General features: G+C 43.2%; 1 protein-coding gene across 2 annotated transcripts; it reads right to left on the bottom strand.

The window, feature by feature from the left end:
- Window positions 1–5,505: 5,505 nt before the first annotated feature.
- cbfa2t2 (CBFA2/RUNX1 partner transcriptional co-repressor 2) lies at window positions 5,506–27,803 on the bottom strand. Of its 2 annotated transcripts, none has more exons than XM_054616667.1 (11): window positions 27,257–27,803; window positions 15,618–15,776; window positions 15,134–15,375; window positions 14,930–15,019; window positions 12,605–12,789; window positions 12,253–12,506; window positions 10,403–10,488; window positions 9,908–10,100; window positions 8,363–8,431; window positions 7,994–8,184; window positions 5,506–7,386 (listed from the first exon to the last, which is right to left on the bottom strand). In XM_054616667.1, exons 2-11 carry the CDS (start codon window positions 15,748–15,750, stop codon window positions 7,030–7,032), a joined length of 1,800 nt encoding a protein of 599 aa, XP_054472642.1. In that variant the 5' UTR covers window positions 15,751–15,776; window positions 27,257–27,803; the 3' UTR covers window positions 5,506–7,029. The 2 variants fall into 2 exon arrangements, with proteins under 2 accessions (XP_054472642.1, XP_054472641.1); XM_054616666.1 differs by lacking the exon at window positions 27,257–27,803 and adding an exon at window positions 18,275–18,401.
- Window positions 27,804–50,709: the final 22,906 nt, after the last annotated feature.

Raw genomic sequence — 50,709 nt, 5'->3', positions numbered from 1 at the left:
TCCGTGTGCATTGCTACATTTTATTGAGTGCAATGGATTTGGACTGTAAAGTTGTGAATTTGACATTCTTACCTTGCTGTGCTCTCATCACGGTCTGGTATTTATTTTACCATTTTTTAGTTTTTATCCTTGTGTGGTCATGGTGTTTGTCTTTTGTTCAAATAATCCCACCAATGTATAAGGTTACCCTTTTTTTAGACACGCTAGAGTCGGTTGGTCGTTCGGTCAGTCCACCACTGTATTTAAGACTACATATCTCAGAAATTCATGCTCCCCAGATTATAAATCCTAAAGTGGCTATAGTGAGATGTCAACAACATAGATTGCCATGACATTTGGAACAGATATATCAATGTTTCCCCTAATTGTGAAAATGTTGGTGATTCCTTGACTTTTTATCTACTGTCACCCTCAGGTCTATGTTTGAAATTATCCGGTACTTTTGTTTACGACCAAATACCAGCAAAACTAATGACATCTACATCAGCCTCAGCTGTACTTGAGTGATAATAAGTAAATGTTAGCATGCTAACACAATTAACTAAGATGGTAAATATGGTAAACATTATACCTGCTTAACGTCAGCATTGTCTTTGGTAGCACGTTAGCATGGTGATGTTGGCATTTAGCTCAAGTACGGTTATGCTTTATTACAGCCTCAAAGAGCTGCTAGCTTAGCTGTAGTCTTTTAACCTTGTTTCTAATGTTATCTCCTCATGACGCACAGAACTTCTCTTGGTTTTCTGTGAAACCCTTTGAGCACTCAGCTATAGGAATACTGCTATACAGTTAAGGCAGGCATTGAATGTATTATTCACAAGTAATCCACTGGGTACAAATACTGGTTTTTCTGTGCAGCTACTATCAGGCTCTGTACTTGTTCCAGTTCCCATTGTTCTACTGCTGCCTAGTTATCTGTATCTCATTAAGTATCTACAACAAATACTGTTTTCTGATACGTTTATTTAAATTACATAAGAAAAAGGGTTTGCCAAGCTTTTGTGAATAACCCAAACTGAAGATGTTTACTTAATGCTGTAGGAACCAGGAACATATACACACATTAAATAAATATATGTGTGTGTGTGTGTGTGTGTGTGTGTGTGTGTGTGTGTGTGTGTGTGTGTGTGTGTGTTGTTCATCAAAGGCCTTGTAAAACAATCATATGTTTCTATTCATCATTAACGTATGGACCAGACAGTGCCAAGTACAATAAGGAGTTGAACATTTATTTAGAAAAAAATGACATACAGGAGTAATTAACTTGCCAAAGGTTCTGTGTACTTTTGTTGTTATGACATAAATGCCATATTTCATAGGTCATTGCAGAACTTGTTAAATGTAGGCCATTTTATATGTGGGAGAATAATGATTCATTTAGAAAATAAAACTAACACTGGTGAGCAAAAGCTTGTGGAGAGAAACCATATCATTTCCAGTGCTTGACACTGGTATTAACCATTCTCTAGGAGCTGTTATCAGAGTAGATGATATAAGAAACTACAGAAATTAGAAAATAGTGAGGAAACAGGAAGGGGAGGGTATGAAAGAAATATTTTTGTAGTTTCACTACCTTGAATACTGTAGCTTGTTTTGGAGGCGTCAAGAGAGGAGCTTTGAAAAGCAAGGACAGAATCTAAAGTGACTTCCATTACTCTGGCTCCTGCATAAAGTTGGGACGGAAACTATTGGCTTAAAACATATATAAAAATAAAATATATATGTGTATATATATATATATATATATATATATATATATATATATATATATATATACATATATATATACATGTTCAACTGTTCAACTGTTTTGTTGCTGTAACTGAAAAAACAGTCTAACAAATTTTGTTACACTACTTATTATACCAGGATCCGCTCGTTGACAACCTTGTTTTTCTTAATTCACCATGAACCTGTTAGGATATATTATTAAAGGGGTTGGGGGGAGCTACACCATGCAGCATCTTAATAAGTAAACAAACATTGGCCACAAACTAAAATATGTAAAATTGCAATAGTGTATAGTGAATGTATTGTGGCCGTGGCTTTTCCGCTCACTCTCCTGGCTCCCTGATTTCTGCATCTGAAATACATCAACTTGTCAGCACTGGGGTATATCAACCTTTGCTTTCCTCCCAGTCCTCTCCAGATCATTTACTCAGCTACAGAACATTACTGCTCACTCACTGCTTCGCCACACTCTCTTCTTTCCATCTCTCTTGCTCTGCCTTTTTCACCAGTCAACAGTTCCCCTAAACCTCTGCCTCCTCAAGCTGGATTCCCTCCCCGTTTAATCATTCTGCAACCAGTCAATACACCTTCATATTACTTTGCCTACCTCTTGTTAGTATCCTTTGTTTGGGTAAAAAGCTTTCGTTTCTTTCATCATCTTTGAAATGTTTCTACACCTTGATTGGAGTCTACATCAATTCAATTGATTGAACATGGAAAGGCACACACCTGCTGTGTATATAAGGTCTCGCAGCTGTGAATGCTTATTGGAGCAACAAACAAGCCATGAGGTTGAAGCAGAGTGTTCCTACCAATATTTGGGGACAACCGAATTGTCCCTACCGACATGTTAGCAAACTCATTATTTTTGGAGTAAAGTCATGTTAGATAATTTACAGGATGATAAATATTTGAAAGCAATACAGAGAGCCATACTCCTTTTTATATTCCATTCTATTTTGAATTGTCACCTGGAGACTGAATTTGTGTTTTTCTTTACATAAATAAAGACATTTCCACCATTAAGTGATGCAGAAATGTTCTGGGGAGGACCTGCAGACCGCCTGCTAAATGAGGGTCCCTCAACAATGTTGAAACCTATGCCCTTGTTCAGAGCAGAAGGGCCTTGGTATGCTGAAGGTCATTCTAGTGGTGCTCCAGAGATCCTTTTGTGGAGATGGGAGAAACCTGCTGAAGGACAACCATCACTGCAACATAGAGTGGCCTGATAAAAGTGGATTACACATGAAAGCCTGCTTGGAGTTTGCATAAAAGCACCTAAAGGACTCTCAGACTGTGAGAAACAAGGTTCTCTGGTCTGATGATTGAACCGTCCTATTGGTGAAGCATGGTGGTGTTGGAGGTCAGCGATAGGGACTCTGTGCCACGTCAAGGGATGACTGAATAGAGTGAAGTACAGATATATATTTAAGGAAGTCCTCAGGGCCTCAGACTGGGCCCAAAGGTATGCTTTCCAACTGAACAATGAGAGTGGCTCAGGGACAACTCTGTGAATGTCCTCAAAGCCCAGACTTCCGCCCAATCACATATCACTGGAGTGACCTGAAAATGTCAGTCCACCGAAGGTCCCCATCCAACCCGAGAGAGCTCTAGAGCGTCTGCAGAGAAGAAAATCCCCAAATGGCGTGATAAGCTTATCGTGTGAAGACTCATGGCTTAATCACGGCCGAAGGCGCTTCAAATAAGTAGAGTTAAGAGTTTCAATAATTATTTAAATGGGATATTTCATTTTTTTCTTTTTAATGAATTATTTTGTTTATCCTATTTTTGCTTTGTCATTATGGGGAATTGAGTCTGAACACTTTCTGAAAGCACTGTGTTTGTTGTTGTATGCAGAATTCTCTGCATACAACAGATGAGTCATATTTCATTTTTAGATCAACTAATTATATAGGGAATACACTTTATAATGTTTTTGTAGATCTTTGCTGAAAAAAAGCTGAAACAATGATGATTGCAAAGACAAACAACAGCAGCTGCTTTTGTGAAGATATATTATCTGCAATTAAAAAATATGCCTATAGGCTGTAACTATAGTGGAATGTAACCAGGTATATTTACTCATATGGTGTACCTACATACATATTTAAGACGCTTTTAGTTTTGCATTTAACTGTATATACTCCTACAAATTTTAGAGGGAAACATTTTACTTTTAATTGTCTACATTTATTTGACATTGGATGCATTGTTGTACAAAAAAACACCCAATAGCTACAGTATATAAAGTTGAGAAACTTCAATTTAACATGAATTTAACTTAACGCTACATACACATTTTAATGTATCCATACTAATAATTCAATAATATACTATATAGTTGTATAACACTCTCAAATGGGCATTTTTCAGCATTATGTACTTTTATTTTTGATTGAGATGAATACATTTAGCCAATAATACTTAATTCTAATATTTTCACTTTGTAAAACAAAAACCTCCTCAGACTAAAATTCATGCTTTTAGATTATTCTGTATGATTTTTTTATTTCATAGATGAGTAATTGTGGACTGTGATCACATTCTGCTTTTCAGCAGACATTTCCATCAGGTCACCCACTGGATCTTCTGACTTTTAGAAGCAAAGACACTTCTTAAAATATATCTTATACTGACACCTTGTGGTTACATACAATATCACATTTTTCTACTGCATTTTGAATTATTATAAAGCTTCTTTTGATGTAAAACACGATGATGACTAAAGTATCTGTTGAAGCGACCGCTGTCCTTTTTTGATACAGACCTTCAGCGTGGACTGACTTGAATATTAATTACCTTTCAGAGGTGGAAAACATTATACATTATACATGACACAATTTCCACCCACTTCAGAATAATTCCATCTCTAGAGGAGCCTCCCCATTACTTGATACCTGCGTTCAAAGATGCCACTTGTATATTTTAACAGGAGTCACTGAATAATTCATAACATTAAGGAGACAAAGAGGATGCAAAAATTAAAGACTTGTGTGGCTTTTGAGAAGAACCTTTGTGCAGTAAAATACATTTTTTGAAGAAGCTATTGTTGTCTATACTTTTTAAGATATTAAGAAGATAGTTTTAAACATGTTCAATGAAGCTTTACATAAATAATAAATTATTGATAATAAATATGAATATGACTTTTTCTAAAAGGTTTTCTGAAGCTCTGTTATATCAACTACTTTTGGAAGAAACATTTTGTGGTTCAATATAATGTTGGTTTGTACTGAAAATGACTTCATCATCAGAGTTTGTTCTGCTCTGCACAAATCACAAACCTAATATATGAAATATTAACTATAGCATTGAATGTAGCCCAAAATATTCTTAATATTAAAGGATTGTAAGTAGAATATCTCAACTTAGAAATATTAACCCCAATAAATGCTGTGCTGACTAAACAACCTTATAGACTAGACTCTACATTTAAAATTCTGTATAATAAATATTAGTTTCTCAAGGTTATATAAATTATATGTAGCCTTTTCAGTTTCTGATACACTGACTATATATAGCTGATGATTATATTTTTTTATTATAATGAGTACCATGGGTTCTACTAACTGTTGCCATTAATAAGACATTTTAATTCTATGTCAGAGATGAGGATATTCTAAATTCATGGACAGATATTTATTTTCACACCTCCTAAAACTGTGATTTATGATCGTAGAGTTGACCTTTATTTCATCATGTATTCCCTTATATTAAAGGGCAATCAGACAAAAGACAAAGAGCTACTTTGAGGTAATTCTATTTCTTTATTTCATACTTCATGTCAAGATATCTTTTTTTTCATATGAAGTTATGCATCATAACAAAAGAACGTGTTATAAGAACGAAGAAAATCGTGGCTCACAAAATAAAGGCATTCTCTCATAATATTCTTTACAAAGTCATCTTACAATAAACGGAAAAAAAACAAGAACAATGTCTCAGTTGTAACAGCAGAGTATGATAAATCAAAGACTCTCACTAAACTTTTGACTTGAACCTAACTGCGACAAAAGGGGGGAAAAAGAACATAATGATCTGTACATACAAATACATTTTAGCTGCCTCCTGAGATTCTCCGTGGGACCGAGTCGCTGCTCTAAACCTTCACCACGGCAACGTGAGCACCAGTGAGATTTCTCTCCCTTTTTGATTAGTTCTATTTCAATGAGTCATCCCTTTTGTGAAAAGCTGTACTGGAAATGCTGAATTACAATCCCCTGATGCAAACATTGCAATGGTGGAAGATTTAGAGCGGCGTCCGACCCCGCCATACACACCTGGTGATGCCAACAAGTGCCAAAATAAAACTGCAACCAGAGTGAAAAATCTTTTTTTAACTTCACCTTCCTGCCCTTACTTGAACCAATCACCATCACCTTTCTCTCTGTACTTTGAAGACGCCCGATGATCAGAAATGAAAGAAAATCACCGGAGTTCCTAGTTAAGCTCTTTATAAAAGTAGATATGATGTGGGGTTAGTGTATAATTTTCTCTTGTTCACAAGACATTTACAGGAGATGACAAAGACTTTCTCTTTCTCTCTTGCGACTGAAAACTTTGGTGATGCAGAAACGGCTTGAGATACCTGAACACTTCACTTTTTAATATTGCTTTGACAAAAAGTGATTTATATGCTGTACAATATTCACTGACTGGACGACCGTTTGACGCACGCATTCACACACATGAATACCTGACAAGAAGTTGGCGAGCAAATATTTATGTATACAGGAGGAGCTGCAGAGACGACCCTTATGTGGTCTCCTGTCAGATGTTCCTACAGGAAGAAGACAGATGCTTTATGGCTGGTACTATTACACTGTTTCCATTTTCCACCACCACCTCACTATCTTAAATCTATACACAACAAAGTGAGGGGAGGCGCCTTTTAAACCTTACTGCTTTTTATAAAATCTCTTCTGTCTTTTCTCATACGCTTTCTTTCATAACTTCCAGAGATAAAAGCAGTTTGGGTTTTTTTTCCCGCCCCTTGCAGATCCAAGATTTTGGTGGTTTTGGACGAGGACGAACACGTTTCCATCTGTTACGGAGATCTGTTCATCCAATAGAGGCATTCGAGACGTTCCCTTCTGTTCTTTGCCAAAGCCAAAGTCCCAGTTGACATATCACTCAAACAGTCATCTATAATCTGTTATTTCTCTCTGCCAAAAGAGTGTGAAGAAAAATCTGTTATCCTAACTTAACCCACAAATAGTTCCCTCTTGCTGCTGATTCACTTCTTCCCCGGTATGGAAGAGGATAGGCGACACGTTCACCACCGATGTCCTTCACGTCCTAGTGTCCATTGGTTTCAGGGGCGGAGGCGGGGGTGGAAGGGGTGGAGGAGCGAGAAGCCACCGACGCCTTGTCTCCACCGGGACTGGAAACCGAAGGGACGCTGTCGGGGGCCTTGAGACCGACCAGGCCTACAGGAGACACCCCGGCTGCTGCTGCTGCTGCGGCTGCTGCTGCTGCTGCGGCTGCTCTGCTTGCACTGATGGCGGACACTGGTTTGGGTTGAGCCTGAAGTCCTGGGCTGCAGATGAGGTGATGCCTCTCCCAGTCTTTGTGCTGGCAGAAGGAGCCGCAGTAGCGTGCGGCGTTGCAGCCGCTGCACGTCTCGCTGGCTTTGCGGCCACAGTTCCAGCAACACTGAGGGGGAAAAAAACATAAAAAAAGAGACGAGACAACTGTTAGTCTTCACAGGAATGTCTCACATGCAGATTTGAGGAAGCAGAAACCTAACATTGACATATGTCAAGTTTCTGCTGATTGCATTCTGGCAAAGTCCCCACTCTTCTTTAACCTCGATTTTTCTCTGCACCAGGAAATATCTAGCCTTTCAGCTGCTCAATGCCCCGCTATGTCTTTTTCCCTTTGTCTCTTTGGTGCTGTACAAATAGCAATAGGATTTTTCTATCTTTTTTCACTTGAAACAACTAGCTGCATCACAATACTGATGATAGTGATAACGGTGAACCCAGACAGTGAGCTGAAAGATGCCGTAAAGCTCCGTAGAGCTGAGTGGAACAGCAGAGTCAGGTGATAGTTGTGTCTGGATTTAAGCCCTGTCACTTAGATGTAGTCTTTTAATCCGATTAAAGTAACACAAATGTTGACTATAGCAGCTGTATATATATATATATATATATATGACTGTGTACATCTTACTGTTGGTTCAATGTTATAAAAGTTAATCTAATGTGCTTATTTTCAACGCAGGACTTCTGGAATCTCCTCAATCTGTATTTCTCCTCACCTCACTGGAGTCCTCCTGCTCATTGATGACCATGATGGCGTCCTCTTTAGCCTTCTTCTTCGCATCAACCAGAGTCTTTTCCATCTTGGCCCTCTCAGAAGCGATCATCTCAAAAGCCTTCTGCTCAGCCTCTGCTACTGCCTTCTGAACCTCGTCCATGGCCTGACGCTTGACCTCATTCACCGCCTCTTCTATATATCAGGGGGAGACATCAATCAATTAGGAATTCATTTAATCCGTGCTCCAAAACATTCTTACGCTGTAGTCTTATCGCTTGAATAAAATGCAGGATTACCTTTTTGTATCTAACTAAATATACTAAATCCTTTTTAATAACCCATCAGTAATTAAATTTGATTGTGTTCTCACCAGCTTTCCTCCAGATCTCATCTGTAACGTATGCTGAGCCTGGCCGTGGAGCACAGTCGCGCTGGGAGTCTGCGGGAAAGAAGAGACAGAAGGGATTAGCACCTGCCATGGCTTATAAAGATATTATGATGATTCATTGTTGAAATGATGGCTGACTTTGTGACTGACAGCGCAATCAAGGTAGCGGGGTGCTCACAAAGAGAGGCCGGAGTGATACTATCTTTGTCATCTGGCCTTTTTATTTTGTCCGCATATCTTTCTAGGCCACACAACCAACGTAATTGTTGTTTAGCAGAGTCTTGGACTGATCTGAGATCTGACAGCTTTGGAAAGGAATGTGTTTGGCTTGGAGGGAATTGCAGACCAACAAGCTGTGTCAACATTCTGTCTGTTCCCTTAAAATCTCTCTCACTCCCTGCATCTCGATTCATTTCTGTGTCTCTGCCTCTCCAACGCTGCCACCTGGCTCATCTCCTCTTTCCCCGTATTTCACATCCTCCGTCTCACCATTGCTTTCACTCTTTTCCTTCATTTACATCCACTCGCTTCAACCAAGCCTACGTTCAACCCTCCCTGCTGCCATGTCCACCCCCACTACAGTCCTCCTCAGCTCGAGCCCAGGCAGGCAGGCAGGCAGGCAGGCAGGCAGGCAGGCAGGCAGGCAGGCTTCCCGGCTGGGGGCCCAGATGGCGCTCAGGCGAGTCAGCCAGCTCTGGGTCTCTGAGCCTGCAGGACGGCAGCACGGCCCTTCTGTGGCCGATATGGCCGAGGCCAGTCCTGGCACCTGTCTGTGACTATGGACCAGCAGGGGGGGAGGCAAGGCTGGCACTCGTAAAGAACTGTGCCAGTACACACCAGACTGGGGGGACTAACTGTGGAGGGACTCAATAACACTGTGACAGGGCTGCAACTCTAGTATTGACCACTAGAGGGCAAAAAATGGAAGAGAGGCTGGCCTGGTTGCTGTTCAGGCCTTTCAGGATCTGATATTGGGCTGAATAAGAAAAACTGAATTGACTATCATGTGAAGTAAGTACAGCTCAGCTTATTAGGAATATAACTGGCATTTAAATTGAGGTTTTGTAAGTAACTTGACACCTAATGTATGTCTAACCTCCCTATATAGTTACACTTTCCTGCCAAGACATATATTCTAAGAGTGATGCTCGTCTATGTTGCTTATTCATACCTAAAATAAAAGGATCAGTTCACCCAAATGACAATTCAAAACTCATATCATGGCACACTCATAGAAAAAAAAAAAAAAAAAAAAAAAACTCTGCTGATCTGTGGCAGAAATTTGGCAAATAAAGCATGGTTGGTAATTCCATCTGGCAATGTTTTTGTTTGTAATTTGGGTGAACCGGCCCTTTAAGTGTAACAACAAACTTTCCAAACCAGTTCCATGGGGTTTGGCTTCATCCGCTTGTTCGTGACGCAACCTTTTCTTGTGGAAGACAATAGGCGCCAATCACAGAAATGACCACGGGATTAGTGGGTTCTGTGGCATACCGTGGTAATTTGACAGAAAATAGCGGTACCCACCCGACTCTGCAGAGTGGGGGCTGTGTGTCTTCGAGAAGGGAGCCGAGCCCGAGCCTCCTTTGCGTGGGTCCTCCTGCTCGCTCGAACGCCGTCTCCAGTAGTTGAGCTCCTCGCGATCCGACTCCTGGCATCGTCTGAGCACACTCACTGACCTCCGTGTCTTCTCCACCATGTCCACTATGCAGTTCAGCACCTAGAGGATGAAGAAGGATTGAATGTTTGTTTTAGCTGTTTATAGGAAACGTTATCTTATCACTGCTACTTAAACTCAATATATTACGGTCAGTATGTTTGAAATGGGGAATTTTGTGTTTTGCTACTAATTAGAACAATCACCCCAAATGTCTAACATCCAGATGTGCTATAGATGTGTTGCTTTCATGCTGTGAGAATGAAACAAACTCCTTAGCATAGGACCCTATAAGACAAATGACATTTTACATTCTTTCTATATCTCAGGCCATTAGCAGCAGTGGTGCCTGTCTGCAGACTTACATGGTCCAGATGCCTCCATTCATCAGCCCACTCTCTGTCTGTCAGTCTGTGGTCCACCGGCTCCTCTCGGTAGCCCCCGTTAGTGCCTGATTAAAACACACACAAGACAGACCACAATGTGATTAACGTTCTTTTTAAATGTAAGGGAAGCCACAAGTGTCAGTAAGTAAGTGAGAGGTGTGTTTGTGTGTCTCTGGACAATCTGCGCTGTTTTTTAAGAAGAAAAAAAAAAAACTTTTGAAATTTGAGCTACAGTAGTTTAAATATTTCACCACAAGATATCTTGTATTGATCATACATTGTGATTAAATATTTTCCACACATAGCAGAAGATCCGAGATGTTGCATGGGAGCAAGAAAGGAGGGGTGAAAGAGAAAAAGGAGAAGCCTGTGATGAGAAACAGACTTCCAGCACCCAGAGCCTGCACACATCTGGAAGTCAGCTGTCAACCACACACACACACACACACACACACACACACACACACACACACTGGAGCTCGCAGCATTCCAGTAGGGAGACACTCAGGCTGAGTGGAGTGGCTCCACCTATAAACACAACCAGCCGGTCTGACACTCACTGTGGACCATTACAACCATGAACACACACACACACAATCATTAAGTGAACTATCTGATTCCAATTCAGTTGTTACACAACACTACAAATTAAACCACATTTAAATTGTACATTAACAGCAATAATAGTTTGCACACACAAGCTTGTGCCCATGCAGAGCCCAAAAACTTCTTGATACACATCCATATAAAGAGACACAAACTGACTACAAAGACATAGCTAACCACAATTAAAATTGAGAAACAAACCAACAAGAGGCCACATGCACACTAGGCCTGCTGAAAAAGGACAACGATTCCCTCACACACACACACACACACACACACACACACACACACACACACACACACACACACACACACACACACACACACACACACACACACACACACACACACACACACACACACACACACACACACACACTAGCCTTCCCCTCGACCTCTTCTCTACTCCTGGTTCTCATCAGTGTTCATCAGTTCAAAGCCACGAGTGTGTGGACTGATGTGTTTATGTGTGTGTGTGCGCGTTTGTGTGTCTATGAGTTAAGTGGCGGCAGGCGGGCGGGAGGCTGTCAGACAAGGGACTAAGGCCTCGTAAACACAGCACCTCTACCATGAACATAAGCAGGTATGTTTCTGTGCGTGTGTGTTTGTGTGTGTGTGTGTGTGTGTGTGTGTCTGTGTGTGTGTGAGTCTGTGAGCTACTGCCGTTTCCACTGCGTGCTGACAAGCCCCAAATGGAGGGTAGATATACACCAGAGTAGATCCAACCCTCCCTGCCTGGACAGTATGGCTCTGTTTATACACACATGTGGACTCCAGGGATATATATTCGGGGACGGCTACACAAACACACAGACCACCCGTTATCTGAGGCAGATTTTATACGTGTGTGTTTGTTTTCATGTGTTCATTTCTAAATTAATCAGCTACTTGCACTCACTCCGCTGCGAAGGACAAGATTGAAGTAAATGTTTTTTTGCATTTAAGTATTTAGCAGGAATTCCGAGTTTACATGATATGACTCCTGGTTTGATGTCCACAAGGATGTATGGTAGCCTATGATAATATACTAGAATCAGAGGGAATAATGTCTGAGGCCGTTTGTTTAACGAACTGAACTTTTCCAGGACGAGCAGCCATGACTGAGATTGAGATCTCTTTAGGAATAAATAAAATGTCAGTAGTCGTTAACTTTAAACCTTGAGATGCGAAATGACTCTCGGAAACCTGTCCAAAAATAAAATAACTCAATAAGCATCACGTACCAGGGAGTCTGGGCCTGTCTTTGAGCTCGCGGATCTCCAACATGCGTTGGCTGTGCTCGCGGTGCAGGATGTGCGGTGCTGCGATGTCGTCCAGGGCGTAGTGCTGCAAGGGCGGAGGGGTCGGGTGAAGCTGGGCGCTGAGGGGCAGCGGGTGGGCGGGGCTGTGTCGGGGAGCGGGGCTGATGGTGCAAATCCGTTTGGCGGCGGGCTCCATGGCTGGGGGTGGACGTTCGTGGAAACCGTTCTCTTTGGCTCTGAAGGGGGAGAGAGGGGAAGTGGGCAATTAAAATAAATTAGGAACAGGATGAAGGTTTGTGAATGTAAACTTCCACGATTGATACTTTTAGCTAACCTGTTGGGGCTGTGTCTCTTGGTGACGGCCTCGGGAGGCTCCATCAGCAGCTCCGAGGAGTCCGGAGACGAGGCCATGGTGGTGCTCAGCAGGAGATGCTCGTGCTGGGACAAGTACTGGGCCGGGGTCTGCTTGGCTGCCCGTGCACAGTGGAGTAGCTCTCTCTGCAGAAGGGGCAGGTTTGCCTGGAAAGAAAGAAAGAGATTGGTGAGCTTTTATTCTCATGTGAAGAAAGCTCTAAAAACTGGGAAAATTAGGAAATCTTCCTTCTTTTTTTTTTTTTTTACATGATTGAGCATTGTTGTACCAGGTTAAACATCAGCCGTCTGCCACCCACGTCACATGTCAAGTCATACATCACATAATCAGTGGCAGATATAGAGACCAACAGAGAAAAAAAAAAAAGCATGATCTTAAAGTAGTTTAGGGGAGATCTAAAGCGGGCAGAGCAGGAAGCGTCCTATCGGGACCACCAGCACAGAGACTTGTTGTGCATGTGTCTCCAGGGGTAGATGTCATACTGGGAGTAAGGGGTATTTAAACAGGGGGGACTGACTCCTTGAGGTCTGGCTGTAAGGCTCAATTTGTGCCTGGGTGTTGTTCTGCGGCTGCCTCCATGGTGGCTGTGGCTTCCCCTCGCTGAAATGAAAATGTTTTCTAAGCTGCTGCTGCTGCTCAAGTTGGTTGCTAAGCACGATGCTTTGGTCACAGCATACATATGCACGATGTTACAGAGGCTTATGAACTTACAAACATTTCGTAACAAATGATACACAGACTCCGCGGTCTGCCTCATTCCTTACCTTCTCTCCTGTTTTTTTTTGAATATTTATCTGCGACTGTCTCTGTCTTTATCTTTCAATCTCGCTTTTGTTCCCGGCATTTCCCTAATTGGGAACAGACTCCGGTGTGTTTGCAATTACACTGCTTCCTCACTCCCTCATTCCCCCTCGTCCGTCTTGAGCAACCAACTGAAGAACCATGCCGTTCTCATTTTGTGGCTCTGACCCTCCTCCTCCTCCTATCCTGTGGCTCTTTCGGCCATTAAAGAGAAGATTCTAGTAAACCTCTCTCCTCCAATCTGACCTTTTCTGCTCTGTCTCCACTAGCTTACACTTCCTAGCATTCTCTCCTTATCGGTGTACCTTCTACCCAAAGACGATACCTCTGCTTTACGGTCCACTCTCTGTAACACCCCTGTGCTCTCTTTCTTTTTCTTTTGCCCGTCTCCCATGCCTCCCTTCTTTCCCTGGGGGCCCCGAGCTAGCGGACACATGTGCTGTGTGTCAGTACAGAAGGAAGGCTCTCCGGGGTTCAGCGGGGCGGATGCTAGATTGGCGGCGCCTTGGCAGCTGAATGCTCTTTTAACGGGACAGCGGCTCCATATGGCACATGGAAGCCCATAAAAAGGGAAGGGAACACTTTATAGGCATGTTTCACACTTCCGAGTTCCCACTTTTCCCTTCTCTCCTCCTCACCCACCTCTCTCTCTCTCTCTCTCTCTTTTCCACTTCCTCACCCCCTGACTTTGTACCATCTGTCTGTTTCTGCCCAACTCTTTCTCTCTTTCTTAAGACGAGCTAGTCTCAAGGAGTTGGAATTAAGTCGTGGGGACCCCACCCCCCTCGTAATAAATTAGTAGAAGGAGGGGGAACAGAGGTTTCTTGTCTCGGCGCTCTCAGGCAGACAGATGGAGGGGCTCCAAAGGTGAGTAAGAGGTAAGTGTGGAAAAAGAGCAGATTTCGAACCACTTCAAGTCACAGCGGTACAACTGACTGAAGATTTATGGGCTGCTTAACCGAGGGGAGCTCTTAAAAAGTATACTCTTGCAGACTCCGCTGGTTACAAAGGGGCTCGAGAGGCTGTTTAACACACACGCTCATCTGTTGCTTGTCAAGTCAACACGCAATTCTTGATACAGATTACTTTGAACCGCCGAGAAGCCGTTTATTCAATTAGAAAACATAGAAAGAGGCCTATTTATGGACTAATGCATTGTATCCTGGATACACAGTAATCAATTGTAATGAAAGTATTAACCACCATGACTCACAGGCTGCAGTGTGATTGGCTATAGATTATTCAGATCATTCTGGATGAGGGTTATGTTGAGAACTTTCTCTTTATAACTTGTTATTCTGCGATTAATAATGCTCTCAGCGGGGCTGGGTGATTCTGACACAGGCTAACCATATATAGTAAGGTTTTAAACTAATGCTGAGAGGGGGAAGAAAAACACTGTTGCAAAGAAAAAAGGAAGTAGTCCAACAGAAAAATGGAAAGCAAATATTTGGATGATGGAGCAGAGGTAGGGGATGTGTTTACCTTGAGAAAAGGAATAACAAAGGGCCGTAGGGGGAAGTTTGTGGCCTCCTGAAGCCGCGAATGGAACTCCTCAATGGTAACTGTTGAATTCTAGGAGAAAGAAAAGGGACGTTCAAGAAGCCAGTCAATCTAGGTCATGATTAGAAGATGAAATGCCAGATATATTTTTTTCTACAAGACGTTCTCTTTTAAACTAGAACTTACCACGAGGGCCAGAACGAGGCTTCGGACGCTGTCTCCAATCTCAGGAGAGATGTCGTTGCCAAACTGCTGCAGCGTGGTCAGGAAACGTTTCAGCTTGCTCAGCTGGCGGGCCCCGCACGTGGCCGGCAGCTGCTGGTTGGCCAGCGATGAGGAAGAGGAAGAGGATGGTCCGTTGCTGTAACGCTGCGGTGGAGATGGCACTGCATTCAGGGTTGGCGGGGAATGATGATTCCCATTGGTTACTAGGGAGTAAAGGTGAAAAGAAGAGGGGGGGGGATTCAGATAATAAGAGTTAAACACACGATTTGAAGCAGCTGATAAGATACCATTTTTGAAAAACACAAGCTATAAATCTACTAAATGAATACAAATAGGAAGTTTGAGAAGGAAACTTCAGGGGGAGTAACGTAAACAGGCTGGCTGGAAAAAAGAATTAGGGAGAAACTGCACAAGAAAAAGAAAATAATTCTAGAATGACCCTTACATGCTGTGGTGGAAAAGGAGGCCGGGCGAGGGCCGCTGTGGTTGACAGAAGGCAGGGGTGGCATGGTGGAGCTGGCGCTGCTGCTCGGGGCTGATCTAGAATGAGTCTTAGCATCCACAGGAGAACCGGGCATGGCAGGGCTCTTCTTCTCTCTACTGTCTGCAGAGACGGAGAACGAGGAGAGAGAGGTCAGCTGTCAGTCAGAAACCACAACACTTCACTTTATTAAAGAAACGACACATACATATGCAAAAAAAAAGATAATCATTTTTTTTTTTTGAAAACCATGAAAAGGAAAGAAGGAATTTAACTCACTAAAGCGTCCGCATGACAAATAAACAAGCCAACGAAAAGAGCGCTTCTGCTTTCGCCATGAGCTCAATAGTTGAAATCAATTGAAAAGCTTCAGGTCTATAGCCACAAATGAAAACAAAAATGCCCCCACCCCCCCCCCCAACCCACTTCACATCATACAACACTTACTGCCAAGGCATCAACCGCCCTGCCCCCCCCCCCCCCCATCAAAGAGCCAGATGTCTAAAGTTTAGCCCCTCACTCCCAACCATTCAGATCAATAACAGAAGAAATGCTGAAGAAGCCTATTGTGTGGGAGAAGAATGCCCCCTCATTGAGCTCCCCAGAAAATGGGAGGTGGTGGTGGTGGTGGTGGTGGGGGGGAGACAGAGAGAGAAAGGGACGGGGTTATTTCACGCTTTACTAACAAGATCGGCAGAGCTTTTGAATGTTAAACGCAACTTCTCAATATGCTATTGCCGCTGAATGAGACCACCAGATAAGGAGTATGGAGAAAGTGAAAGGGGGGGGTGGGGAGACGTGGGATCAGAAGGCGTCTTTGTCTCCTGGAGATCCGTGAAGGCCCGGGTCCCGTCTCCATTTAGAGTGGATCAGACTTTTCTAACTGCTTCAAGAATGGACGATTAATAGACAAGCACGGTCTCACGGGTCACGGGTCAGCGGAGAGCAGCTTTTTAAATGTGGTTTCATGGTTTTAGGGCTTTGGCTTCAATGGCACCCATTATATCTTTTTCACAGCTATGAACTCTGCATGGCCTTGAGCCACAGGGACCCAGTTTATAAAGGCTTACGATGGAAGGTCTAAGCCGTCAGTAGGTAACTCATGAGAACCCGAGAGGAGGAATAACACCCCGTCGAATGAATAAAACACATTGTAGCTTATTTGAGTGCCAAACCGATATTTCATCAATGCGTTAAGAATTCGGAAAAAAGTTAAATTACACAAGCATGCAAACATAAAAGGAATCTCTCAGCACTACTTGCCTTTCCTAAAGTCCAATCTATCTGCACACGTTCTCAATCTGCCCTGTGCAACTCATCTGTCATGTCTGCAACTCATTACACAGCTTTGACTGCACTTCCTTCTGTTTTGCAGTCCACTTCAACCCTCTCTCTCTCTCTCTCTCTCTCTCTCTCTCTCTCTCTCTCTCTCAGCCCTGTGGCCTGCCTGCCATCGCTCCACCTGTTCACCAACATGGGGGCAGGAAGGAGGGATCCACGCAGACATTTGGACTGTCGTACCCAACACACACGCGGCCTGCCAGTGCACCGCAGGAAGCAGCCTGCAGCGCACACGCACACACACACGCACACGCACACACCAGTTCCCAATCTCCGCACACTCCGTCCGTATGGCCAGGAAATTAGAGTGACATCTCAATAACACAACCAACGGGGCATATGGCCTAAGTGTCAAGACGGTTACAACGTAAACAACTTCATAAATATATATACCCAATAGCTTGGATTTGGGCTTTCAGTGTGTGCTATACAGTAGTGTTGCATTGGGATGTAATCACAAGTTGACACATCATCAACAGCTCTCTACTGGCAGCAAACAGTTGTGTCCAAATTGACTGTCATCCTTGTAAAGCTTATTGTAGGCCTGTTGTGTTTGACTGACAGGTCCACATGATGCCGTAGAACATAAACATGTTCAACAGATACAAACACACCATACGTATGTCTTGATGAAGCACACCATGTCGGCTCAGACTTGACAAATTAGGTTACAGCCATGATCTTGAGACGTGGCACGGTCTGTCGACTCTGCCGTGCCAGAGGTAATGGCCAATATAGGAGACATCAGGTGTGTGTGTGTGTGTGTGTGTGTGCATGTAGTGCTGACAGCCCACAGAGAATTACCTCTGCTTGTCAATTAGACAGCAAACATAGCTGGATGACTTCATCTGGCTCAAAAACACCTGAGTCCATCCAATGTAGTCGCAGGACTGTCAGGGGAGGCAGCTGTTACAGCAGCCACAAAACACACACTTAAAAACACACACTTAAAAACACACACACACACACACACACACACAGTGTACAAAGTGTACAAAGTGGTCTAATGTTAACTCAGGTGACTGTTGGCTCTAGAGGAGGATGTGGGGTGTTTGTCTGCTCTAAATGCCACCTGTCATCTTTGGCCTAATGGAACAAAGGCTTGCCACTACATAAACAGGATTACCATGGGAATACCATGATGCATAGACAACACTTTGAAGAAAAAGCTGGAAAGACCAATGCATACTGAATATAAAGCCGAAAACTGATAGTTTTCATCTAATCTCTTTAAAAAGACACAACGTAAAAAATAAGTCTAAGTTCTAAGTTCTGCTCACCCTTCAATGCTGCCATTCTTCCTGTTGTCTTCTCAAACATAAGAAAATACATTTGAGGTATAATCTTAAGCTTTCTTAGTTGCTTTCCACAACAGTTGTTATTGCACGGATGGAAAAGTAATGTGCATCTGTGGGGATGGCTGCCGTTGCTAGCCAGGTGTTCCTTGTTTGTTCAGCTTCAGGTGACGCTCGTTTGCATTAAAACATTTAATCGGCTTTAATTGCCTCTGCCTCTGCAGGTGATGATTTAGAATGAGGCTCATGACGAGGCAGAGAGGGATCAGAGAGAGGGAGAGAGGGTGAGGGAAACAGAGGAGGGATGTTCCCACTGTGCTGCAACTGTGACTGAAGGCAATCCATTAAATAATGAAATCTGAAACAAGACAAAGTGCCACAACAATCATTTACCTCCTTCTGTGACATGAGGATGGATAACCTACTTTCAATCCATGCAAATAAGCTGATGTGATGTATAAATAAATGTGTTTAGCGTGAGGGTTTATTAAGCTCATGGTTTAACTCTGTTGAAACTCTCTTGGCGGCTGTGAGTCACGAGGCGAGAGTGTGCGAGGTTTGTGTGGTGATGTGGGATTGTGCGTGCTGCTATCCCGCTCCTGTCAGTGTAGAGGAGGTGAGAGAAGATGTAACACAGGCCTGACTAATTTATCAGGGGGCAAAAAGACAATTCAGAGCATGTGCAATGCTACAACTATGTGGGCCCTGTTAACACCCACGGACACACTGATAAGTCAAAACTTAAAACAGCTTGTAAAAGGAATAACACTGAATGTTTTCCTACCAGGAATTAGACTCCAAGACAGGGCATGTTTAGCCGTAGCTTAGCACAAACACTGGAACAGGAAAGAAACCAAACTAAGTTACTAACTTAGCTTTGTGAAAAATAAAAATAAAAAAAAAGCATACAGCAACTCTCCAAATCTCTCAAAAAAAAACATGTAACTTGCATGTAATTGTAATTTTTTTTAATAGTATTAAAGAAAACTAAACTTGTGGGTTTAGTGAGTTAGCTTACGCACTGTAGCTTTCTGACCAACATCAGTACAAACGCAGCAATTTAGAAGTAATGTCCCCACTTTCCCAACTCTGAAGAAAACAAACATGGGTGTGTTGGTGAGTAGCTTGACAGCTACCAAGTCAACACATGTGAATGATTTTGCTTTGTTGCAGGCTCCCCCCCCTCTTTTTGGGGGTTGGTTAGCTTTCTTCATCTGATTCTACTCTTTGTGTCAAGCTAGGCTAAATATACTGGACCATGAGTGCATAGAAATAAAAATGATTCACCTTTTTTTTTTAACTCTATTAAATAGCAAGCATCAAAAAATGTGTGTATTCATTGGACGTATGAAAGAATTATCCATTCACTCAAAACTAAAACCATTTGAAACCAAAAAATAAAATCTCTCAGTTTAAACAGAGGCCTCACATTATCAGCAAAGAAAACACTATCTCAAGTAAAACAGCGTAGAGCAGACCAACAGCAATAGATGGACAACATTAAGACAAACTCTAGAGTAAACTGAAAATAATGGTGAGACATGGACTGGAAAAAAGAAATGAAGTGTAAAAGATTTAAAAGAAAAAAATTAGGATTGTTTTGAAGCTAAGGGCAAAAAAGGGACACGCTAGCAGCTCCCTTAGCACCCATGCAACTGATGGGCACTTCTCTCTCCTCCTCCTCCTCCTCCTCTTCCTCCTCCTCCTGTACCATATGGATCTAATCGGCCAAGAGCTGGCCAGCTGGGACCTCCAACAGTCACCTGTGAGGGAGGAGGAGGGGGGTGCAGAAGGGACGGCTGGAGCCTCCTCCGCTAAGCCAAGGCAGCCCCTCCTCCACACACACGCACACACACACACACACACACACACACACACAGACACATTTTTGCCTTCCCTCCAAGGAGTGGAGGAGGACATGGAGGGGAGGGAGGGGTGGAGGGAGGCACGAGGCGGCTGAATGCAAGCGAGTGGACTTAAATGCCAGGGAGACAAAGGCTGCACCTGGTCCCCGTCCGTCCACGCACACCACCACAATACAGCACACATCTGTTCCTCTATCCTGCACTCCCTCCTGACCTCCACCCACCCACCCACACACACACACACACGCACTTCCAAGACTAGGTTGCATGCAGCAACACTCACACAACACATCCACTTATAAAACAGATTATTCAACAGCGCATGGTGTCTCTCGAGTGTCAGCTCGTTGTTATAACCTTATAACGTAACGACGGGTTCAAGGACTATTTATTAGTATTTTAGAGGCTTTTTCGGTGTGGGCATCGTGTCAAATGTCTGTAAAATCAGGACACGCGTGTCCCCATTACTTATTTCAATCAACTTAATTTATACTATTGCTCTCTTGGGACTGACGCCTCCTCAACTGTTGCCACAACACAGTTGACTCACTTCCACGCAAGCAGATACTTTTTACACCAGATACTTTTTACAATACAATTACAAGCTTTATGTTACAAATCCATGTTTATAAGTGTTATATAAAAACTTGCATTATTTTCCAAAAATATATATATTTTTTAATCCAATAGAAGACCAATTGTGCCTTTATCACCGTCACACATTTACTGAGCATGCATTAATGTTAAACAAGCTCCGACTTTTATAAGAAATTAGTCTGAGGCGCCAGAGATGGAGAAGGAGGGGATGCACGCAGAGGGAGAGGGAGAGGGAGGGGAGGGGAGGGAATAACAAGGAGAGAAAATACTGTTTTCATTTGGTTTCATCAGAAAGACAGGCCTGGTTGTCAGACTCAGAGCCGGGCTGTTTTTCTTGGCTCTCATTACCACCTTCCAGCGCCGTAGACTACATATTTGGACAAAACCCAATGTCAACACTCTGCTCCTCGCTCTGCTAGGGAGGGGAGAGATGGGGAGGTGGCAAGGTTGACAGTTAAAGGGGGGGGGGAGCAAGAGAAAGATGTATACATAGACAAGGAGAAGATGGAGCGAGAGAAATGTATAGATGAAGGAAGGGATATTGTGACTTTCATGCACACATATGCTCCTGAAGTGAACCCGTCACATTTCCCCGTGACAGTGAGAAAAGCAATGACTTTGTCACTCACGGAGATAAGTACAATAACAGTTCTATAATCCAGCATGCCACATGGTGAAAAAAAAAAAAAAAGGGACCCGGGGATGGAAATGTACTTAGTGGCTGAGAGAGAAAGCGAAAAAAAAAGGGGACGGCAAGGCAGGCAGACGTCTTCCATAAAAAATAAATAAAAAAAACTAAGAACGAGCAGTAAAAGAGGCGCAACGATGTGATGCTGGACGCGGAGGAGGACGAAGAGGTTTGGCAGGCGCTGGACAGCCAGAAGGGACAGTGTCCACGTGTACATGAGGTCAGACCGCAGGGACAATATACTGGATGTGATTTTAAGGTTGTGACTTTGTTCTCCAAAAGTCAAAAATAAGACATCTCGACATGTTTAATCAAATATATTGCTCTTTGATGAAGAATTGTAACCATAACATAGACCCAAATTGTTGAAATTAAAGGATTAGAGTCAACAAATGGCAACCAACAGCAGCACATCAAAGCTCTTAACTCGTATTTCTTCTAAATCCTGTTTATGTCCCAGCATAAAATTATAAGCAGGCAAGAAGGTCCATATTTAGAGAGTAAATTCAAAGAAAAAAGGGAAACTTGTAAGTATTTAGCAAAGACTCACACTTGTCCAGTTGTGGTCGGCCTCTGTTACAGGCTCCGCCGTCACCGGGTCAGACGGATGCGTGTTATTCAGAGTGGCACAAACTTTAAACACAGATGCACGCCTGCGTCACACACAGCTGAGCCACGAGGGATAAAGCTGGAAGTGGATGTGTGTCACCGTGTGCGTGTGTGTGTGTGTGTGTGTGTGTGTGTGTGTGTTGGCCTTGTGTACCAGGTGTTGGGTTTGTCATCGGCTTAGGAGAGAGAAGCCTGAAGTGACACACACACCTGTGTGTAATGGCCAGCCTGAGGCACGTGTACACACACGCCCACACAAATGACAACTGCGGCAAAGCAGAGACAATTCAAATCTGTCAATCATGACCTCGAACCACAAAAGCTGTGACACACACACACTTAAGCAGACTCTCGCACACCCCCTTCACCGAGGGGCAGTAGATTATGCGCCTATCTGGTTACAACCCTTCTCACCTCTCCGTAACTAATTGGTTAGCCCGCCCATCAATCATCATGAGTCTTTAAAACCCAAGACTGCAAAGAGAAAAACAATCAGCTTTTTTGGGAACATGACAGCATTAAAGCGAAGTTTTGTTGCCCTTTTGTATTTTTTCCCACGGCTTGTTTATTCTCAGGGTGAAAAAAAACTATATGACAGCAGCACAGACTTATGGAGCTCCCCTGACATGCAGTGAATATGTAGCATATCATGTGTGTCTGGATAGCTCCTACACATTATAAACCCAGGCAAACAACTTAACCTGCAGCCAGGCAAAATGCTGTTTTCCCTCGGCTCCGTACTTCGGTATCATACATAAACGCAGACACGCACTCCGAACCAGTAAATTACGGTAGTCCATAAAACTAAATACGAGTCCTAAACATGACAAAACAAAGCATGCATTAAGACTGGCCTGTTTCAGACCAGGTGTCAGAGGCTTCCATGGCCAAATGGCCTGGGCTCCGGTCCAACCAGATGTTGCTATCAACACGGGCCACGTTGAAGACATTTACACAGCCCTGCTTGACCCAGACTGAGTGCGTTGGTGCAAAAGACTTCCAATGAGCATGTGGGCAGAGGGTCAAGGTTTCTTGACAGGAAACATGACTGTTCATGGATATAAACAAGTTGTTTGGAAGACTAACGCTTCAGCTTTAAGACCCCAAAAAAAGATAAACATAGTGTGTGTAATGTTGATATTTTATGATCAGGCTTTCCAAAAAACGTATCGTCAGTCAGACATGTTGGGAGTCACACCGAGCATGAAGTTAAGCTACCAAAAAAAGGAGGTGGAGGACCAAAAAAATGTGCCCTGAGCGGTCAGACCAAAACCTGTAAGCACAGAATCAAGTTTGGAGACTCGTCCAACTATTACTACGTGTCGCCGTAGTAATGGATTCAGGTTTTGGGGGTGCAGTGAATCAAAGCTGAGCAGTAGATACAGTACGGTCCATGGAGTCCACTAAACTGAGCTGTGTGTAAGCTTAGCCCAGCTGCATGAAAGACCCAGAGCTCAGCAACCACTGATAGGGACAGATAAGTCAAACAAAGAGGCCAGCTGTGCACAAAACATTGAGGAGGTTGAGACAGAGATGTGTGTGTGTGTGTGTGTGTGTGTGTGTGTGTGTGTGTGTGTGTGTGTGTGTGTGTGTGTGTGTGTGTGTGTGTGTGTGTGTGTGTGTGTGTGTGTGTGTGTGTCTTTGTGGATGTGTGGGGCCGAGGACTGTTTTGACGAGTGCTGTTCATATTGTATGGGTTTGAGCACACGTGTTTAGGAACACAGTGTTATTTTAAGTAGGTCATAAATTGATAAAAGACACACTTTTTCTTGATAGTAAAGTAGGATTAGAATGTTGGTCCAACATAAAACTGTCTAAAACAAAATGTAAATATGTGAGTGTGTGTGTGAGTTTTTAGTCTCAGCCATGCAAATTATACGTTTCTTTTGGTCAAAACAAACCCATTTTAATGCACGCTTTCTCAGAAGGAGAAAGAGGGAAAGGAGGAAAGAAAATAATGACTATGAAAGACATGCAGAGAAGCTGCAACACCCATTTCTTGTCCACCCACACACTTAACAACACAAGCAAATTCACTTTTGTTTTGCTCATGCACGTCCCCTCTTGCCTTTTAGATTTTCCAATTGGAAAATAACAGTCGTTCCAGAAAAGTCTAAATGCATCCTGTTTCCTTGTTTTTTTCACAGATGCTCACAAAACGCCAATGTCCCTTCTATTTATCCGCGCCTCCGTGGTCAAATATTGGAAAATTCAAGTTAAAGGCATCCTTACATAATATTTGTGATATTAACATTCAAATAACTGTAAAAAAAAAAGTGTAAAAGAGAAGCTAGCTTGCTGAACAAACTGAGAAACAAAACAATTGGGTACCATGTGCAGACTGCAAGTTACATCTCACATCTTTCATCAACTAGATATACAACAGTAAAGGCAAACCAAGTATTTGCAACCAATAATTGAAGAAAGTTGTACTGGCTCGCCACCAATAATTTGAATATTAGCAAAAAGGCTAACGTTGGGTATCCAGAGGGGCTCTCGTGTTGATTTGTGTCTGCTAGATGAGTGAGTATGCAACCGTTAGCTAACGTGTTAGCAGCTGTGTTTTTGTGAGATAGTTATTTTGAAGAAGAAAAAAAAAATGGGTTCATGCAGCTTTAAGAGATCAAGTTAAACTTTGCTGCTGTATTATTCTTGCATTTACGCAGAACTTAAGACCTTGAATTCATTAGTTTGAACAATTCAGCTGAGGTCATTTTAGAGCCTTTTAATAATGCCATGATCCTCTTCCCCTCTCAGACCACACAAGCCCAGTAAATAGAGTTCTTGTCCCGGGTCACTGAGCGGCTCTCCCAGGCCAGTAGAGAGTCACTAGACCTCGAGAAGAGACCTTGACTCATGCACTTAGCACAAGGAGAGGTGCTCCCATGCAATGTCAATGGGGTTACAATGGGGGGGGGCGCAGTTGGTTAGATGCTCATTGACACAGATACGCGTCTGCACACACACACACACACACACACACACACACACACACACACACACACACACACACACACACACACACACACACACACACACACACACACACAGTCAGGAGACGCTCCTAGTGATGAAACAATCACTCATTGCGCAACTCGTAGTTTCTGAGCTGTTTCTGTTCAGTAAATGACCCAACCCATTCATGTCACACACACACACACACACACACACACACACACACACACACACACACACACATAAGCGATTGCACATTCAAAAAACACACAACCTCTCATTGAACCCCTGGGGCCAGATATCACAGTCCTCACCACTGGAACTAATAGAGCACTTCCTGCATCTTGACGCAGCTGCTCTGTTCTGTGTGCATGCGTGTTGAAAAAAAAAAAAAAAAAAAGAAGCAAGGGTGGGGGGGGGGGGTATTTTGTGCATGAATTCTTCAGATAATAGCATGGGCGAGCAGAGGGTCATGGTGGTCTGTTATTCCCATTTATTACTAAACTTTGAGTAGATTAACCCACAGCTGAGAGGGAGGTCAGAAAGAACGAGGGGGGGGGGGGAGCAACCTTGTACTTGGGCAGACAAAATGTCTACAGGACACCTGGCACACACATGCACACACACACACATACACACTCACTCACTTCCTCAGACTCAATCTTACACACATCAAGTGTGCCATCAAAAAAAAAAAACTTCAAAGCCACAAGAGTCCTTGACAAAAACTAAACCACCGCCTGATAGGAATGAGCAGAAGCCAAAATAACATTTTCGGAGTAATATGAATGTCACATCCTTGATTGTTGCGCAATCGCAAAAGACCCAGAGCAGTGCCTGCTGTCAGGAGCGTGACAGTGTCCAGCAGACCAGACAGGGGTCTCTGGTTTGAGACAGAGCAGCAGACAGTTAGTCGCTCCTATCTCCCTGATGGTCGGGTCTGGACTGGCAGAACACTAGCCAGGTCTCTCTGCCTTTCCTCTGCCTGCTGCTCCCTCACACACACCTCCTCCCTCCACGCACAAAGAAAACATTTACTCCTGAAAGGTAGCTTTCTGTACATGGGTAAAAAAAAACAACAGAGTTACCTTTATAAGAAACAGGTGTTTTAACGTTGTAACTCTTTTTCACAACATCCATAGTGCAACAATGTGACATTTGCCCTCCGTTGTGATCCACATTCCCACTGATGTCTGTGTTGCGTAACGAGTAGGCACAGCGTGAAACACAGAGGCAGCACTTCCCCATCCTCTTCCCATATGTCTGGGATACTGTACAACAGATGCACAAGTCTTCTTTACCTACTTTTTCCCTCTGATCTGCTTGCCGTGTGGGAAAGAAAATGTGATTACTATCTGAGTGAATGCCAGCTGAGCGAGATGAGCCCCATTTTTCCCCACACGAAGCCAGTCAAGCTGCTGTGTTTATTTATCCGGTGGATGAAGTCGTTTTTGATGTTAACATATAAGTATTACTTTTGGGAGAGAACAAAAAAAGAAAGAAGAGAACGCCTGTTCCGAGATATCGTAATCATTCCAGGTGGATTTGACGTTTCTTCTGCTCGCCACACTTGGAAGCAAATGGTGGGGGGGGATTAGGAGCGAGATGAAAAATAAAGGAACAACAGATGGCTCCAAGTTCTGGCTGATAGACTTGGGAATGTAACTGCTTTGGTGTTCACTAAAAGATGAGAAGTTTTGGGGGGGGAAAAAAAGATACTAAAACATCAGAAATAACATGGCCATGCATCCAGCTAAGGAAGTTACCACATGATGCCAAACACTGAGTATTTATGGGTTGATTTAGTGGATATGCTAGAGAAACAGAAAATGTAATGGGAACATTTAGACTACCTCTATGCAGAGAAATACAAAAATAAAAAAAACAATCACCATCTCACAGGAAAATTACCATACAACAGCTTCAGCAACAAAATAACAAGAGTCTACTGAGAAAACACTATTTTGTCCATTTGGCAACAGAACGTTTACGTCCAGCGGTAAAGGAAGCAGGCAAACGAATCCATCCCTCCTGCCTCAGTGGATAAGGATGAAGAGATAAGAGCAAAGGATGAGGCACCATCTGTACAGCAGGACAGAACAGCTCTGGGAATTAGGCTGGAACACACACACACACACACACACACACACACACACACACACTCACACACACACACACTCACAAATAGAAAAGAAATGAAAAAATGACACCCAGACACACACACACGTTGAGATCCCTGCTCCTCTGTCCTACCTCCACTCTAGTAGAGTCCACTCCTCAGTCCTTGGAGAGAGTCAGCTGCCGTGCTGTGCCGTGCCGTGCCGTGCCGTGGCGTGGAGGGGGGGTGTGTGTTTGTCTTTCTTATCCTTTTTGTCCCTTTCTGTGACTCCACGCCTTCATATGTCAGGCATGTGTTTGCATTCCCACATATGTGAGCTCCAGTGTGGAGAAGGCCAGAGCCAGAGACACAGATGGCACCCAGATGGAGACAGATAACCGAGTGGACCAGCCACTACTCTCTCTCTCTCTCTCTCTCTCTCTCTCTCTCTCTCTCTTACTTTCTGTCTGTGTCTTTGTTGTTGCTCTTCCCCTCACGTGAAGCTCTCTCTATCTCACTCTCTCCTTTTTTCCCCCTCAATCTGCCTCCGCTGCTGTGTTTGTTTTCTTCAAATCTCTCTCTCGCTCTCTCTCTCTCTCTCTCTCTCTCTCTCTCTCGGTGGATTTGCGTCCGCTCCTGCGCTCTCTCTCTCAAGCTCTAAGCCTCCCTCCCTCTCTCTCTCTCTCCCCCTGCTCTAGCTCCTCCCCCGTTTTCCCACACACTAGTCCTCTCCTCTGCTCTGCTTTCATGGGACGGCTGCACCGGCTACGTCACAACCTCCCCTCCCCCTCCTCCCTCCCTCCCTCCCCCCTGTGGATTCTGGCCAATCATCCTCTGCTGACAGGCTCTATTCAACCTGCATTCACCGGCAATGGCCCCTGCAATTAACATAACTAATTGCTTTGGCACCTAAAGGCTAAACAAGAGGCCGTGCCAAGAGAGACAAAAAGTGTGTGTGCGCCTGCATGTGTTTGTGTGTGTGTGTGTGTGTGTGTGTGTGTGTGAGGGGGGGGGGGTCCTCTGCAACCCCACTCCTCCCTATCAACCTCCCCACTACCCCTTCAAGAGGAGAGAGAGAGAGAGGATCTCCCTTTAAATTGTTTTTATACTAACTACCCCCCCTACCAGGCTCTTTCATTGATGGCCTCTTTTGTCTGAGCTCCTTAATGCGGCACTCAGCACTGCCTCGCCAGCCAGCCAGCCAGCCAGCCAGCCAGCCAGCCCATTGGGGGGGGGGGGGGACGGCGGCGACGACACTTGAGGAGCATGAATGAGTAATTCTTCTCCTCCTCTTCTACTCTCTCTTCCCCCTGCGCTCCGTCTTCACTGAGTTAAACTTAAATCGCCGTCTGATTTATGCCTTGCCTGGCGCTCAAGTGCTCCCGTAGACACAATGCAGGTTAAGACAATGGGGCTCCTGGCTGAGATCGGGAGCGGCCTGCAAGCTTTATCCACTCCGCCGCTTTACTTCCAGAAAGCAAAGAGGTTGCTGCTCAGTTCATTCGGCGCCTGGGGTAAATAAAGCATTAATCTGCTTTTAATTAGACGGCCAACAATTGAGAGAAGACGATCAACGTGCGAGAATCCACAGGCACTTGAGTGTGTAAAACAAACAAGCGGAGGGTGTCGGATGAATACAAACAGTTCATTAGGGACAAGGTGCTGCCGCTAATCTTTGACCTCTTGCACAATTTATTAAAGTATTAACAGGTAGGTGTAATCCTTTTTTTTGGTTCTGGCTTTAAGGAACACAGGTTAAAATCCACAATAATGTGATATCTTATGGTTTGTGAGCACACAGGAAATGGCTTATTGCGGGATGCTGTATTTCTATGGGTTGAAAACAAGATATAGACTGAATAATCACCCATAATAACCTCTAGTTCCCCTCCTCTCTCCTTGTAGGCCTGCTTCATTCAGGGTGCATCTGGTCAGCCAGCAGGCTCAGAGGCAGGGCCAGGTGGCTTAGAGGGAGGGAGGGAGAGAGGGAGGGAGGAAAGATGGAGAAATGAGGAAGGCCTCGGTCGTACTGTAACCCACATGCTATTGTAGCACATGAGCTGCAACTGACACTGCTGATGGACAAAAGGCTGCTAGCAGATTTAGATTAAAACCCAGGTGTAAGCACAGGCAGGTGGCAGATCAGTGAGCACGCTCACCGGAATCCTTTTCCGTTTTCTCCATCGTAGGCTGGAAGCTAAGTTAAATCCGGTCTGATTTTACCTTTATCCTGTCTAGACAAAGATATATGGAACACACAGCAAGTACAAGGTTTCTGCAGTGTCAATATAATGTATTATTCAATGGATTTAGAAGAGGAGCAATATCATTTTGATGGACCACAAAACTCATTCAACGACTTCCCTTAATGACGCAATTTCATCAATTCTTGCACCTCCAGCTGTCACATGTGCGAGTTTCAAATTATCTTATTTTTTAAAACAAAACAAATCAAAACAATAAAGCTGCAACTAACAAATAGTGTTCAACTCCTGACAATCAACTATTCTCGATCTATTGTTTTGCCTTAATGCTGTCAAAACGTGTTTAAAGGCTTAGCAGGCGTCTGCTAAGCCTTTAAACGCATTTATCTGTTACTTCTGCTGAACTTCCTGGATCGTGTTTCACATGTGTCACTGATGCTACCTGAGGCTACCGGCCTCCAGCAACTCAGCCCTGTGCACTGGTTTAACGCAGGGCAGTGTTCTGGATCTCTGCTTACACTTGAAGGAAATGCGAGCAGATGGTTGCCATTAGCCGAGTTTCCATTCAATCGTCGGGAGAATTTTAACTTTCAAATGTTGCAAAAAAAAAAAAAAAAAAAAGAAATGCAAATTAGGCACGTTTCCATCAACTGGTTTTAAATTAACAAACTAGGCTGCAGCGGAGTCTGGTCACAAGTTGGCCGTATCGGCTGTGCATGGCTCCGGTAAACAGAATAGAAGAAGTAAAAGTTTCGTACCAGAAAACAAATCGCCTTGGACGATATACTGTACGAGAGAAAAATGGGGAGGTCTTAAGAAATTAGCTTGAATTAGGTTGAGTTTTAATTGTTCAAAGCAACCCTATTTTCTTTCCGCAAAAGTAATCATCCGAAAGGTATCCGTGGCCACTTTCACATCTTCAAGAGTCTGTCTCAGCACAAACGAAGAGACTAATCATTATTATGCATACAATACAATATATGCATACTGTATGCAATCCTTTTAAATGTAACTCCTAAAGCCTCAGGCAGCTGTTTGCCATTGTGTGTGTGTGTGAGTGAGATAAAGAGAGCGAGAGAGAGAGAGTGAGCGACAGAGCAAGAGAGAGTCTGCAGCATCTGTTTCTGTTCACACACTCCCTCGCCAAACTTCCACTTTTAGAAAAAGTAAACAGCATTTTTTCGAGGGGACAGAAAAAAACCGAGAGGAGGACAAGAAGGAATATGAGATTTTAAGGCTTGTTGATTGAGTAAACGAGATAGCAATCACCAAAGTCGGAGCATGAGTTTTCTTTGTTTCTAGGTCCAGTGTACTGTGTGTGGATGTCCCCATGCAAATGCATTTATATTGATTTTTCAATTATTTGTGTAAAATGTAAACACTGCTCAATGTTATTCAATGTTTTTTTTTTTAAAGTAAAAAAGTATAGGGGCCTCAGTGTAGTGATATATCATGCACCAAGAAAACAAAATGTTATTGACAACTCCATCCATTCACCTTTACCACTGTCTTCACACTCCTGAATCCCTAGATGCACATGTGCCTCTAGTTAAATCTCTGTTGTGTCTGTGTTGAGGTGTCATTATCATGACAATGGACCCTGCCCATGGCTGCATGAATGACATACTTAAGTGTTGCATGTGCTGGGAATCAGAGATACATCTGCAAAAGGGGTTTTGTCATTAACCCTGGATGGTTGGGGCTTTCACACCAACAATAGCGACACAGCAAAACAACAACAAGGGGCTCTACTGATGTGGGCGTGTTGCAACAGGTAAAGAGGATAAATGACCAAGAAATTTAAAGGATTTAAATGCAAAATGAATCACAAGAGCCAAGGGAAGCAGCAAACTATCACAATAAAAGTTACATGTACACGTTGCAAGGTTTTTAGCATACTTTTTTTGCAAGCAAATATTAATTGGGTGACATCATACATTCCCAGATAACTGCAGAGCTGCCGTTTTTTTTTAAACTGCCATCTGGTCCAGTTTAAACGAACCCTGAGTTTATGGCCACGGACGATTATCCTTGTCCTGTATGGTCATCACCCATCCATGCTTGACATTTCCACCAACAGTCTTCTAGTGTAGCTATTGTCAAAAATGAAAATCAGGAAGTGTGAGATACCCTTTGATGAAACAAGGTCTCCTTGGCAACAGGCCACTTCAGGGTCGCTAGGTGTTTGAACAAAACAGAAACACTGCCTTCCACACAACTGGAATCATAGAAAGACACTGATTTACATAAGGAAATACAACTCACATATAGTGAGAGTATTTTTCTCTCAGCATTCACTGAGTGGTTTGAAAGGTTAGTGTGGATGATGGGAGTTCACTGGGAGAGTTTCAGTGTGGAATGATGACGGAGATTTTCATGAGTAAAAATAAAAAAACCAGTGCTGCTGCTTTGTATTCTTTTCCCAGAAGCTTTTCCACTTCACTGAGTTGAGTCAATTTTACTGACATTTCGTGAATGCAGCCTTATCAGTTACAAGCTTCTCTATGGTCTTAAGGTGTTGAAAGGGAGCCAGAACAGCTAATTCTGGTCCAACTCCCGCCGACCTGGATTCCACTGGCCATAGATCTCTAGAGGATCCACCAAACTCAGAGAACTAGCAGACATAAAGACAGACTGGCTTTGTATTGCCTCAGGATGACTTATGTTTTATGATAAAGTTGAAAACACCACAAAGACAAATGATGGACAGACGGTTGCCACATGTATGAATGAAGAAAAAAAAAAAGAAACACCACCAAATGGATTAAACCAGGTTTGCTAGGTTTAACGACCAATCTGATTGCTCAATAGGCTAAATGGCTGCCAATGAATGCAGACTGGAGTCAACAATGGCGAGTGCACAGTAATAAATATCGCTTCCAATGCCTGGAAAGCCGACAACAACATTAGTTACTTATAAAATTGTCAGCCTCTCTCCCTCTCTCTTTCTCTAGGAGGTTCTCGTTTTGGTTAATTATCCACTTTGCTGCTGTTTTTCCCACCAAGGCGCATCATTGCCGCCCTCTCCCCCTTTCCCCACCATCTCTCTAACCATCTTACCAGCATGGCTCCCCTCCCTCTCCCTCCCCTCTTTCCCTGCATCACTGTTCAGACTCCCTGATGTTCTCTAATCTGATGCAGCCATAGATTTCCCTGTCTGATCACAATTGGCGACATTTTCCATTACATCTTTTACAGGATATTTATCTAATAGGGACACGTCATATTCCATGTCCATGTCTGTCTGGAGGCCCATTAACTGTAAACCCCCCCCCAAAAAAAACATTAAAGTGGTCAAATAAGATGCTTCTCGGTAGTGATGAGGGTTAAAGGGAGGGCTATTTTCTCTCTGTCTGCAGGGTCAGATAAATAATTCCTAGAACATGACCCACCCACACACATGCTTTTGCTCCTACTCCTTTTTCTTCTCAAATACCGAAGGAAAAATAACATTGAAATCAATTTTTCTTCTTCAACTTTTATTCAAAACGACCCTGTGGAGTTTGCTTGTAAACAAACAAAAGTTGTGTTTACGTTCAGTGTTACTCACCAAAAATGTATTGTGTGCACTATTAACAAACCTTCTTTATGAAAAAAAATATATATTTTAAATCCAGAATTGTTAACATACATGTTTACTAGCTTGAAGTCTAATCATATCCAGTCTTATATATATACATATACATATATTGGCGTGTTACTGATACTTTGACCAGTGGAATACTGAGACACCATTGGTAGAACTGTGTGTATACAAGTCATGCAAAAAGATAAAAACAAAAAGCTCCATCGAGCTACTGGAGGTCTAAAACTCCACCTTTTTAATAGCAGTTGGCAAACCACAAAATGGTTCTGGTAAGCAGTGTGGCTGAATGGATAAACCGACCTCACAAACATGCCTGGCGACATAGGCTTAGTTTTCAGGGCAAAGCTTCTAATTTTGGTCCAATTTCTGTTGTCACTTATGGTTAAAAGTAGCCAATCATGGGTTCCGTGTTGAAAAATATGACAAGATGCATCTATGACAGTGCATTAAATTTGTTAAAATAAACACAGACGTGGATGGAGACAGCTGGAAGTTTGCTTCTGAAGGGCAATCCAAACCGCTAGCGTTTTTTTTTGACTTAAGTGTCTATAAACAATTACGCCGAAAACACACCAGAGCGGTGTTTCGTATCAGTGTTACGCTTCCATTTCTGACATTAGTTGATGTTCGGACAGCCTGTTCTAGACAGTTTTGGTGATGATGTTGAACAAATCGATGCTTATGCACTACCGATGTCTCACGTAGTGTGTGAGTTTTTGGGTTAAAACATTTGCTAAACCCCTCTTTTCAATATTTATGCTGTTGCCATGCTACATTTCTTGGCACGTCAATGCCGCAAACTGTACAAAAACCAACAAGAAAAAAACAGGCTCATCAAAACAAGAGTACTAGTAGTAAAGCATTGTTATTTAGGTGACAGATGATAGTAAACCAGCCATGATTCTCCTTTTGCGGCAATGCTAACGTAGTTAAGAAGGAGGGCCAAAAAGCAAGAAAAACAATTAAATCATCTGCATAAGGTCGGACATGACCTCAGTTCAAAACTGTATTGATTTCTTCAAGACTTATCCACAACTCATTCTAAGGACATTAATATAAATGTGTGGCTGGTCAGAGGGGGGTCCCCACGGTGCTCAGACACAAAACAACCACTGACTGGTACTTTACCCCCTCCCGACATCCCACCAGCCCAAACACGCCCCCCCCCCCCACAGTCCACTGACCCGCCCTTGCCCCCCCTCCCTCTGTCCATCCAGTCCATGACTATTGTGCCCTCCTTTTCAGGCATCCTCATATCACCCAAAACAAATGGGTCCCGTATTTTCCCTTCTCTCCTCCTCCTCCTCCTCCTCCTCGTCCTCCTCCCCCTTTCGGCTCCCTTATTTTCTCCCTCTCTTTCTCTCCTTCGCTCTGTGCCGATGAAAGGCAGGCATTGAGCTGGCGGTGGCATTCCAAAACCTCAGGCCTCGGCTCCAGTGTGTCTGGCTATTCAACACTGCTGGGAGCCATTAGTTTAAGTAAGGTCTGACCCGCCTACTCACCCACGGAAAAACCCTCAGATCTCCTGTTACACTCAGCGCACAGAGGGGAGACACACGGCTGCTCTCAGGGTACAGCGAGTGTGTGTCTGTGTGTGTGTGTGTGAACCCAAGGCAGGGACAAATAGAGACGAGTAAATATAAGCAGTGTGGGTACGAAGGAGAGAGAGGGAGAGAGAGAGATGCATGTATGAGTGTGTGTTTGTGAGCGAGAGGGAAAGTGAGCGTTTGTGTGTTGGTATGAGAGAGAGAGAGAGAATGAGCTAGTGGCTGCATGTGTGCTTAAAATTTATGAGCGGTGGGTCTCATGCTCACTTGGCTGCATCTTCCTAAAGTTTCCACAGAGGGAAGCCAAGAGCGTAGCCAGACGCCCAAACCCTTCTCACCAATAACTCCTCTTAAACGATATTCAACAACCAACGCACTTTTCAAAGTCTCTCCAGCCGCTCTCTTGTTTAACTTATGTACCAGATACGCCGTCAGGGATATCCATCTATGGCACTCGCCGTTTAAACCCTTAAATGCTTCAATTTTCACTAATTGGAAAATGATACGGCGGATCAGAACTTGCCAGCCTCGCCCAATTGTTGGCACATAAAAATGAATAGTGCTCATAAACAACTCTGTGTTTGGGAGAAGTTGTGTGTTAAATGAGAATGTGCTCACTATGATGTGGACAGGCCCACACACATACAGTGAGTAACTACGCACTGGACATTCCTCTCAGTACAACAGGCTTTAATTTAGTGACAGTAGGCCTATGTGTATTGTTCACAGCTGGCCAGTAAAATATTTGTGACCTTGCCACCATTTTTTATAGGGAATTAACCAAAGTCCAAAACTGACATTTTAATTACATAATTTATAGGCTACTCAAGTGTTGGTAGAGGGTGACACCTTATGAAAACAAACCATTGACTGTGCATAAGAAGTGGAAGTCGTCACAGTGACGTCACCCATTGGATCGTTGACTACGGTTTGGAATCCTATCGAGTTCGGCATTTTAGCCGATTTAGGGTGGATCTAAGTAGAATAAGTAATTTTTAGGTGACAAAAAAATGACTTTCATGAACTGAAATCACACTGTGAAAGGGTTAAAGTTCTATGTCGAAAACACAGACAAATCCCAAACCGGACAACGCCATGATACCGACCTGTCAATCACAAGGTAGCCCCGCCCTAGAGCATATCTTGTTCTAAATGGGATCATCATTTTCTAAATGAACATTATACTGTCCTGAAAAAGAATTGAAACTAGAAAGTGAGACCATAAACTCTGGTTTTCAATGTTTACTGAGTTAAAAAATCCAGTGAGAAATATAATAATTCTCTCATAGACTTCTATACATTTAGAATTATTTTGCCCCCGATGGCTATTTGAAAGAATGCAAGTTTAAAGCACATCCGCATTGGCTTCACTTTTCATAACCAGAGAACTGCTCAATTTTAGCAGCTTGACTGTATGTGTCGTGCTCTTATGGACAAAAAGTTGACTTTAAAAGAGTCGACCCACAAACAAACTACAGAACACTATAGCAGGATGTCTTTCTAATTTCAATTATTTTATAATAACATGCTGAGTCAAGGTTCACAACAAATCCCGCTCTTGTCAAAGCCGTCACACTGAGCTGGTTGCATTTAAAAGCACATCAGCAGCAGGCTAAAAAAGGGAAAGTCGACTTTAATGAAAGGCAGGCGATGACAACACGATATAATGTAACTTTAAACTTTGTATTTTTGTCTGGTGTGTGTGTGTGTGTATGTGTGTGTGAATCTTCCTGCTACCAGCAGTTGATTCTATATAAACCTTCCCAAATCTCTTTTTTTCTCTCCCTGAGGCTGTAGGAGCAGCTGTGTTGTTCTCTTCCCCGGCGATAGCCACACCTGTGAGCTGCAGGTGGTTCATCTGGCAGCGGAGCCGGGAACACCTGGCCCGGCAGAGATAGAGCCTCCAGGCTTTACTCACTGTGTGTGTTTATGTGTGCGTGTAATACTTTTTGAGGTTTTCTGAAGGGCTCAATTAAAGCTGAAGGAAGATAACGGCTGGCTTTGCTGACACACACACACACACACACACACACACACACACACACACACACACACACACACACACACACACACACACACACACACACACACACACAACACACACATTCAGAGGCATGTGTTGGCATTTCCCAAGGTGAAGCCTCGGGGTTGTTTGGGCTTGTCAATGTTGCAATACAATCCTCAATCTGTGTGTAAGGGAGACGGGGTGTATTTACAGTTTTATTTGTCTGGTTTTTTTTTTTAATTTCAAGACATAACAAATCAAACTTATCCTCGTCTTGTCTTCAGAGTTGTCTCTGCCTGGTTTTGCAAAAACCGAATTGTACAAAACATCTCCAACCAGAACAACAGGAAACTGCTGCAGCACCTGCTTTTGTTGTTGCTTTGCAGACCCACCATGACATATCGCTACAGTACTGTGAAAGAACAAATCGGCAAAGACAACAAGCAGAGACACCAGCTGAGGACAAGACACATAAACAACTGCACACGGAACACATTCCACCCTCGGAGCAAGAGCAGACAGAGTGCAACACGAGTTTATGTCCGTAGCAAGAGAGCACGTCCCGTTCTGTGACAGCACGAGGCCCAGCAGGAGTGAAATCAGAGAGGGGACAGATGAGGTGAACTTGACATGAGTAATAAAAATCATCAAACTGACTCTGGAGAGCTCGGGACTCACATTGTCTTAGGCTACGATCCTCTGTCCCAGTCTCTGTGAGGGTGTGTTTGTGTGTCTGATAGAGTGAGACTAGGCCAAGGCCACATCTTCATCGTTATCTGTCAGGATGTGGAGCAGTCGTTATAATCTGGGTCAGACTTTTCTGATTGTTGCATGTGCTTTACATAAACATAACATGTGTTTCGGCTAATAATTTGAAAAACATTGCTGGCAAAAGAATAGGGGAATGATATTTATGCCCCGATCCGACTTTATTTAGTCCCGATAGTGATACCTGAGCTCTGGGTAATGACAAATACCGAGTACCGATCTGATAGCAGTGTTTAAGCAATAAGCTGTTTGTGTGGAAGTGACTGGGACTCATTATTTTGTCTGCGAAGCAACACAAGGCTTGGAATAAATATAGATATAAATTTACTGAATTGTTATTTATTAACAAAATAATAAATAGTTTATTGTTGTTAACGGGATTATAATTCAAGTGTAAACTTTTTTAATACATCTTATAAAACATTCTATAAATAGTGGGAAATGACAAACGGAAAGAGGGGGAAAAAAACAGCAGAAGGGTTTTTATAATGTATAAATAAGTGTGATATTGACTAAATCTTGTTAAACCATGAACACAGACTCCTCAATAAGAGCTCATACGCAGCTGGATGTCAGCTTTCCTCTGCGCGATGACAGGCCAGCTGCAAGTTGGACTCTCTGCGTGGCGGCCCAGACGAGGTTGAGCAGGGATGGAGAGAGGGCTAGGAGGACGGATGAATAATGGAGACGGGGGGGGGGGGGAAAGGGATGAGGACAGAGAGAGATGGGGAACAAAGAGGGATGGGTGGAGGGAGGCTGAACGTCAGACAGAAACAGGAGGTGAGAAAGAAGCGCAGGAGAAACGGAAGGCGTGGAGAAAAGGGGGAACCAATGCTAACTGCTCTTTGTCTGAGTAAAGTGGGAAATGATGGAGGGGGGGGGGTGTTAAAGGCATGAGGAGTGGGAACAGAGAGACAGGGGGCATTAAAAAAAGCTTAATGTGGTGATAAGTTCCTTTCACTAGCTTTTCTTTTTTTTCTGATTCACTCTGAAGTGACCGGCCCCTTTTGTTGTCCCCCCACTTAAGAGTAGAAGACCGAATAAATGCCTGCACACAATCCTGGGACCTGCGTGCCGCCTTCCCGATAAAGGATACATGCTTTTTTCTCTCTCTCCTTGATGATTTAAATGAAACACAGCAGAACACACAAAAGAGGCTTTTTTTTCAAAAAGCCATACGACAAATATGCAAAACCGCTCTCAAACGGTGCGAGACGTCTTTTTGGAATAGTCAAATGTGTCGAAGCGATGTTTACGCTTCCAACTGACACCTGAATACAGAGGCCATGGCGGTGACTGGCGGTATAACAGAATGACAGTGTTTTAACGCCGCTAGGGAGCCGAGCTGAGACCTGCAATCACGAGTGAAAAGCGCAGAGCTGGGTTTATCTTTCAGAGGCGGAGGAGTGATGTTTTGTCAGGAGGTGGGCGAGCACTGGACACTCTAATAGCCGTGGTCTCCTGTATGGCTGGTATTTCGGAGGATTTGTTATTGGCGGGTGATCCTCGGCGCAAGATCACATCTGGATCCTATCCTCCCGGCCGCTCTGTGCAGTGCCGCACGGCAACAAGAAACAGCTGTGCAAAACTGGCTTCAATTAGCCTCACATTCTCCCTGACAGTTAATCCCTTTCTACTCCCCTTCTCTCACTGCTTTCTTTTTTTTTTTTTTCTTCTTCCCCCCTTTAACTGTTCGCTCACTCATCTCTTTGCTTCAGGTTGCCACACTGTCTGAAGTAACAGACAGGAGAACACAATGTGCTGAATTGGAAACAGAGACAATGGGCCAGAAAGCTCAGATGTCTCACGAAACACGGAACATGACAAATCCTATCTGTTTGAGAAGACTGATGATGCTGTTTGCAGCGGTTTGGACTTCAACACAAGGGAACCTGATAATAGGACGCAGAGATAATATATTTCCTCTTCCTGTCATTGGGTAGTAAACGTTTTGTTGCAATCCGGGTTCATTTAAATCTCAGACTTTCCCAGCGTGCAGTGCTTAACAGTAGATATGTGACACATGCAGTTTGTTTAAAAAGTCATTTCATCACTTTTTATTATTATTCAAACAGAAGATGCCGGATTCTTTGTTGTGGTTCTCGCATGTGGAGCACTGGGCAACAAAGTGACCCCATGAATTCAGGCTTTAAAGATCTCGTTCCCCACTAAAACCACATTTTGCAAACACTTAAGTGCGATCCAGCGGTGAAGCACACTGAATAAAAATGTTGTCGCTCATGAGTCATAAATCAAACCGGTTCAACTGTACACCGTTTTCACTCAGCTAAACCGCACCGTGGACTCAAGATTGTTCCTGCGAAAGGAAGTTGGAAGCCTGGTTTGGGATACGGGAGTCGGTCCGATGAGCTTGATGAGCAAACTTGGAAGGTTTATACAGTCATTGAGGTCCTTGGGCCCCGAGTAAAACACTAACAGGTGGAAGTGCTGGTTGAAAAGACCCACGCAGAGACCAGAGGGAGCCAGAAGGATACTGGGCTTGCAGCCTGACACACACAAACACACACAAGCACACACAAGCACACACAAGCACACGCATATATAACATAAAAACCAGCCAACCGCATGCGTGACACATAGCAACACACAGAGAGAGACAAGCGTTTGCAGCGACAGATACACGTGCAGCATTTGAGTACATTTTTAACAGATTTACCTGAAACGACACTCTGCGTGCATGCACACACATTCACGTACACACACAAACAAACACACACACACACATACATGCATCCAAACAGCCCACCAAAGGCCAAAAACTGTGCAGGGATGACTCAGAGACGATCTGCAGGCTCCTCTTTCCACCTCCAGCACGAGCAAATTCTCCCACATGGCAAAACACAAAGGGCCCACGTTTGGCAACGCTAACAGCCCACTCAAGCCAAAACCAATTAGGTCTTTAATGCAAACCTGCAGGGCCCCTTTGTCGTTTATTTCCCCTTTTAATGTCAGAGGATTGGAATCTGACTCCATAACCCACCCCAAAGAGAAGACGGGAAAAGGCAAAAGGGAAAATTATCGGAGGGTTCCAAATTATCCACATGTTTTCGAGTAGGGGTAATTGAATCAGTGGTGAATGGAAATGATTGACTTGTGTGAGCAATGTTGATTCTACATACCCTTTAACACATTTTACCCCAGTGTGTACACACAGCATTCGGCTTCCCAGAGGGCTATTTAGCTTTATGCGAAAGCATCAAATTACCCCAACTAAACAACGATTACGGTAAAAACAGAAGAACACACATATTCTTTTGTGGGTTAAAGTCGGGACCAAGTTTTCCCCAAAACAGGATTTGCTTTCAAACCCAGAATTCATCATGTTTACGGTTTTATATTACAGTATACACTCTGCTGCTCCCTGGTGGCTAATGTAACCCCATCATCATCACCATCACCATTATCATCATCACCACCATCAGCATTACAGTCGTGTCTTTTGTCATGCGATTATTTGTTCCTCTGTGGGGAGGAAGGGGGGGCCGAATGGAGTCCTGAGGGTTAGTCCCAGTGACAAAAGGGGGCCTAGAGACACGCACCCGGGACCTGCTGACCCCACTTGTATTGCAGGACTGTACTATTGAACACTGATGTAAAGCAGGCAAGAAGGGAAAAACTTCCTCCTGGCATCAAGCAGCAGCTCCAGCCTGGTTTCACACCGCCTGGTGTTTTTGTCTTAAAAAGTCCAGATGGTGGAAAGAGAGAGAGAGAGAGAGCGAGAGAGAGAGAGAGAGAGAGAGAGAGAGAGAGAGAGAGAGAGAAAAAAAAACTTTGCCTGGTGGATTAAGGTCTCCAAATCCTCCGCTGAATAGAAACACAAACCTAAAAGCTGCTATTCAATCAAACGGGAGCATAAAAGCTGTCTTGTGGGGGGGCTATATAAGGGATAATGCATCCCATAGAGTGTGTGTTATGCATAGTTTATTCTCACTCTTTTAATGGATCATAATGAGCGTAAGATCTCAGCAGACAAAAGGGGGATGACTGAATTTTTGTTTGGTCATTATAATGATTGTATATGATCTGAAGTAACACATTCAAAAGGTCTTCCCTGAAGACTGCTCTGGGAGGGGGGGGTCTGGAAATAATAAAGTGCACATTATGTACTCTAGATATGGGCTCATTACGAGGTTACAAGAATGGTGCTTAACATAAAAAAAGAAATCAAAAAAAAAATGAGATCAAGCCACATATGGTTTGTTTTGACTCAGCAGGGTGTGGAAATGTATGCAGGTGCAAATATAGGCTGCATGGATCAATGACGTCAGGTAAAAGATGCTTTATTTCACACAGCGTGTTAGGCATAATTTAAAGTCTACTTACAATTTAAAGCACTGGGCATTCCGACCATGCTCCTCGTATTATGTGAGCTGTCTTCCTCTTTGCAGAATGAAGGTCTCTAAAGTCCTACAGCTTCTCTCCGACAGGAAACGTGGTTTGAAAAAAAACACTTTTTAAAGGAATGAATAGAGTTGAACGGATTCTGGCAGGAGACGAATCGATCCGGTTTTCACCAAAAGGCATCAGGTATCTATTCTCTATAAGCGGGAGCGTGAATATTTCCAGTGGGCGGTACTAATTGTCAGCATTTAAAAGCAGAAAGCCAATAACGCTCCGTGTGCAGCGAGGAGAACGTGGTCTCTGTAATGATTCACTCCGAGCGGCAACAATAGGACACCAGAGCTCAGCTCCCATAATCCTCACAGCAGACACACTTCCATCGCCCTGAGCAAAGTCGTTTATGACCTCGACTTGTTGTTGCTGTATTGATTTTTTTTTTGATTTTTTTTTCATCATAATAGCCTCGATCTATATAGCCTGGAATGCCTCCTCAAATTGTCATTGCAACAAGCAAAGACAGGGAGAGCCTGTGGGACTAAACAACAACAACAACAACAAAAAAACAAAAAAGATGGATTGGACTTAATAATGTGAGGCCCCCAGGGGATCAATGATGGCTTTAAATGTTGCACAATGTAACCACGCGTGAAGTTAAAAACAAAAGTTCAATATTTGGTGCGTGTGTCATCTGTTGAGCTTCATAAGCCAGAACACCCCCCCACACACACACACACACACACACACACACACACTGGTCTGGACTCCATCCAGAGTCTCACGTGTTACTCTTCTTCTTTACAGCATAATATTTGGTCGCTGGCCGAGAAGTTTTTAACCCCCCCACATGCACACAAACCTCCATCATCTTTCCATCCCACCCCCCCCACACACACAGCCACCCACATATGCCACACGCTCCTGTCCTCCTCCCCCTCCTCCCATCCCCCCCCCCCATCCTCCACTCCTGCCAGGCTGCCACCTGCTCTCTGCAGCATGCCGCACAGCTGCTCTGCTACAATAACAAATTAAGGTCCACCGTGGCAGGCAGGAGTCATTACCTACTGCTCCCGCTATAGAAGAGCCAAAGGAGCCATCAGCTACCGCCGCTGTGCGTGTGGAGAACACAGGTCACCCCCCCCCCCACCCACCCCTCTCGTTTTTTTTTTTGGGGGGTAAAGCTAGAGGACCAAGGGCCACTAATTGTTTTGATGTGGAGCACACGATCAGGGGGTCTTACAGTTCTTGGGGACACAGCAGCTAGGAGCCTCCACTTGCTGTGTCAGTGTGAGGAGGAAGCCCCACGCTGCATACTGTGCTGTTTTCATTGTCAATGAAAGAAGGAGAAAATATATGATATTACCAACAACACATGGTCAGGTACCTGCTTAATACGGACTCATTTATTTACCATAATCCATTCTTGAGCGAATGTTTAAGCACTTAGAGACACAGTTGCACATCCTCAAGTTTAATTTGATAAGCAATAAATGACTAAAAACAGATGCTAACGCTTCAAATTCATATTGTTTTCCAATGAGTTAGTTCTTTTGTCACATATGAAACAGAACAGGTTTTGAGTATTCAGCCAATCCCTGCTTTAAAATCTTGCGTTAAATTTCTCATCTTGAGCATTAACTGAAATGCAAAGCATGATGAAACTACATTAGAAAAATATATTTGGACTTGTCAGTAACTAGACCAGAGTGTGAAGGCACCATCCAGAGATGAGGTATCAAAGATCTAACGAGACATACTGATAGAAGAAAGAAACAGTCACAGTTTGCATTGGAGAAAAATGCTAAAAATGCTGTAAGCAGTGACACTAGGTCTCTTCATGAACGGGGGAGACTCAACCACCCACACAGTCTCCAGCAGGTGCAGGCAGTGCATTTACAGCCCACACACACAAGCAAAGTGTAGGAGTAAATGTTACCCTGAACGAGCCGTAATGACAGTTTAATCTTGGTAAAAATGTATTAGAGGACACTTTACATCATCAAGGTATCTCCAGGGCTGCGGATACAAAACTGCAAAATGAATGGACAACATGATGAAGTGACACATATTTAATGCAAGAGAAGGTTGTAGAAGTGTGTGTGTGTGTGTGTGTGGGGTACTGGGAAGGTACTGGGAAGCACGGTGCAAATAATCAGCAGGGGTGTATGCATAAGGAATGAACACCAGAGACTATTTATATGGGTCAGCTGGCTTTGAGTGACATTCTGGTTGTACATAATTGGACAGCGTGTAGAATATGTGACTTTTAAATGACTTCTCTGCATGCATGAACTACCAGAGCGCTCCAATTTTTAGACCCAATTCTTATTTCAAATAACCCCCTTTTTTTTTTTTTTTTAAATCACATCATGATTTTTTTTAAATTATTATTTCAACATGTAAATCCATCAATCGGTGTAATTTAAATCCACATGTATTCAGTGAATCACTGATACAATGAACCGAACCAGACCAAACCTTTGATGGTGACGACAATGACCCATCTAACTCATCTTGTCAACAAGCTCAGTGACAGGTTAACAAAGAGATGACTAGTCAGTTAGCAGGAGGCTGAAGTCAAAGAAGAAACGGGCTCAGACGGTGCTGGGATTTGCCCTGACCATTATGGTGTCTCTGTGTGACAGCTGGCCATTGCCCCCCCCCCTTCATCGCCTTTCAGCGTCTTTGTCACAGCTCCTTTAATCACACCAGCAGGACTGTTACACAGCAAATCAGCTGACCTGACCTACTGGCTGACTGTCTGAACGTATATAACCTACACTGAGCGGTAGAGCTGTTTTATTACAAGATGTAACCCGCTCCCATAATCCCAAATATTTCTCACCATGCACTAAATAATGTGCGAGCATTGACTCGTTTTCCAGCAAAACTTCCATCCATAATAACAGAAGATGTCCTGTGTATATGGAGAGTCACTGGGTAACTGTATACTTCTTCATGAGGACAAATTAAAGCAGCTATAATCCATTGTGAACCAGCTGCCCAGAACCAAACAGCACACAGACAAAGTTAGCAACTAGAACGGAGAATTTAGCAGCTATAGAGACGGATATTTCTCTATAGATAACTCCAAATGAATGCTGATGTTGTAGATTTCACATGTTCACTTTGATAAGCTATCTGTGTCTAATTTCAAACCGTATTGAGAGAGTGTTAACCTTTGAGTGAATGAAGAGAAACAGATGAAGGTAGCTATGATATTAGCTTGGTCACACGACCTGCAAGTAGTCCACTACATCACCAATTTTCAAGCACCATGTATGTACCAACACACAAATGGATTCTGCTGTGCTATTTCCCGGACACTACAAGACTAGATGTTACACAGAAAAGAAAAAAAAATCAATTTGTACGTCTCACTGTGAGCAAAATCGTCATGAAACACTGTGTTTTTCTTCTCTCTATTCATTCCCTCTGTATTTTTCACAAGCCGTGCTGTGAGGAACCTGCAGGTCTTTTTCACCCATCCACACATGGACTGGCCGCCCCTCCTCTCTGGCTCAGTTTGCTGAGTTGATCAGTGCCTCGGAGAGATCCGACGGTGCCAACAATACCGTGAAGAGATGCCACGAATGTATGAGCCCACGCTTTTACCCTTTTTTTTTTTTTTTTTTTTGCGAGTTCAACGCCGCTCACTTACCCTCTCCGCTGTGCAGGGGTTGACCTGACAGATTCCTAATCCCCTCGAGGGGAACGTTTTTTTCTCCGGTTATATTTGCTCTTTCACTTCACTGTACTGAGTCAAGAGGGGGCAAGTCATTAGCTGGGCCTGTTTACCCTACTTTCTCAGCAGTCATGCCATCTGTGTGAGCTCTGTAGGTTGCATAAGGCCCGGCAGATATGACACCTCCACAAAACCTGTTCCCTTCTATCCATTGTTTCAGTCGGCTCCATATCCACGATATTATCTCGTCTGTCCTCTTGCGCCTACCTTCTTATTCCCTCTGTTGGCTGATCATGATTTCACTCTCCTCGCCAATTATTATCTTTTCGTTATTTTATTTCTCCTCCACCTATTACGTAGGGCTCCCTCGCCCCTTTTTTTTTTTGCCTACGTACATCTCTCCTCCGCTCTCCCCCTCCTCATCCTCCTGTCGTCTCCAACAGCTGACAGACCAGACACTGCCTGGCGGTGACACTTCACCCACGCTGACCCGAGCCAGATCGCTAGTCCATGTGGGAGCCACCGCCAGGGCCAAGGCCAGGGATTCTGCTGGGGGTGTGGGGGGTGAGCTGAGGCCAGCAAGATGGCCCCTATAGTCATCATAATCATTCATTGCCTGCTGGTCCTTCTGTCCTCGGCCTCCTCCTCCTCCTCCTCCTCCTCCTCCTTTTTTTTTTTGTCCTCCTCATGTCGTGGGCCACACGGCACGCGTATCAGCTGAGCCCAGGATGGTCGGAGTCAACGGGGTCAAGCGGCAGACGCCTGGTTAATTCTCCCGGGGGGGGGCTGCAGAGTGCTCACGTCAGCTCATCCCAAAAAACGGACATTGAAATGGCACAGATAGAGGCAATCACACGTGCATTATCACTGATACACGTTCGCAGTCCGCATTGGGCTAACTAGGACAGATTGTGCAGACTGTAGATGGGAGCATACGCAGATATTATTAGCGAGAGGGAAATAGTTTTTTGGGGACGTCTGACGGCATTGGGGTCTGACAGACGAACAGATAGATTGGTATTAAGTAGGAGGAGGGGACGACGATAAACACATGACCAGATGGGGAGAGAGATAGCCCTATTATGTAGATCCTTCCGTCCCTCGGCCCCTCAGTCTCCGCTCCTTCGCTTGGATCCCTCATGCATATATACCTTTACATTATTCAGTAGGTTATAATGAGAGTAACCGAAACGCGGTGGGGGTGAAGGGCAAAAATGGTGGTTGCCGGGGCGGCTTAGATGGCAGAAGGTGGGCCACAGGTGTACAAGCCCGAGACTTATTCTTCTGTTTGACCTCTCATTATCACCCCCACCCCCCACCCCCCAAAGTTCCCATTCATTATTATCCCGTGTCCTCGGGTGTTCGGGGAGCAGCGTGGTGTGTCTGTCTACAGCAGTCTGCTCGCTGCACAGTCTGTCATTCATATTTCTTTTTAAGAATAAATTATTCCATATTTTTTTTTTTTTAATCCGTTATCGTCTGCACATCTCTTTGTCTGTTATGTTAAAGTCTATCCATCTGTGTTTCTGTCTTCTGCCCCCGATCTGTTTCTCCAACTATCTCCTCATTGCGAGCGCATTTCCGGAGACTCTTCTAATGGCTCGGCAGGTGCTTATCAATAATATGATTTGCAGCTGCTCGTCGCTCATGTGACCGTCACGTTTGATTGAAATCTTTTCAAAACCCTACTGTCACATCTGCATATCTCTCCTTCGGCTTCCTCTCAATCTGTTTATCTTTTCTTTTTTTCTCTCCGCGGTCTGTTCATCTATCTATCTATCCAGCAGCCTGTCCTGGACGGCCTGAAGTGGAGAGGGGTCTGGTCTGTTGTTACAGAGGAACAGGTGGGGCAGGCTAACAGTCAGAACAGGCTTGAATCAAACACACATACACACACAAACACATACACACACACACACACACACACACACACACACACACACACACACACACACACACACACACACACATGCAAGCTGCAGGCAGTCAGCCGCTCAGACACTGGCCCATATGGTAGACCTCTGGAGCTGTTGCCCTTTGCAGAGTAGGGGAGGGATAGATGGAGGGATGCGGTGATGGTTGGAGGATGGCAGGAGGAGGCAGAGGGAAGCGGGGGAGGGGGGCGGTGAAATTAATCAGCAGGCCACCCCAACTGTCCACTGTCTTTGGGGAGTTGAGACATGCATATATGTGGCTGATTGAACCGGGGGTCAGGAGTGTGTTCCGTTGTGTGAGTGTCTGTGTACATTGCCGTCTGTGGAACCTTAACATAAGTGTTTTTTTAATTATGTTTCACTTGTTAAAATATATTCAATAGAATGACAAAGATATTATTCAGCATTAGTAACTTTAAAACACATCCCATAAACCTTAAATATTTTCACAAATAGTAAAGCTTTTTTATGGTAAAATACAAATAAATTAATAGAAAAATGTATACCTAATGTATAATGTTTTATTGTGTGAATAAAGTTATTTGTTTCTAAACTTCTGCTTATCCTTTACATTCTTTGTCATCTTTATTCTGCTAGATTTCAAGTTCATTTGGACATAACTCAATCATAGTAAAGTAAAGTACCTCAATGCATAATATTCAGTTTCATGTAAAAGTCAAAATCTTACTTAAAAAGTAGAAGTACTTGCAACAAAATGTATTACAAATACTTGTTATGTAGAATTGTCCCTTTAAGAATATCATATTACATGTTTTACATTATTGGATTAATACTATGGATGCATTAATGTGTAAGTAGCATTTTAATGTCGTTGTTGGTCGAGGTGAAGATAATTTCAAATATTTAATTTACTGCTGGTGTGTAAATTAAATGTATAACAGTGCCTCATTTTATGAGATAATCATTTTTGTTTTGGATGTAAAATCTAGCAACTGCATGTTTACAATACATCAAATTTGCTGGAGTAGAGCCAAAAAAAACAAGTATCACTGTCCACATATGTGTGAAGGGCACAGTACATGTGTTTCCATATGACAAGCAACTTTTCAGTGCATTACATCGATTTCCAAATTTAAATGTGTTTTTTACGAGATGACATTCTATTATTCTATTATTCTACATTCTATTATTTTGTCTGTGAGATATCCTTCCTGTTGTACCATTCACTTGAATTCTTTTATTTTTTATTATGGCCTGGTACTGTGAAAGATAGGCTGGCCACCTGCCATTCACATCACAAAGGAATAGACTGACAGATGTATAGACAGGAGGTCAGATGGTCAAACGCTTTGTCATAATGCTGAACATCATTAGGTAGATGCACTGCTTAAGGCGAGCACCGTCGTTGGAGCCCTCCTGTTCATTGTGGCTGAGCTGTTCTTATGTGTTGTTCTACTGATGTGCTAAATAGTACATGCAAGTGTTGTGCTAAGTAGTACATGCAAAGAGTTTTATTACAACCCTGGTGAAAGTTTATGGGGAGACATAAAAAAAAAAGAAACTGCATATATATTGATTTGCCATCATGTTCAACGTAATTAGTACCCATCTTTTACATTTAAAAGAGACAGTCTGTCTGAGTCTAACATACGTTTTTATGGCCACTAGGGGAAGCAAATCCTCCTCAACGAGCTGTCACCTGTTGTTATTTTAGCAAAACCTTACCTGCATACACTTCTATTTTTTACCCTATAAACTCCCTATGTAGCTAGTTGGCTCATGTCATCTGAAACTGAGTTAAATGCGTCACTGTGTTAAACAAAACAATGATGTAAAACAGGCCAAAAAGCTCGGGAGAAACAAATAGATACATTATACATTACAATATATTATCAATTATATCTTGATTTGAATTTGAAGAAAAATCCATCTACTCATTGAAGCTGCTAGACAATGTTAATCCATTATCTTTCAGTAATTATGAAAATCTATTTATTGTATGTATTAATGTATTCATAAATCAATCAAAACAGCTGTTTAAACATGTACTTTGCATTCAGTTACAACGTGTTCTTCCTGTATATTGCCAAAGGGTTGCATAGTCTGTGGAACATTATATACATAAATAGTATCCCATATGTAAACACCCTGCTCTTTTTTGGTAAAGAATATAATTGTCGTTTCTTGAGCAGTGGAGGTCTTCTGAATGAAAAAAATAAATAAAAACAGGGCCTCTGTAACTCCTTGAGTAAAAAAAGTTTTAATTTACATTTTCAAAATTAATATTACATTAAAACCTACATGACTTGAGTTCTATGCAGAGCTGTTTGTTCAAAATGCATGCATTTTCCCTGGACATATGGTTGGATAAACAGTATGAATGTAATAACTGTAGTGCATTTAATCCTGGAACAGATTACTGTGGTGTGATGTAGTTTTAGTTGATGACAAAGTAATTGCATTTAATCTATGCTTAAGAGATTAATCTATATATGACATATATTAAAATCAATCTGTGAAAAAGGCATCTGCAAGGTCAGATAAATGACAATCCTTCAGTCTGGTTTTTTTTTAGAGAAAAAGAGACAAATTAAATTTAGCCATTTAGCTGTTTTTAATTTAATTTATATTTCTGTTGTTGTTTCTATTAAACTAAAACTGGCATCACAAAATAACTAACAAATGCTCCTTGGAGGTTTTCAAACAAACCCAGGCAGAAAATATTAAATATCCTTTTCCAAATGTCTGCCTCAAATTCAAAAAGATGTGTGTCGCATCGCACCAAGTGATTTTAATTTGTGACCTGTAACCGTGTTGAAGTAATGGAGCCATTTGACCACTAGAGGGAGACAGGAGATTTGGAAAAAAGGCCTGTGTTGAGCAGGACATTCAGTCTGTGCATTAACAACGGATACATGGAATTCAGCTCAGGCAAATAACACTACATCTCAATATTAAAAGCAGCCTATTATAAATGAATGCAGCAGTTTGGATAGGAGCGCAGTGTGTCTCCTTAGCTGCCTTTATAAAGAGGTTTAATTAAAAGATGAGCGTCTTTAAACCATCTGTATGGGTTGAGAGTCATTTTCAGTCAATGTCACAAACTTGTTTTCATTAAGGAAGCAATAGCCCCTTCACCGACCCACCCAGAAGAGGGTTTTCTAAAAATGGATGCTGGAGGTTCTTTGCTTTTTCACCTGCTGTGAAGCAGATGCAACACAGGCTGCCACACAGACAGCTGAAGGGCTGCAGGCAGATGACTTGCAGATGCACTAGGGTAAGGGAAATGTGGACTGCTTCATCAGCTAGTTTCAGTGACTCACAAGTGTGGTTAATGTCTACTTTGAGCAATTAAGTGCACCTCTGCTGAGTCACCGAAGCAGGGCAGTACTTATCCATGTTGAGTTGGAGTCAAGACCAAGACCAAGTGGATTTGTCATTCCGTATTAATGCTGAAATCATGGCTCAGTATACCAATTAGTTTCAAACATATATTGAAGACAGCGTTTTTCTGTGTTTTTTAAAAATATAGATTACTGAAAGAAAAACTGAAAGGTTA

This window comes from Anoplopoma fimbria, chromosome 17, assembly GCF_027596085.1.
Source record: "Anoplopoma fimbria isolate UVic2021 breed Golden Eagle Sablefish chromosome 17, Afim_UVic_2022, whole genome shotgun sequence".
Taxonomy (NCBI): Eukaryota; Metazoa; Chordata; class Actinopteri; order Perciformes; family Anoplopomatidae; genus Anoplopoma; species Anoplopoma fimbria.
This window is presented reverse-complemented; position numbering and strand designations above follow the sequence as displayed.

Bases quoted from the DNA above. Each gene is read 5' to 3' on its own strand.
- cbfa2t2 (XM_054616666.1), bottom strand. From the start codon at position 18,326: ATGTATTTTCTTATGTTTGAGAAGACAACAGGAAGAATGGCAGCATTG. The intron at 15,777-18,274 runs GTGAGCAGAACT...CCGTCTCTGCAG, and splicing joins AAGAATGGCAGCATTGAAGG to ACAGTAGAGAGAAGAAGAGC. The intron at 8,432-9,907 runs GTGGGTACCGCT...TCTTTCCCGCAG, and splicing joins CCCCCACTCTGCAGAGTCGG to ACTCCCAGCGCGACTGTGCT.